General features: G+C 36.9%; 1 protein-coding gene across 1 annotated transcript; it reads right to left on the minus strand.

The window, feature by feature from the left end:
• Window positions 1-3,413: 3,413 nt before the first annotated feature.
• DRAM1 (DNA damage regulated autophagy modulator 1) lies at window positions 3,414-50,948 on the minus strand. Its single transcript, XM_003772416.4, has 7 exons — window positions 50,365-50,948; window positions 29,914-29,981; window positions 23,432-23,574; window positions 19,435-19,612; window positions 10,926-10,984; window positions 8,440-8,532; window positions 3,414-6,012 (listed from the first exon to the last, which is right to left on the minus strand). The coding sequence occupies exons 1-7, from the start codon at window positions 50,493-50,495 to the stop codon at window positions 5,971-5,973; spliced, it is 714 nt and encodes a 237-aa protein (XP_003772464.1). The 5' UTR covers window positions 50,496-50,948; the 3' UTR covers window positions 3,414-5,970.
• Window positions 50,949-72,089: the final 21,141 nt, after the last annotated feature.

A 72,089-nucleotide genomic window follows, 5' to 3' on the forward strand; every position in this document is an offset into this window, starting at 1 on the left:
TCTGTAAGAAACGACCAACAGGATGATTTCAGAGAGGCTTGTAGAGACTTACATGAACTGATGCTGAGTGAGATGAGCAGAACCCAGGAGAAAATTGTACACAACAGCAATATTATATAACAATCAATTCTGATAGATGTGTTTCTTTCGAACAATGAGATGATTGAGGCCAGTTCCAATGATCTTGTGATGAAGAGAGCCATCTACACCCAGTGTGAGACTATGGGAACTGAGTGTGGATCACAACATAGCATTCTCACTCTTTCTGTTGTTGCTCACTTGCATTTTGTTTTCTTACTCATTTTCTTTCCTTTTTGATCTAATTTTTCTTGTGCAGCAAAATAATTGTATAAATGTGTTTACATATATTGGATTTAACATATATTTAACATGTATAACATATATTGAATTGCTTGACATCTATGGGAGGAGGTAAAAAGGAGGGGAAAGTCTGAAACACAAGGCTATGCAAGGGCCAATGTTGAAAAATTATCTGTGCATGCATTTTGAAAATAAAGCTTTAAAAAAAAAAATCTCCTCCCTGGATCTATGCTCTTTCACCATCAGGTGCCAATTTTCCCCAAGGGGATCCTGACTCTCCCATTCCCAGTATAAGAAGGGTTTATTTTTCAGGCAACAAATCCCCCCAGGTCCACCCAGGCAAGGTCCCCATCTTCCTTCATAGACATCTCTGCTCATCCTCCTGGACTCAGAGGATTCCTGGAGCCAGACACAAGAAATCAACTCATGTTTTGTTGGCTTAAATAAGCTTTACTGTACTACATGAAGATAGATTGGCAAGCTTTGAGTTGCCTTGAGCAGCCAAGCTGCTTTCCCATAGTGTTCTTGCCTTCCTCAGGGCATAACCCAAGGATGTTCCAGCTGGGCTAAAACACCTGTTCTGTCCAGATGGGATTTCTGTTAAAGCTGAGGGTCCTGTCCTCCTAAAGGGAACAGTGTACAAATAAGGCCTCCAGCAAAGGATTATGTGCAAAGGGATTTGTCCCAAGGTCACCTGGTTTGGATACCATTTATGTTTAAGAAATAAGCCTGCCTGGACTGAAGCCCACCAAACACTTCCTGGTCAACTCCATGCTAAGCCAACCATGCATTCCCTTCTTTCATTCCCTCCCTTTTTTCTAATTTAGCTCTCAGAAGAATAATCACATCAACATGGCCATTCCCGGAAAGGACAGTGTGTCCTAGGACCAAAATCACCTTTCTTCTTAACTTCCTTGAACACCAGCATGGGCCATTTTCTCTTATTAAAATAGGAGACAGAGAAAGGGACAAGAGAGACACACAGACACAGAGGGTCCCTCTGGAAGAGAAAGAATAAAGATAGGGAAAAGAAGAGAGAGGAGCAAGGGAGGAGGGAAACAGAGGGAGGGGAAGGGAAGGAGAGGGAGGAAGAGAGAGGAAGAAGGAAGGAGGGAGGGGTGAGAGACAGAGAGACAGAAGCAGAGAGAGACAAAAAGACAGAGACAGAGAATATATTATCCCCACCATTTAATACAGTATTAAATAAATGCCTTTCATTCTTTCAAAAGAGCCTTTCATCATCCTGGGTCCAAGCACCAAGGCTAGTTCCAAGGGCTGAAATGACAGGAGTGCCTCAGGAGACAAAAATGAATGACTCTAGAACTGACTACTTCTGTAACAATCCGAAAGGGACTTTCCTAAGGTCACACAGCTAGTCAGTGACGTGAAAATCTTGACTCCCAGGATGTCAATTCAGCAATGTTTTGGTGGATAGAATCCAAGCCTCGAGAAGACCTGGGTCTGAATTCTGTCCCAGACTTACTAGTTGCATCTCTGGACAAGTTACCATTTTGACCCTTGGCTTCCTCATATGTAAAAAGGGATTGGTCTCAATGACCTCTAAGATTTCTTTCTCTTCCAACTCTAAATCTATAATCAGGCCTGCCACCCTAACCTCTATTTCTTTGACTGTCTCAGCTCTCTATGATACCTGTTTTTTATTCCTTGCAAGATGTGAAGATTAAATAAGAATGCAGATGTCAGCACTTTAAAACATAAAAATACTATCCAAATGTTATTTATTTACCACAGATTTGTTTTCTTATCTGAATGAGGGAGTTGGACAAGATGACCCTGGAGTCCCCACCTTCAGGTCTAGAGTTATGAGCCTATGGCCTGTTATTTTATTAGAAGCATTCTTTCAGATGCTCATCCAAAAAGAGGTGCACTCTAGGTAAGGAATAAGGCAAAGCTGTTTTAAAAAGTCAAGTCATTCAGTTCTACTTCTTCCTTATACAGGTAGGTTCTATCAAGGGGTGACCTGGAAAGGTGTCATGAGAATGTGACTAAAATCAATTAAACATTTTTTAATTTGACAGGTTTTCAACATACATTTTGTCTCTTAGGAAATTAATTAAATTAATTTTAAATTTTCAGTTTCTCTAAAGATAATCTCACAAGGACAAGTGAATTTAAATGGATTTTTAAAAATTCATTGTTGCTTCATGTCCCTTGAACCATACTTGTCTGTGGAATTTTCTTGCCAATGATAGTGGAATGGTTTGCTGTTTCCTTCTCCAGGAAATTAAGGTAAACGGAACTTAAGTGATTTACCCAGGGTCACAAAGCTAGGAAATATCTTGAGCAGGAGTCCTCAAACTATGGCTGCGGGCCAGATGCGGCAGCTGAGGACGATTATGCCCCTCACCCAGGGCTATGAAGTTTCTCTATTTAAAGGCCCACAAAACAGTTTTTGTTTTTACTATAGTCCGGCCCTCCAACAGTCTGAGGGACAGTGAATTGGACTCCTATTTAAAAAGTTTGAGGACCCCTGGTCTTGAGGCTAGCTGGGAAGATTTCTGACTCCAGGCTCAGGGCTTTAGCCACTGCACCATTTAGCTGCCCCAACTTGGATTCAAATTACAGTCATCCTTAGTTTCCAATGAGAGGCAGCAAAGCATAGTAAATAAGATGTCCTCAAAGCCAGGAAAACTTGGTTCAAGTCTTGCATCTGACACATACTGGCTGTTTTCTATGTTCTAGACAACTATCCAAAGACATAGGTATCTATTTGCATTGGGAGAGAGATTGTTTACCTGAGAGTTTTCTGTAAGAAAGCTATCCAAAGTCCAGTCTCCATCACTACAAATAAATTTTGAGCTCCTCAAGAGCAGAGACCGTCTAAAAATGAAACAGTGTTTTAGCACAGTATTAGCTTATAGATAGAGGCTTACTGACAAAATGACCAATATCCAATTAGATCTACTATCCCTTAGGGACAGCTGTTTCCAAAAGATCTATTTACTTCACATAGCAATCTTTACACTGAAAAAAAAAACAAAACATGAAAACAAAAGACAGACAGCACACAGCAGAATATTTCCTTTATTTAAATGCTTCAGGCCATGAGGTATAAAAAAAAGAAACACAACTTCATAAGCAATAAAAATCATAAAGGTGCTTTGGGTTATATTCAGCAGAACTGCCTCATCTGGAAATGGTGACACGTGGCCCTGCCCATTTTCCAAACCGAGCGACACCATTTTGTCTAGTCCACACAGCACACAGAAGTTCAATCTCTGTCATAACTTTCCACATAGGAGAGAGTTACCCCCAAACGGTAAAAACCACACAAAACTGTATACAAGGTTAAACATATAATATATAATATATATTCTAGTTGGTTACCAAAAAACTAACTAATAGACAATGAAAAGAAATTAAGACTTTATCCCCATTACAAAGTATTTCACCTCATAAGTAGCCTTAGTGTAGGTCCCATATAAATACAATATATTGTTCACCTTTTTCATCATAATTGGAAAAACTTGGCCTAGGAGTTCATGCCATACTTCAATGACACTTGGAATCCTACCATATTATTGGTCATTGTAATTACAGCTCCTGAAATGCCTACAGTTCCCACCTTGAGGGGGATACAAAGGCAGTCATTTAAGATTTAGAAGAATGACTGACTTCAATCTAATGAATCTCCTTAGCTTAGTGATATCAAACTATCAATCATATAATCTAAGAGTAAGAAAGCCCGCAGAGGTCATTTTGCCCAACTCATCAATCAACGAAGTATTTATTGAGCATCTATTCCACACTCAACCATTCCCTGATTCCCACCAAGATTAAAAAAACACAAAAAGAAAAACCTGGTTGGGCTGCCCTTGCCATGTGTCCTGAGAGTTTAACTAGCAAGAAGTTGGATCTTCTTCCTCCCAAGTTTGGGTGTCCAAGGATAGTAAATGGAATTCATTTTTCTCCTGATGGTCTCTAGGACAATTTTTAAAATAATATTTTATTTTTTCAAATATAGTTTTCACATTTACCTTTGCAAAACCTTGTGTTTCAATTTTTTCTTGCTGTCTTTCCCCATTTCCCTCAATTCAGCAAGCAATCAGATATAGGTTAAACATCTAGACCAACCTTAGGGGCAAGAATCCCTTCTCCTTTGTTATTGGGTTCGTTTTTTTCCACTAACAAATTTTCTTTGGGTTGGAGGAGATCAAGAAAGTACAAAACTGGCAAAGGCATGAGCAAGAGACGGACAGACATAGACAGAGAGAGAAAGAGAGAAAGAGAGAGCGAGACAGACAGACAGAGACAGAGACAGAGAGAAAGAAAGAGACAGAGAGACAGAGAGAGAGAAAGAGAGAGTGCATGTGTGCATGTGCGTGTGCGAGATATCACTGAGCCAAATGGATTTGTGTAAACCTGTGTTTAGTCTTTTGTCTTTAACATTCTTCCTGAGCATCTCAGAAATAAAAGAGACCAATGTCTACACAAATGTGTTCTCCCTCCATCTTGTCCCTCATCTAATATCATGGACATAATGTATATGTTAGTGTAAAATAAAGAGTTTTGATTGAATTTCTATTCACACTGCAAATAATTTTTTCCAACTTTAAATGCTTTTCCCATACAAGTTTTTCTAGAGTTTTATAGATAACAGAAATCCCTTCCATACTCATTTGAAAAGGTGCTAGATAGAAAATTCAATGAAAAATTTCACTTTTTTTTTTCCTCATTCCCCCTCACACCTTAACTTAGCTCTGTTGCAGATTTATGAATTAGATTTTAAATTTCTAATTTTTCAGGTGGTCATTTTTATTCTGGGTGAGGAAGATTCTTGCCTCATGGCAAGTCCCATTGTTAGCAGGGTTGAAAGCTGAAATCTCCTACTAAATGCATAGGATTTCAGAGCTATCAAGACCACTTCAAGTTAAGACCTTCATATGGAATTGAGAACTCTCCCTGAAACATTTGCTGTCAATTATCTGAAAATATAAAGAATTCCTTAGCCCAGGGTGTCAAACTCACAGCATCAAGACTCATGATGGAACACCAAATTGAAATGAAATTAGGAAATGTTTAGCAAAATAAGTGAAAATAAAGTACAAACTGTGGTTTTCTAAGTCAATATGCAGCTTGCAGGCATCCATTTCTATTTGAGTCAGAGAACATTGGCTTTTTCAGTGTTAACATCTTTATCAAGATCTTTGTAGAAATGACATATTTGGAAATATTACAATGATTAACTGAATTTATAAATGTTCTTACTACAAAATTGGGCAAATCATTCTTTAAAAACAAAATAAACAGTTTTAATTAAAAAAAAAGATGGGACATCTGCAGTATTGTTATAAAATTTTAAAAGTAAACAACCACCTAGGATTGGTACAAAAATAAAGCATTCTCACTTTTTTGAAATAAGGAATTTTTTCTGTGCACCAACTTTATGTTAGTATATACACTTTTAAATGTCTTAGAAAAATACAGAATATTTCTAAACTTCCTAAAGACTTTTTGGAAATATGCCTTTGGGACAAATACAATATGAGGGTTTTCAGGACGGAATTCAAGTCATAAACTTGCTGCAGAGCCCTAAGAACAGGTCATCCTGGAAACCTGATTTCTCTGCATAATTTCTTGGTATCCAAGTCCACAAGATGGACTGACTGAAAGAGAATTCTTCTTTCTTCAGAAGTCACTTATTTCTGTAGATATCTTTAGAGTGACATTCTACAATAAAAGAGAATGAAGAATGTCAAAGATCTGAAAAAAAGGCATACATACATACTAGCCCCATTCTCTGGTCCACCCTCATCATCTATTGAACCCTACTCTCTTCCAAGCCTAGCTCAATGTAGTCTTGTATAGTATCTATCTGGGTGGTAAATAAATACTGATGATATTCCTGCTCTCAAGAAGCTTAGAATTCAATTTTACAAGCATCTATCCATCCATCCATCCCATCCATCCATCCATCCATCTGTCTTGTCTGTCTATCCAGGTATCCAAGTATCTATCCACCCCAACATCCATCTATCTTTCTTTCCATCTGGCCCTCTATCCAGTGATCAATGTTTATATTCCTCTATTCATTAATCTACATATCTTTATCCTTTTATTGATTCATCTACCCACATATTATATTCAATTACATATATTTCCCTCTAACTATCTGTCTAGCCATTCCTCCATATTATTTCTTCCTCTATTCAGTCATCTATATCTTTCCATCCATTTATCTGTTCATCTACCCATCAAACCATCTATCTACTATTCCTGGAGTCCAGATGTAATTGGTATAGGGAATTTCCAGTGAGGAAACTTCCTCTACTAATCATCAGCAACTTTTAACTTTAAGAAGTTGCTGGGGACACTGAAAAGTGCCTGGGCACAGAACCAGTATATATCAGAAGTAGTAGGAACAAAAATTAGTTCCTGTCCTCAAGGAGCTTTCCACCTCCTGGAGGGAACACAACCTTTCCAAAGAGAAATTAAACACAGCATAATGTGACTAGAGGGAGAACAAGTAAAGGAATCAGAAAAGGTTTCAGAAGTAGTGCCATGATTGAAATTCTGAAGGAAGCCAAGAATCTTCAAAAGGTGAAGAGTGAATGTATCACAGGCACCCAGAAAAGCCCCTGCAAAGGCATAGAGATCAGTTACAGAATACTGAGGCGGCACAAGGGCAAGGTGGGTTAGTCTAGCTGTGGAAACAGGATTTGCAAAAAATAATAATGTGAAATAAGTTGGCGAAAAATAGAGTAGCAGGAAGGGACCTCAGAGATCAATTAGACCTATCATTTTTACAGATAAGGAAAATGAGGACCTGAAATTTTAAGTAATTTGATCAGGGTCACTTAGGTCATTAACATCAGATACAGGATTTAAACTCGAGTCCTTTGATTCAAGAGCTGGGCTCTTTTCATGGTGTCATACTGAAGCATCCAGCAAAGTACAAGACTCTAAGAGAATGGGACAAAGGACAGATAAATTCTGATAGAAAAAATATGGAGAAAAGGACCTAACAGAATAGGATCCCGATGGCAAGCACCCTAAGCAAACTAGGCATTAGAATGTTGCAAAACAAAATACCACAAGGAGTCTGAAGGGAAGAACATTGCTGCTAAGGTAGATCAGAAATTTCTTAAAGAAACTTTTGAGTTGAGCATTAAAGGCCAGATAGGAATTCAAAAAATTAAGAAAAAGAGGAAGGACATGATACGTATATGTAGGTCACAGGCTAATCAAAGACACAGAAACACAAAAGCACCATTTGTGCCCTTTGAGAGGGCAGTCAATAAACGTCTATTAAGTGCCTACTATGTGTTAAGCTCTGGAATACAAAAAGAAACAAAAGACAGTTCCTGCCCTCAAAGAGCTTACAGTTTAATGAGGGAAACAACAAGTAAACATATATGGAAAGAAGCTATATAGGAGAAACAGGAAATAACTGACAAAGGAAGGCATTTGGAAGAGTTACAGAAGGCTTCCTGTAGGTGGTTTACCTGTAACATGAGGGGGATATGAAATAAAATTGGAAAGGTAGAATAGTACCAGCTAGTAGAAGAAATCTGAACTTTAATTGGTAAGTAATAAGAAGCCATTGAAAATTTTTGAGCTGAGAAGTAGTATGTGCAGGCTGTTTTTATTAAAGACTACTCAGGATGACTGAGAAAAGAGAAAGAGGCAGGGAAGACCTATTGGGAAATTAGTAATAATTAGCACCTAATCTAGGGAGGTGGGCTCGTGAGGAGTAGGCAGCTGGAAGTGATGCTGGAAAGGGGAGATCAGTTAGCTGATGGGATACAAGGATAGAGTGTGGTATAATAGAGCACCACACCTGGAGTCTGGAAGACCTGATTTCAAATCCAAACTCAGAGACTTATTAGCTGTATGATTCTGGACAAGTTTCACCCTATTTGCCTCAGTTTCCTCATCTGTAAAATGATCTGGAGAAGGAAATGGCAAACTACTCCAGTATCTTTGCTTAGAAAACCCCAAATGGGGTCACAGAGAATTGGATACGACCAAACAACAATGACAAAAAGATGACTACACAAAGAAAGTCATTATAAAAGACAGGAAATATCATGTATTTTAAATTCCTTAAGTTTTTACTGATCAGCTTGCTGCTTCTGACATGTGATAAACACTCACCTGAAATTCTTGGATGAAGGTCAGGAAGTAGAAAATAAAGGCAAAAGCTACTGTCCACTCACAGATTGCACTCACTACATGATATATGTAATCCTGGTAGGAATGAGAAAAGACAAAATTGCTTATTAGAGAGCGAGTTCTAAACCATTGCTGGAGAACCAGAGCTCATCAGGAAAAAGCTACTCATAAAGCACACTCAGGACACTTGGAGAGATGGCCAAAGGCAGCAAGGATCCAAGAACCATGGACTCAGAGTCAGAAAGGGGCAACAGAAGAGATCTAACTGTCATTTTATTTGATCATATTTATTAGAATCTAGACTCTATATCAAAAGTTCTTAATCCAGAGTCTGTGAACTTTAGGGAAAAACACTTTTTGATATATCAGCATAACTGGTTTCCTTTAACAATTCTATTTTATGCATTTAAAAATATCATTCTGGGGCAGTTAGGTGGTGCAATGGATAGAGTTTCTGAGAAGGAAACAACTACTAAGATTACAACAGGGGGAGGAAGTGTATGGTTTTAGATGCTACTCTTTCCATCCACCAAGCTGGATTTTATGCAACAGATTGCTACCCCAAACTTTCTACCAGGAAATCTAATTTTTCTTTTTTAATGAGGCAACTGAGGTCAAGTGACTTGCCCAGGGTCACACAGCCAGCAAGTGTTAAGTGTCTGAGACCAGATTTGAACTCAGGTCCTCCTGACTTCAGGGCTGGTGCTCTACCCACTGCGCCACTTAGCTGCTCCAGGAAATCAAATTTTTAATCAATCCCCTGGTAAACAGAAAAAATGTTAAGAGTTGAAAGAAAGGTCATTCAGTGCAATCTCCCCATTTTATAGATGAGAACACCAAATCTCAAAGACATTAAGTGACTTAGCCAATGTCACAGTATGAAAAATCTAGAGACTTTGAAGGTCAATTAATCCAATCCATTTCACAGATAAATAAATTTAGACTCACAAAGACACATCATCAGCAGAATGATTTAAACTGAGCTTGCTGCTGCTTTTCAGGTTCTATGGAGTGTTTGTGGACACTAAATTGTCATTTTATTTAGTCATATTTATTAGGATCTATACTCAACATCAGAGATTCTTAATCCAGGGTCTATGACCTTTAAATAAAAAAACAATCTGATATATCAGTATAATTGGTTGATAACATCACCACCCCAGAGCCTCAGTCTCTTTATCTGTAAAATGAGGTTGAACTAAATGATCTCCGAGATCTCTTCCATGTTTGAGGATCCCATATGGCTGAAATCTCTCAAACAAGCAATGATTTTTAAAAACTGAATTTAAACAATGAGCCACCAGCTGGACCAACAGAGATAAATGACACGAAAAATACTCCGAAGTCTCCAGCTGCCCATTGATTTTACGGATGACAGAATAAAGATCTATCCCATTTGTGGTAAAAGACTGCCCCCTGGTGTCCACTATGATAGAAAAAAAAAAACAACTTGGAGCTAGGGTCTGTCTACCCCAGATAGAAGTAGTTTTCATCAATGAAGGTGACCCTCCCCTCAAAGCTGCTCCACATATATTGTATCTAGGATATACTGTGACCTATTTAACATGTATAGGACTGCTTGCCATCTGGAGAGGGGGTGAAGGGAGGGAGGGGAAAAATCGGAACAGAAGTGAGTGCAAGGGATAATGTTGTAAAAAAATTACCCTGGCATGGGTTCTGTCAATAAAAAGTTATAAAAAAAAAAAAAACAAAAAAAAACTAAGCTGCTCTCCTTTTGGGTGAGTCTTAATTTTTCAACAGAAAGAGTACTTTTCAAAGACTTTTTTGGCCATCTTTCCTTCTCCCAACATCTGTCCAAATCTGAAATGGTTTCCAGGTCCCTCACCACACGGATCCACACTGGGATGTGCTGCAATATAATCATGTTCTTCCAAAAATGAGGCACCCAGAAGCAGTGGAACTCTCACTTCCTCATTCTGCACATGATAGCTTTCTTAATACAATTTGAAATTGCATTAGCTGCTAACTTCTCACTTTCTTTTTCTTTTTTTTGGCTGATTCATCATCTATTTTCCACACCCTAATCATGAGTATTCCCCAAAGCTCAGTCCTAAACCCTGTCCTCTTGAAAATCATCATTTTATATATATTTGTTACTCTATTTTTATGCGTAGAGGACTTAATTAGTCTTATTACCTGGATTCAACCTGGGCTCAAATCCTACTTGTGATGCTTATTACCCTTAGGACCTTAGTCAAGTTGTTTAGCCTATCTGGACCTCAGTTTCCTTACCAGTAGCATGAGCAATTTGGGACTAGATGGTGTCTTCTGAGGTGTCTTTTCATTCCAAATCAAAGATCCTCTGGGATCCACTGTGTTCTCTCCTGTTTCTCTAATAAATGACCCAAAATCTTTGTGGATTTTATACCAATGTCTCCCTCACCTCCCGGCCAAATGGCAGACCAGTCTCCACCCAACTCAGGGTCCCACACCTAGGAAAGTCTTACCCTTTCTTCTGGATTCCATTCCAATTTTGTTATGGAAATTAGTGAGGCACAAGCAATCACTGAAAAAATAAATGGTAAAGGAAACAATAGTCTGACAGAAAATAGCTTCTTGGACACCAAAGTTGAGTGGTTTTCTAGTAAGAATGTGAATTTTCAGATTGAATATATAATAATAAAAATAAGCAGCTAGAGTGAAGTAAGCAGAACCAGGAGAACCAGAAAGATTATGTGATGATCAATTGTGATGGATTTGGCTGTTCTCGCCCATGCAGTGATCCAACACAATTCCAACAGTCTTGGGATGGAAAATGCCATCCACATCCAGAGAGAGAACTATGGAGGCTGAATCAAAGCATAATATTTTCACCTTTTTAATTGTTTTCTTTCTCGTGGTTTTTTCCCTTTTAGTCTGGTTTTTCTTGCATAACATGACAGATATGGAAATATATTTTAAAAGATTGCCTCTATTTAACATATCAGATTGGTAGTTATCTCGGGAAAGGGAGAGGCAGAAAAATTTGGAACACTAAGTCTTACAAAAATGAATCTTGACATGGAACTAACCCTGTACTAGGGTATAAAAACCTCAAAATCAAATGCAGAAAGGCAGAAATAGTAAGTGCTTCTTTTTCAGATCATGATGCAATAAAAATTACATGTAATAAAGGGCCAGGGGTGGAAATTAAATAATCTAATTCTAAAGAATGAGCGTGTGAAACAACAAATCATAGACCCAATTGATAATTTCATCCAAGAGAATGACAATAATGAGACAGCATACCAAAATTTATGGGATGCAGCCAAAGTAGTTCTTAGGGGAAATTTTAGATCTCTAAATGCTTACTTGCATGAAATAGAGAAAGAGAAGATCAATGAATTGGGCATGCAACTAACAAAGTTAGAAAAAGAACAAATGAAAACCCCTCCAATTTAATAACAAATTTAAAATTCTGAAAATAAAAGGGGAGAATGATAAAATTAAAAGAAAACTATTGAACTAGTAAACAAAACTAAGGGTTGGTTTTTTTGAAAAAATCAACAAAATATATAAACCTTTAGTTAATTCAATAAGAAAAAGGAAAGAGGAAAATCAAATTGCTAGTATCAAAAACAAAAAGGACCAACTTTCCACTAATGAAGAAATTAGAATGATAATTAGGAGCTATTTTGCCCAACTCTACGCCAATAAATCTGATAATCTAAGTGAAATGGATGAATACTTACAAAAATATAGATTGCCCAAATTAACAGAGGAGGAAATAAATTATTTAAATAGTCGTGTTTTAGAAAAAGAAATTGAACAAGCTATTAATCAACTCCCTACGAAAAAATCTCCAGGGCCAGATACATTAGTAGAAGTGAATTCTTGAATTCTACTAAACATTTAAAGAATAATTAATTCCAATGCTATGCAAACTATTTGGGAAAATAGGGGGAAAAGGAGTCCTATCAAATTCCTTTTATGACATAGATATGATGCTCATACCTAAACCAGGTTGGGTCAAAACAGATAAAGAAAATTATAGCCCAGTTTCCTTAATGAAGATTGATGTAAAAATCTTAAATATTAGCAAAGAGATTACAGCAAGTTATCACCAGGATAATGTACCATGACGAAGTAGGATTTATACCAGGAATGCAGGGCTGTTTCAATATTAGGAAAATATTGGCATAACTGACTATTTTAATAACCAAACTAATAAAAATCATATGATTATCTCAACAGATACAGAAAAAGCATTAATACCCATTCCTATTGAAAACACTGGAGAGCACAGGAATAAATGGAGTTTTCTTTAAAATGATCAGTAACATCTATTTAAAATATCAGCAAATATCATATGTAATGGGGATAAACTAAACTATTCACTCCAATAAAATCAGAGGTGAAACAAAATTGCTCCCATCACCATTACTATTCAATATTGTATTAGAACTGCAAGCTTTAGCAATAAGAGAAAAAAAAAGAAATCAAAGGAATTAAAGTTGCTAATGAGGAAACAAAATTACTATTCTTTGCAGATGATATGATGGTATGATGGTATACTTAAAAGAATTCTAGAGAATCAACTAAAAAACTACTAGAAAGAAAGAAATTTAGCAAAATTGCAGGAAACAAAATAAATCCACATAAACATCAGCATTTCTCTATGTTACCAACAAAGTCCAACAGCAAAAAAAACCAAAGAGAAATTCCATTTAAAATAACTTTAGATAATATAAAATATTTGAGAGCTACCTGCCAATTCAAAGTCAGGACAGTATGAACACAGTTAAAAAACATTTTCCACACAAATAAAGTCAGATCTAAACAATTGGAAGAATATTAAGTGCTCATGGATAGGCTGAGTTATAATAAAAATGACAATTCTACCTAAATTAATCTACTTATTCAGTGCATTACCAATCAAACTGCCAAGAAATTGCTTTATAAAGCTAGAAAAAAATAATAACAAACAATAACAAAGTACATCTGGAAGAAAAAAACATTAAGAATGAATGAAAAAAAAATGCAAATGAAAGTAGCCTAGATGTACCAAACCTAAAACTATATTAACAAAGCAGAATTAAGTGGCTAAGAAATAAGAGTAGATGAATAGCAGAATAGTAGATTCACAAGACACATGCAAACTAAAACTCTGAGATATTACTACATATTCTCTGATTGGCTAAAATGATAGGAAATGATAATGATAAATACTGGAGGGATGTGGGAAAACTGGGGCACTAATACATTCATTGTTGGTGGAGTTGTGAACTGATCCGATCATTCTGGAGAGCAATAAGGAACTATGTCCAGAAGGCTATCAAACTGTGCACACCCCTTGATCCAGCAATGTCTCTACTGAGTCTGTATCCCAAAGAGATCATAAGAAAGGGAAAAGGACCCACATGTGTGTAAGTGTTTGTGGTAGCCCTTTTTGTGGCAAGAAACTGAAAACTGAGTGAATGCCCATCAGTTAAAGAATAGCTGAATAAGTAATAGTATAAGAATGTTATAGAATATTATTTTTCTATAACAATCAGCAGGATGATTTCAGAGAGGTCTGGAGAGACTTACATGAACTGATGCCGAGTATAGCGAGTAGAACCAGAACATTGTACACAGCAACAAGAAGATTATCTAATAATCAGTTCTGATGGATGTGGCTTTTTTCAACAGTGAGGTGATTCAGGTCAGTTCCAATGAGCTTAAGATGGAGAGAGCCATCTGCATCCAGATAGAGGACTGTGGGACTGAGTGCAGATCACAACATAGTATTTTTACCTTTTTTGTTGTTTGGTTGCTTTTTGTTTTTTTTCTTATTTTTTTCCTTTTTGATCTGATTTTTCTTGGGTGGCAGATAATTGTGGAAATATGCACATGTTTAACATAAATTGGGATTATTTGCTATTTAGGGAAGGGGGAGGGGGAAAGGCAAGGAGGAAAAATTTGGAACACAAGATTTTGCAAGGACGAATGTTGAAAGCCATCTTTGCAAAAATTTTGAAAATAAAAAGGTATTTTTTAAAAATGAATGTTGAAAACTATAATTACAAGTATTTGGAAAAAAATAAAATACTATTGTGGGGGAGAAAAAAAAAAGAAAACTAGGGAAAAAATAAGCAGCTAAAATTAGTCTCCAGAGAGTTCTGGAAGAGGTAAAATTCATAGGACAGCATTTGGATTATACCGATTTTGTGTAGCTTTAATAAATGATGATAGCTGGCAACTGAAAACAAAAAATATACAGACTGTCCCAGTAACTATCTTTTCTGATTATTTGCAGAAAACTTTTAATATATTGAATACTTTTATTTATCTAGCTACTGAAAAATAGAAAATCAGCTGGATTTGACATGAGAAGCCCTGAGTTTCAATCCTGAATCTACTACATCCTAGATAATAATAATAATGATATTAATTATCCTCTCACACCTTCAAATCTCCACTGGCAAACAGATACCAAAGATGCTTCTAGGGAGCCATCAGTAACTTCATTTTTTTCTTTTCTTTTTTTAACCTTACTGTTTCTGGTATTGTGTAAACCGTACTATTTCCAAAGTCCTATGCAGTATGAGACCTTTCCCACTCCTCAATGGAACCTTCCTTTGTAAAGGGTAAAATCAAGCAACAGAAATCAAAATGGGAGCCATTTCTGAAAATACATGCACATAACACATCAGGAGACACCACAAGGTGCTGGCACCTACCTCCCCAAATCAATAGTGTAGAAAAAGTACTGGGACTTAAGAACCACAGATAACTCTAATAGAGGTTGATATAGTTTTGAATTTTTTTTTGTTGTTTATTGAAAAGCTTCTCATTGCTATTTTTAAATCTTTGCTTTCCTTAATTTTTATTAATTTTCTCACTTAAACATCTTTTAAATGAATTGTTTTTCTTTGTTTTAAAAGAAAGCTCAGTGGGGAAGGGAGAAAGGAAAAGGTTTAAGGATGGCCCATACTAAGACTGACTTAAGGCATTTTTTTTAAAAAAGCATAAATCATAATCCTAATTGTACAATTTTTACAAAGTTTCTCTGCTTCTTTGTGGTTCAGATTCCTAATCAGTGGAATAAGGATCAGAATACCTTTATTTTAGACACGTTAGAAGGAGGAAAGGAGAGAACTGCTGAGCATTTAATTCCTGGTTAGGTTTAGACATGGCCACCATTTTCAACTGGAGGCATTTTCAGTGCAGAAGAGAAGGAATACAATATCAAATAAGATCTGGATTCAAATATGTTATTTAATAACCTGGATCACCTTAGTTGGGTCATTTAATCTCAAGAGACAGTGGTTTAGTAATTAAATTGCTGGACGCAGGTCAAGACATTTATTTATCGTAATAGTTTTTCAGTCCTGTCTGACCCATTTGAGGTTTTCTTGGCAAAGATAGTGGAGTGGTTTGCCATTTCCTTTTCCGGCTCATTTTCTAGATAGGGAAACTGAAACAAACAGGGTAAAGTGACTTGATCAGGGTCAATCAGCTAGTAAGTGTCTGCGTCCAAATTTGAACTTGGAAATATGTCTTCCTAACTCCAGGCCCAGAGCCTTACCCACGGTGCCTTAAAATAGCAGATCTCATTTACATTGTGCTTGCAAATTGATATCCATACACTATCTCATTAAGGTTAGATGTAGGGCTCCCGATAATCTTGTTGTTCAGTCCAGAAAAATGACAATGAGTAAGTTTAAATATCTTCTTCCTTAGGGTCAGTCAGAGAGCTTCAAACCCCAGCCATCCTGAATCTAAATGCAACAATTCTTTTTACTAGATCATGCTAGATTTCATTTGAAAGTTTATGTCTTTTAGCCCCAATAAATATCTCTTGCTCACATATTAATGTCCTAAATGTACATAGGTGCTATTGATATACCCACTTTACAGATAAGGAAACTAAGGCAAACATATTAAATTATTTGCTCAGAAATATACCTAGTTAAGTGTATAAAGCTGGATTCAAATGGGTTCTTTTGGATCCCAGATACATTGCTCTGTCCACTGCACCATCTATCTGGCTACAAAATATCAGCTGAATGATAATTGGGGAAATATATGCAGAAGAACTGCACATGTTTAACATATTAGATTACTTGTCATCTAGGGGAGGGATGGGGAGAAGGGAGAAAATTTGTAACACGAGGCTTTGCAAGGATGAATGTTGAAAATTATCTATGCATATGTTTTGAAAATAAAAGGCTTTAATAAAAAATGTTAGCCAAAGGAAATGGGGATGACTAATGTAGAGAAGATTTGGGGCAAAGAGTAGTAAAATAAAATGGGAGTCTTTGAACTGGTCATGTAGAAGAGCAATTAGTCTTGATCTACTTGGTTTAACAGAATTAGAATTAGAATTTCAAACTGTGAACTGGAAGGAACCTTAGTGGTCCCTTCCCCCCAACCCTCCTCCCTATTATAGTTCAGTCATTTGAGTCCTGTCCAACTCTTTTTGACTCCATGTGAGGTCATTTGGCAGATACTGGATTGGTTTGCCATTTCCTTCTCCAGCTCATTTTATAGATGGGAAAAGAGGGTTTAATGACTTGCCCAGTATCACACAGCTAATCTCTGAGGCAGGGTTTGAACTTGGGTGTTATTGACTTCAGACCTAAAACTCTAAGCACTGGGCCACCGAGCTGCTTCACTTTACAGATAAAGAGTTTCCTTATCTGTAAATTATCCAGCAATTATAGTTATCCTACAGGGAGGCAATGGGTTCTTCTTTACTTAAAGTCTTCAAGCAAAGGTTAGGTGCTAGCTTTCTCAGGATCTCAAAGCAAGGATTCCCCATGAGATACAAAGTGGATTAGAAGCCTTCCAAGGTCCTTTCCTACTTTGAATGACTGTGATCCATGATCTCTAAATTTTGCATTCAAAACCAGCCAAAAATATTAAAAAGGAAAATTCTGGGGAAAAATTATTAGCTTATTACTCCATGAACTCAATAGACAAGAGAAACGAGGCAGTAAGGATGTGCTGTGCCCTTAAACAAGCTTGTCTTCTCTCAACCAGGATTAAGCAGAGTCAGGAAGTCCATTGTAAAAGTTCCACCCAAGAAAAAAAAAAGGAACCAAAACTCTTCATTTTCGGTCTTTCCCATGCCTTTTGCATAGACTCAGTCATGCGATGTCCAAGCACGTGACCCATTTTCTCCCTTGAATCTTATTCATTTAAACCACCTCCTCCAATAATCAATCAGCATCTACCAATCCAACTATCATTTTCCTTTAAGCTCTCCTTCAAGTTCCTCCTTTTGCTTGAGATTCAGCAGTTTTCTATGCTACAGCTTTAAGAGATGTTTTGAAAGATGGCAATTTTTTTTAGTTCCTCCCCTTCAGTTCTTAGAAAGTTTTGCACAGACAGATGCAGAAGATTTCATAAAAATCCCCTTCACCATTTCCATTTCCCCACTGTGGGATTGGTGGGCACAAAGGGCAAATGTCTTGGCTATTTTTACAAACTACCTGCAAATAGTCATCATTAGCCATGCCATCTGGAATATGTCTGAGCTTATCTTAGAAATCAAACATAATCAGGCTATGTTAATACTTGCATGAGAGACCATCTGGTATCAAATGGTATAGTTTTCTGAAAGGCAGTATATTGGGAAGAGGGCTGGACTTGGAATAAGGAACACGTGGACCCAGAACCTGAGCAACCTTGGACCCAGAAATGCTCCATTTCCTCATATGCAAAATAAAGAGGCTGGATTAGAAGGCATCTGGGCTTCCTTACAGCTCTGGGTCAAAGAGCCTCACTTACCCTCCTTACTTTGCAGCAAAGGAAACTGAAGTCCACACTTGGCCAAGGTTTCCAAGATGGAACAAGGATGTGAAGCAAGGACATATCCAGTCTCTAAATCTGATACTTCTTGCATCAAACCATGCTGCCCTCCAAGACGTCAAGTCACTTTAATTCACTTAAGCTATTATAAACATTATAACATAATAAATGTACATAATAATAAATATGTAATTATAAACATTATAACTAATAATAGATGTACATTATAACTAATAATAAACAAACATTGTAACTAATGTCCCAATGCTTGACAAAAATAACTGATAAAAGAGCTTTAGGGCGGAGAGTTTAATTGAGCTAACGCCGTAAGAACAATATCAATATTTGGTGACTCTCACCAAGGAGAACCACCAAATATTGATATTGTGCTACAAAGAAAAATGATCTGATTCATAAAAATGATCCTTCATGAATGAGAGTAGAAAGTGAAGGGTTCCTGGTTTCCCTGCCTTCCTCCTTTCACCATCCCCAAATCCCCACCCTAAGCCAATTGCCTTCCTCCCAATGATTATTTAAATCTAATTGAATTCTACAGAGATATCTTCAAATAAGGATTTATACTTTTCTCCCAATAATTTACCTTTTCCTGAAGCCTGGACTACTTTAAAGTGAAGCCCCAGTTTTTAGGATTACTGATCTGAAGCTAGAAGGATCCAAAGAGATTTTTTTTTCCTTTTTTGGCTGAGGCAAATGGGGTTAAATGATTTGCCCAGGGTCACACAGCTAGGAAGTGTTAAGTGTCTGAGTGAGACCAGATTTGAATTCCAGTCCTCCTGACTTCAGGGCTGGTATTCTATCCACTTGGCCACCTGCCTGCCCCAAAGAGATTTTCTAGTCCTATCCTTTCATTTTACAAATAAGAAAACTGAGGTCTGGGTAGTAAAACGAGGTCACACAGCAAAGATAAGGAGAGATCATAGATTAGGAGCTAAAAGGACCTTTAGTGGTCACCTGGATCCTGTTACTTTGCAGAGGAGAACAATGAGGTCAGGGAAGGGAAAGGATTTGCCCATGAGCATATCAAAGCTGGGACTGGGACTTGGAGCTTCTGATTCCAGAACCAAAGCTCTCTCTACATTCCAACACATCCACCCAGATTTTCCTCTCCTTATAAAATTGGAACAGTTTGCAGTGATGGGTGACCCTGTTGTAACTACTTATTTTTTCTCTGTGTCATGACAGAATTTTCTTGGAGACTGCCACAAGCCAAAAGGATACTGGGAATTACAGCAGCACACGACAGGGCAGAGATGGCCATCCTTATGTGGCAGGTCGAAAGTCTGTTCCACTGTGGGCATGACTTGTAAGAGATGACAGACTGAAGTAGGATGTACATAACCCCACAGACAAAAGCCAACAGGGCACCTCCATCATGGACCACGGGAACAGTCAACTCCTGGTGAGAGAAAAGCACAGAGGTCACAGCCAAGGAGGCAATGAACAATTAACTACTGTGGGCAGATAGTGCTTTACATTTCAAGAGAAAAGAGACTGATTAAAGGCATGGAAAAAGCAATGATTCTCTATCAAGAGCCAGATTTCCCAGGAGCTTTAACATCATGGGCTCGGAGAGAGAAAGGGTCTTACAAATGCCATGTAGTCTAATATCCATCCATTTTACAAATGAGGGAAATTGAGTCCCAAAGGTGAATTGAATTGCCTATCATAGATAGAACTCCCCCCCCTTAATTCACTTAAACTATTATAAACATTATAACTTATAATAAATGTATATAACTAATAATAGTTATATATAATCATAGATATATAATATAGATATATATATAATCATAGATAGAACTCCCCCCCTTAATTCACTTAAACTATTATAAACATTATAACTTATAATAAATGTATATAACTAATAATAAATATGTAATAATAAACATTATAACTAATAACAAATGTACATTATAACAAATAATAAATAAACATTGTAACTAACGTCCCAATGCTTGACAAAAATAACTGATAAAAGAGCTTTAGGTCTGAGAGTTTAATTGAGCTAGATTGCCTATGATAGATAGGAATTTCTCCTCCTTCCTTCCTTCCTTCTTTCCTTCCTTCCCCCTGCGGTAATTGGGTTTAATTGACTTGCCCAGCATCACACAGCCAGGAAGTGTTAAGTGTCTGAGGCCAGGTTTGAACTCAGGTCCTCCTGACTTCAGGGCTGGTGCTCTATCCACTGTGCCACCTAACTGCCCTCCATAGATAGGAGTCTTTAAGAATTTGTAGACCAATATTCTTCCCATTTAACAATCAAGGAAACTGAGGCCCAGAGAAAATACATATGGGTGAATACACATACACCCATACACATATATATATAATATGTATATAATACATATGTAGATAGGTATATACATATGTGTTCATGTACACATATGTATAGTTTGTGTATATGCATGTACATATAAACATAGATACATCGGACATGGTCAATACACAAACCTTGTTTTGTTTGACTAAGAATATTTTTAAAGGATTTTGTATTTTTTTTCCAATGGCATGGAAAGAAATGAAGGATATTCGATTTTTATTATCTGAAAAAAGATTAAATAAGAAAAATTATTTGTTATAACAGATGTTTCTCTGAAAGGCAGAGGAGATATAGGGAGAAATTTATTAAGTCAATAAAATGTTTTATTGTTAAAAAAGACTGGCCAGACAAATACCTGAAAGAAATCAAAGGCAGAAGGGTTATTTTTTCCACTATAAAAAATAATGGATGTGGATTTTTAAAAAGCATGGGCAAAAGTATATGAACTAAGGTTTAAAAAAAAAAGCAGCAGTATCTCTAACTGGATCCCCCAAGCCTAGAATGGTGCTAGGAATCAGTTAATCTACCTCTGGTCAGCCATTGCTATGAGATCTGCCATGGAGAGACTGACATCTCAGGGCTGATTACAACCACAATGCCCAGTTCTGTGTTTTCCTGAGGATGGAAATCTGTTTGGTGTTGATGGCCCAGGTTTGCTGATCTATTTACTAAATCCCACAGAAGTTGAGTCCAGAACACTCCAGAGCCTGGCTAGACTTCTGAACCTCTCTGGAGAGCTTTAGCTCCAGCTCCGGGATTGCTTTTCTGAAGTGAGGAAGCCTGAGAGGGATCTAAGTGACTTGACAAGAGTTTGGAAATGTGGCCGCCTGTGGGTTTCCTTTCTGTAAATGCATGGCCCCTTTCTTCCTCCTTCCAGATCATGGGGAAAGAAGCTGAACTTCAGGTTTTGTAAGGGTAAATGGTGAAAACTATCTTTATAAGTATTTTGAAAATAAAAAGCTATTATCAAAAAAAAATTTTTTAAAGCACTTACAAATATGACTTCAATTTATCCTCACAACAATCCTAAGAGGTGGGTACTATTGTTAGCCCTATTTTATAAATAGGAAAACTGAAACAGACAGATTAAGTTAATTGCCCAAATGCTATTTTGCCTCAGTTTCCTCATCTCTCAAATGAGCTGGAGAAGGAAATGACAAACCACTCCAGTATCTTTGCCAAGAAAACCACAAATGGAGTCAAGAAATCATGCATGACAGAAATGATTCAACAGCAAATTGTCTCTATTTACATTTACTTTTCTCCATTTTTCATTCTGGTTAGTTAAGTGAGGAGATAATTTTGGGGTGATCAGTGAAATTTCAGCATGTCAGAAAAATCAGCATGTCAACTTTTCTATAGATCTTCATGAAAATAATTTAGCAAAATTATTTTCTTTAATTAATTAGCAAGTGAAGAAAGCCACGGAATGATCCAGACTTCAATTAAAAGTTAGACTGGAAGTTAACAAGAACCACATGTTATCTTCAGACAGCAAGTCTTAGAGGCATTTATTAAGTGCTTACTGTATGCCAGGAACTATGCTAAGGCACACAGCATTACCTTGCCTCATATTTATAAGTTCCCTTGACGACATTTGACACAGATTATACTTTATGGGCTAGATGTCTGGATTGTGATTATAAATGGCGGGCTCACCTAATTAATAGATTTGGGTCCTAGATAGTTCCAGCATGGTCACTAATTGACCATGACCTTGGAAAATCCTATTGCCCAAGTTTTATCACTTGAAAAATGAGTTGGTTACAATAACTGCTATAATGTAAATGAACAGAAGAAAGACAGATATTAGTTGCAATGACTGGTCTTAACTCTAATACTCATTGAACTAGGAAAGTCTGGATTCAAATCCCACACCTAACATATACTAGCTGAGTGACTTTAGGCAAGTCACTGAAAATGTCACCAGAAATAAATGATGTAAAAACAAAAGGGATCAACAAAGATTTTTAGGGGATAGAGCAATAAGATTTAAGTGATTTTCTCCAGGTTCATACAGCTATTAAGTGTCTGAGACTGAATTTGTATTCAGGTCCTCCCAGCTCCAGCACCCATTCTCTGTTCACTGTACCACTCTGCTGCTCCCAAATAAAGATCATTTATTTAATTTATTTAATTAATTTACTTTAAATTAATTAAAGGAGTATTTCAAATGAATTGCTCTTTAAAATCGCCATCTAATTATACTTTGGGGAAAACCTAACATCAGAAATGCAATATACCTATTTATTTTTAAAGAACATTATCAAACTGGAAATATGTATAGAAGAATTACATATGCTTAATATATATTGGATTGCTTGCTGTCTAGGGGAGGGTGGAGGGAGAAGGAAAGGAAAATTTGGAAGACAAGATTTTACAAAGGTCAATGTTGAAAAGTTGTCCATGCATATGTTTTAAAAAGAAAAAGGTTTAAGTAATTAAAAAAAAAAAAAGATAACAAAAATAAAAGAACAAAATATAACTTATCAAAAAACAAAACTTGGTCATTTCCAGAAACCCACACAGCAAATATGTTCATGGCTTTGTGAAGACTGAGGACTTGGGTTCAGATTCTACCTCTGATCCTTACTACTAGGGCAAGTCAGTTAACCGGAACTTCTGTTTCCTCACCTGTAAAATGAGAGGGTCACTCTAAATGATTTCACAGGTCCCTTCCAGCCCCAATTACTTTGGCTTTCTGTTCATTTCTCTGAAAAGGGGAACTATAATTGACATAATCAAACTGTACCCACTGTTATCTTTCCAGGCTTTGTTTTACTTTGGGGCCTGCCTTCTTTTATTCACCAAATGTCTCTCACCAAGAAACATATTCAACTAAATACAGATGTTATAATATTTTACTAAGAGATTGTTGTTCTAAGTTATCCCTACCTGAAAATTGGCTACAATGCCCATTCCAATACAGCCCACCAATCCAAGGACTAATGCCACCAGGTTAATAATTGGACTACTGAAATAAGAAGTCTGATTTTGCTTCTCCACAATTTTATATCTTGTGTACATAGTGGCTGCACCTGAAAAGGAAAAACATTTTTATTGTGAGATTTTTTAAAATTAAAAGATACTTGAGCAATCCCATGACTTAAAACATTTTTAAACCTTGAAAATCAATTTTTAAAATACAGAGAAATATCTAAGGCTAGATGGAAAATGCAAATCTTCAGATTTCAGTACATAATGGGTTTAAAATGATCAAAAAACAATTGTATTTAGAAAGTGGTTTTTCCCTTCCTTAATATCCAAGCAGATATTCCTGCTTGACTACTTATCCTGATAGGAGCCTAATTCAAAACCTTTCAATAAGCGTGATTCATACTACTGTTTATTCAGACTAAAACAATGCATCTAGCGCCTAAGGTCTAAGGCCAGCTAAATACATTCCTGCCTGGGGAATGAAGGACAGGGAAAAGCGGGAAAGTGCAAAGGGTCTCTTTTTCAGTGCTCATTCATTATTCATAGTTCTTCTTCACTTGGGTAAGTCGAGACAAATACACAATTGGCAAAAATGGAGCAGAAAAGGAGTGGGCAGCTTTTAGAGATTTGATGTATAGCACTGCATTTGCTCATCTGAGTCAGAACACTCACAAACATCAAGACTGGTCTGATGAAAATGATGGGGAAATTCAGAAGCTGCTAAATGAAAAAAGAAAAAAGAAAAAAAGAAAACTCCGGAGGATTTACCAGAAGAATAGTTCATCCACTTCTAAGAAGGTAGCATTCAAGGCCATCAAAAGTAAATTGAAATTTAAGAGAAATGCAGGATTCTTGGTTCAGTAAGAATGATGAAATTCACTTTTATGCTGATAGTAACAATCCAAAGTGATTATTTCTGAACACTTGCAAAGTATTCTTAACAGACCATCATCAGTCAATGCTGAAACTACTGACCTCCAAAAGCATAGGACAACCGTGCCCTCCTAGAGAGATGACAATAGAACTGCCTTATAAAGCAACCACTATGTGTGAGGCACTGTGTTAAATGCTGGAGATATAAAAAGGAGCAAAAGATAGTCCCTGCCCTCAAAAAGTTCAAATCAAATAGGAGAGACAGTGAGCAAGGAAGTTAAATAAAAGCACATGTGAGAAAGAAAGAAAGAAAGAAAGAAAGAAGGAAAGAAAGAAAGAAAGAAAGAAAGAAAGAAAGAAAGAAAGAAAGAAAGAAAGAAAGAAAGAAAGAAAGAAAGAAAGAAAGAAAGAAAGAAAGAAAGAAGAGAGATAGCTCTAGAATTAAGAGGAATTAGGAAAGAATTCCAGTAGAGAGTGAGATTTTTATCTGGGACTTGGAAGCCAGAGGACAGAGATAAGGAAGGAAAGTATTCCAAACATGGTAGAATACTCCTGAGAAATGCCCAGAGCCAGGAAATGTGTGTGGGAGTCTCAGACAAGCCTGTGTCACTGGAGTAAAGTGTACATGTTGGGGAGTAGAGTGTAAAAAGGAAAAGAGGGGACTAATTTATGAACAGCTTTGAACAACAAAGCAAGCATCTTGTACTTGATCCTGGAAGTAATCTGGGAGTCACTGGAGTTTTTTTGAATAGGGAAATATGATTAGGGCTTTAGGAAAATTATGTTGATAAAGTCCAGGGTAGCCAGCTAGGTGGTCATTAGCAAAGAAAGTCTGAAATACTGATAGGATTATAGTACTCTTCAAAGCAAGCAGAGAAAGGCACAGATGAGATCATCTCAGCCTTAAGTGAGCCTTTTGTTCAACAAAACTATGTTATAGTTTCACTCCAGGTGGAAGGTCTTTAGAAATCCCAACTTGCTGTATTCAATCTAAAAGCCTAGATATGCCATCAGGCCCAAAGGTTATAGTTCCCCTGTAAAATATCTGTTCATGGTGTCATCTTTGCTAAATCCCTTTTAGGATTAGCCCACAGTCTATGGTGTAATCCCCTTCCTTTGCTAAATCCTTTTGGGGTTACTTTGCTAAACTCTTCTATGGATTTAGCCAATCTAATGGTGAGCTTCCTTTGATGGTGTCTTCCCTCTAGTTAACTAAATTCCACTAAGGAACTTGTCTTTCCTATTGTTAATTGTTTAAAAACCTCTTTCCTTGCTAATTCCAATGAGCTTTTTACAAAATAAACTAGCAAATCTTTGTATCCTGTGATGAAGGCCTGGCTTGATTTCTTCAGGTTGACTGAATTGTAATTTTATATAATATTATTTTACAATCTATTGCTCTTCTGACTTTCCTTCATATTACCACTCCTGGTAGTTACTTTACCTTTAGTTTAATGGCTGAATGGAGCATGGATTACAGTAGAGAGAGACTTGAGGCAAGCAGACTCCTCTCCCAAGCAGACTATTACAATAGTCCAAGTTTTATTGTTCATCCTTCATTTTTCAAAAAGGACCAATGACATGGGAGGATGAGGTTTTGACTTGCTCAAGAATTTAAGGGAGGCAGAGCTGTGAAAAATCAACAGCCTCACTCATTCCCCAGTTTAGTGGTAAGACAAAAGTCAATGACAGGAAAAGGACAGGGATGCAGAGGATGGATGGCCCTGGCTTTCCTCAATTAAGTTCTTTCCCAGGTCTCAGTTTGTCTGAGATAACCCATTCAGAGGCTAAGGACTAAGTAACAATAGATGGCTTAATTTACCATCACAAAAATATCAGGCCAGGAATGGGAAGAGAATTCAACTGCTATTTATATTCATTATAAGCCAACAAAACCTAAATAACGAGTCATAGAGCCTTGGGTCAGGGGATGCTATTGACCATTCAATAACCAGACCAGAGTGAGTAGGATTTAGAAGAATAATCAAATAACTCCATTTGAAATACATGGGTTGGTTATTTTGGCCCTCGATGGCCATTCAATAGCCAACCTCCTCATTTTATGGACCATAAGATCTCAGAACTAGACAAGACCTTGGGGGCCATATGGTCCAACTTTCTCATTTATCAATTAAACAAAGAAAAAAAAAAAGGAGGTCCCACTATGGTGCAGTGACCTCCTCAAGGTCATCCAAGGTAGCCACCAAATGGCAGGAGAAGGATTTGAACTTAGATCCTCTGACTTCAAAATTGGCCCTCTTAAGCTCCACTGTGCCATCATGATGTCTCCACAAATTTATCTTTATTCTTTACACATCCTTTAAAAACATATCTGATTCAAGGCAATTCCAATAGACTTGTGATGGAAACTAAGGGACCCTGGACCTAGAGATAAGGGAATCTCAGAAGCCAATAGACTGATTTAGAGATACAGGAACTGAGTCCCTGAGACAGTGAGTGACTTAATAAGTAACATAGACAGCAAGTTTCAGAAATGGGATTTGAACCTGGATTCTTGATTTTTATCAGGTTTATTTTCCACTGTAATACACTGTCTCTAGGAACTCAATCTTTATAAAGTCTTCTTTACAAAAGGCTGCTGGACATAAAAATGCCTCAGTGCTCCAACCGTAGAGGGGCTGAGCAAGGGAAAGGAAACAATTCCCTTCTTTAAGGAAGACAAATAGGAAAGAAGAAATGAGCCACAAAACAGGCAAGTGAAATGAATTGTCAACACACGGTTAATCTGGTTAACGGATAAACATGTGAACAGGAAGACTGCTCTCAGCTACTTGGGATTCAGGCTTTGAGAATGAAAAAATTCCAAGTTTTCCCATCCAGTAACCATTGTGTTCCTGTTTATCCAGCAGAGGGCAGGATTGTGACCAACAACCAAGAAGTTTTGAAATTCATGGGATCAAAGGAACTCAGAAGCTGAGAGAGATTTGTCCAAGTGAACAACTCATGAACTACCTTTACATTATCAACAGCAATAATAATAATAATTACTACTATTATTATTATAAATTGCATTATATAGTGTTTTAAGACTCACAAAGCACTTTACTAATTTCATCTCGCTTTATTTGCCCAATAATCCTGGGTGGTAGAAATTATTATTATCCCTATTCTATTAGAGATGAAGAAACTGAGGGTAGGGAAATTTCTGAGAGTTAAACAGTAAGGACCTGAGTAAGGATTCCAAACCCAGATCTTCCTACCTCCAAAGTTCAATGCCTTATTTAACATGTCTATTCATATTTTATAAAAGGGATTTGGACAAGGTCTAGTGATTATGGAGAGGGAGAAGAGAAGAGAAGAAGAGAAGAGAAGAGAAGAGAAGAGAAGAGAAGAGAAGAGAAGAGAAGAGAAGAGAAGAGAAGAGAAGAGGAGAGGAGGGAGTAAGGGAAAGAGAAGGGAGGGAGAGAAGGAGGCAGAGAGAAAAGGAAGGAAGGGAGAGAGGGAGAGAGAATGGAAGGGAGGAAAGAAGGAAGGAAGGAAGGAAAGAAGGAGGGAAGGAAGGAGAGAAGAAGGGAGGGAGGAAGGGAGGGAGAGAAGGAAGAGAAAGAGGGAGAGGGAAGGAGATAGAGAGGAGGGAGGGAGCTATCTTTGAAACAATCAACTAACTATACCAGAAGCAACAGGACATAGAAATGGAAATACAGATGAGCAGCAGTGTTGAAAATAACATGTTGAATTGATTATATACCTTTGAAAAAAAGGAAAGCTGCACATGATAGACATTCAGGAATACACATACAGTCATCTGTTTTCTGTTTTGATGTGAACACAAAAATGTGCTCCTTTTTCTTTTTCTGTTTACAAACAAATCAGAGGATCTCCTGGCTCTCCTTTTAGAGATGAAGCCACTGAATCCCAGAGAGATTCTAAACTTCAATATGATCATCTGGTAGTGAACGTGAGCCAAATTTTCCTCTCCCCATAGGAAGGCAGGCAGAATCCAGACCAGGACCCTTCCACTGTGCTACCCAAGCTCCCCTCATATGTTGGTGGCAACATCCTTATGTATCACAGTCTAGACCTTCCAGATATGTGGTAAATATTTCCAGACATCACCAGGTGAGAGAGCCTGCCAGCACAAGTCTCGCTTCCTCTGGAGCTTTCTGTGTTACTTTGGCCAAAAAAAAAAAAAAACCATCCTCTGGAGGCCAACCTTCTGGGTGCTGACATCCTCCAAAAGTAGCAGAGTTGTTCTTCCAATAGCACATACACAATCAACTGTATCTGACACCTTTCCAACTGAACAGAACCTGCCAAGACTTGTGTTTATTTGAGGACCCAGCCTTTGAGAAGCCAGGACCTCTTCTACACTGTTCCCTTTGCTGGAAAAAGGACTAACAGTACAATAGAAAGACCCCCTAGCTCTGGATGCCACAGGCCCTGGACTGAAATCCTGTTAATATTTGTTATGATGTTGGTCAAGTCACTTAACTTCCTGGGAGTCTCAGTTTCCTCATCTGTACTTTTTCAAAAAGAAAAGGGGGAAGGGTCTCTGAGGTCCTTGGACATGACACTTTCCCGCTCTGGGCTTCAAATTTCCTCCTCTGCAAAATTAGAAATTGAGATCAGTCGGTTTCCCTTCTAGCTCTAGACAGCCTCTAAAGTCACTTCCAGATATAGACAATTCTAAGTTCCAATTCTGATGGAACATATGATGGACTTAATAGTCCAGTTGCCTAGAATCCTAGGGAGTTGAATAAGTGAGTCAACCAACCAGCATTTATTAAGCACTGACCATATGCTAGGTATAGTGCTAAGTGTACAAGAAAGGCAAGTCTGATGACAGTTTAATGGGGGAGAACAAGACTCATGTAGAAGAAAAATTCAGGAGAGTTGTAGTTACACAGAGAAGTCGCTATGAAGGAGAAAGACAGGGAAAGATTTCTGATAGCCGGGGAGATTTTAACTGGAATGAGAAAGAAACAAAGGAAGCCAGAAGACAAAGGGAGAATGCTCCAAGAATTGGTGAAAACCCAGTGCCTTCTGAAACAGAGGTCATAATCCACCAGCTCCCACTACTTCTCTCTATATTAAATAGAAATCAGGAAAAAAAAAAAATTAAGCCTAATATCAATTGTCCAAAGACATATATAGGGGTGTTACTCTTTAAGGAGCAAATTAATTATAAACCTCTGCAAACCTTAAATCATTAGATAACTGTGAGCTATTCTTTGTAAAGGAACCCAGTGGCAAATACTTCTGGAAAGTCAGGAATGCTTCTTATTAATTATTTACCAGTCTTTTTACAAAAACATTTCCTTATTTTTAAAATATAGCAAAACTCTATTTGCAAATGCATTTTTTTTCACTGAAGTATTTTCTAAAAACTTGTCCATATGTCCATAATCAGTAAATGATAGGTCACTTAATTTTTTTTTTTTAATTCCAACTAGTCATACCAGCAAGGTGGGCGTGTTTATTTGCTTGTGTGTGTTTGTCAAGATTTATGTTTTACTTTTTTCTTCCCTGTGAGAGCAGGGTGAGGAAGTTAAAGAGAGAAGTAATTTGTTTAATTGATAAAAATAAAATCAATCGGTTCTACATACCAAGAAAGGCAGAAAAGTTGATCATGAATCCAAAGATACCACTCTCAGGAGGTGTTGTTCCTGTGTCACTACAAAACGAAAAGAATTATCACAGATTTTTTTTTTTTTTTTTTTTTTTTTTTTTTACTCAATCTTCCCAAGGAGAAGGGCCTGGGTTCTTTTACAGAAAGTTGTTTAGTTTATTCAGAGACTTGATTGATTGGCCTGCTCTGTTTCTTCAAGGGTCACAAACATTCAGGGAGTCTAACATTTGGCTGTGTTTCATTTAAACACATTTCATTTTTGTTCCATACACAGATTCGCTTTCTGTTTTCCCCAAATGGGTTTGAAAAGAATCAATCTATACAAAGTCCAAGCTTCAGGACATAATATTATCATTGTTATATTTTCCATAATAGTGACTGACATTGTCAACCATAACACTAAGCATAATAACACTTTTATCCTGTTATTCTCGAGACTAACAGTCTAATTAAAAGCATTTTTTAGTCCCTGGGGCTAGGTGGTATAATAGATAAAAGTGTCAGACTCAGAGACTGGATTCTTCCAGCCTTCCTCGTTCTGAACTCAAATCCACCTCAGATAATTATTACCTATGTCACTTCATACTATTTGCCTCAGTTTCCTCATCTGTAAAATGAGTTAGAGAAAAAAATGACAAATTACTCCAATGTTGCTGCCAATAAAACCCCAAATGGTATCATGAAAAGTTGTATTCAATTGAAACGACTGAAGAGCTCACTGTCCTCAAGGTTGGCTCTCTCATCCCTGCACCAAAGGTAAAGGAGAATCAACCAAAAAATTGCATTGGAGACATAAGAGTGAAGGTCTGAAAAATTATTAGGCTATTTTATGCACTGACATGAATTAAATCAGGCAGTTAGATGGCATATGGACAGAGCAACAGCCCTGAAGTCAGGAGAACCTGAGTTCATGCAGCCTCACTTAACACTTACTAGTTGTGTTGAACCTGGGCAAGTCAGTTAACCCCAATTATTTCCTCAAAAAAAAAGAAAAAAGAAAGAAAAGAAAAAAAAAAAAAAGAACTGAATTAAATCTAGGCAGTTACATGGCACATTTAACTACTGTGATGTTCAGTATTGAGTTTTCAATAAACCATTTACTGAATAGAAGTTCAGTCTGTTCTCTTCTTGAAAATATATTGCTGCTATGATATAGATAATAGCGGGGGGCCACCCCCTCTGAGTGAAACCCTTGGACCAACTGGGAGTGTTTCCACATTTAGAAACAGTTTGGAAATACTTAAGTAATGAAAACCTGGCAATTTCTAAAAAGTCACACTTGAAAACCTTTCAAGATTTCACCTGATGCTTTCTCTTCGGCAAGGATCCAGAATGGGAGAATAAAGTCCTTTGAATCCTTTGAACCCTTCATATTTTAAGTGCAAACCAAATAATTTAAAGTTCTTTCTCACAGCACACACCTCAACTCTGAGCTAGCCTTCCAAACGCCATCTGCATCCAAAGAGAGAACTACGTGGACTAAAGTAGTCTTTTTACCTTTTTGGTGGTGGTTGGTTGCTAAATTTTTTTTCTTCCCGTGGTTTTTCCCCTTCTGATCTGGTTTTTCTTGCACAACATAACAAATATGGAAATATGCTTAAAAGAATTATATATATATCTAATGTATATCAGATTGCTTGCTGTTTCAAAGAGAGGGGAAGCAAGGGAGGGAGGGAGAAAATTTTGGAACAGTCTTACAAAACTATTTTTATGTATATTTGGAAAAATAAAACACTATTAAAAAGTAATAAATGACCAAAGGAAGAATTTTATGGTTTATAGTCCTAGCTTTCTTTGTTTTCTAAAAAGGATCCCTTTCTAGAATATGAAAAAACACAATGTGGCTAACTTAATGTCACAAGTGCCCCTATTTCATAGGTATTCATCAATGTGATGGCTGAGTACTCTACGGCCGAATGTCTAGCCATCTTTCAAGGACTTATTAAAAAACCACTTCTTCTATGAAGCCTCCCTTAATATTGCCAGGGCCCAGGGTCACACTGCTAATATTTGATAGGACTTGAACCCAAGACGTCCTGGTATCAAAAAGTTGCAATCATCACATTCAGCCATTACATTATATCATTCTTCTTGGCCCTGTGGACCATAGTACATCAATACTATCTCTGAAGTTTTCTTTATTTCTTTCTTTTAAAAAATATTTCATCTTTTCCCCAGTTACATGTAAATGGTATTTTTTTAAACCTTTTCTCTTTTTTTTAAAGTTTGAGTTCCAAAATTTATCCCTCCCCTCTCTAAACAACTTATACACACAATCATGTAAAACATTTCCATGTTAGTCATTTTGTGGATGACAATGAGAGAAGCAGAGACAGAGAAAGAGACAGAGACCAAGGAGGGGGAAAGGAAGGAAGGAAGGAGGAAGAAAGGTAGTAAAGATGGAACAAAAGAAGGAATAAAGGAAAGGATGAAGGAAGAGAGGGTAGAGGGGGAAAGAAAGTGAAAAATAGCATGCTTTACTCTGTATTCAAACATTATCGGTTCTCTCTCTAGAAGCAGATAGCATCATGAGTCTTTTAAGACTGTCTTAGGTCATTATGTTGCTGAGAAAAGTTAATTAAGTCATTTATAGCTGATGATGGTCAACTATCACTGTGTACAATGTTCTTCTGATTCTGCTTACTTCACTTTTGTGAAAATGGAATGGTTGGTACTTTTACTAATCACCTTGATTTGTCCAGACTGACCTGGGAATCAGATAAAACTGAGCATTCCCTTGCTGAGCGTATCAGAAGCTCCTTGCAGTATTGGCAACTGAATCCAGAGCTTCCCCAGATATGCTAAGATATGATTCATATCAGTTCCCAGTTCCAAAAAACAACCCAGCTCAAATTTCACCTGATAAGATCATTAGGAGATTACAACCCCGCAGTGATTTTTTTTCTGTATAACCCCTCTTCCTATGCCCACCTTGACCTCAGTTCTAAGTATGCTCCCACATAAACATGTCTACTTACTTAAAAAGAATAAAGCCAAGTATACAACTTAACAAACAAAATAATGTCTTTCTATTGTCTTAGACCAAACACTGGGGGGAAAAAATGTTGACAATTTATATCAGTTCATATAAGTCTTTCCAGGTTTTTGTGAACTCATCCTGCTTGTCACTTCTTATAGGTACAATAGGATCCCATCATAATCATAAGCCACATCTTGTTCAGCCATTCCCCAGTTGAGAGGTAGCCTCCTTTTTTTAAATTTCTGGAATATAGAATTACTAGTGGTATTACTGGATCAAAGAGTATGTAAAGTTTTAGAGCCCTTTGGGCATAATTTCCATGGAGTTTTCTTCATAAAAACACTGAAGAGCTTGACTATTTCCTTCTCCAAAGACAATGACCATTAAATAAGAAGTAGTCCACTTGATTTGCTGTTTGCTGTACCTTGAGGTCATGGAACCTTTTGATCTGACTTGAAGCTGATATCTATCCCATTAACAAGTCAGCTCTTTGAGAGCAGGAACTGTCTTCCTTTTTTATTTGTATCCCCAGAAATAAGCAAATTTCTTTGTATCTAGTAAGCAATTAATAAATGCTTTATTTAGTCCCTCATTCATTCTGAAGAGGCAATCTTTCTATCTGTGAATTCTTTTAAAAGTTTTGCCTACAGTTTTAATAATTTTGTGACAAAGAGAGCCAGAGAGAGTACTGTGGTAAATGAGTGTGAATCACAACATAGTATTTTCACTTTTTTGTGGTTGCTTGTATTTTATTGTCTTTCTAATTTTTTTCCCTTTTTGATCTGATTTTTCTTGTGCAGCAAGATAATTGTATAAATATGTATAAATATATTGGACTTAACATATATTTTAACATGTTTAACATATATTGGAAGACCTGGCATCTAGGAAAGGGGTGGGGGGAAGGAGGGGGAAAATTTGGAACACAAGATTTTGCAAGGGTCAATATTGAAAAATTATCCATGCATATGTTTTGAAAATAAAAAGTTTTATAAATAAATAAATAAAAGTTTGCCTATAAGGAACTGGAAATTGAATGGATGTCCATCGCTTGGAGAATGGCTGAATTAAGTTATGACTTATGAATGTAATGGAATATTATTGTTCTAATAAAAAACGATGAGCAGACTGATTTCAGAAAAGCCTACAAAAACTTATATGAAGTGATGCTGGGTGAAGTGAGCAGAACCAAGAGAACACTGTACATAGTAACAACAAGATTATGTGATGGACTTAGCACTTCTCAACAATGCAATGATGCAAGGCAATTCAAACAGACTGCGATGGAAAATGCCAGTCACATCCCAAGAGAGAACTACAGAAACCGAATATGGATCAAAGCATGGTATTTTTATCTTTTTGTTTGTTTTTTCTTGTGTTTTTTTTTCCCTTTTGGTCTGATTTTTCTTACCACAATATGAAAATATGTTTAAAAGGATTGCACATATTTAACTTATATCACCTTGCTTTTTGGATTGGGGAGGAGAGAGATCAGGAAGGAATGGAGAAAAGTTTAGAACACAAAAATGAATACAAAAATGTATCTGGAAAAATAAAATCCTATTAATTTTTTTTTAAAAAGACTCACATGAACTGATATTGAGTAAAGTGAGGAGAACCAAGAGAACACGGTACGTAATAACAAGATTATGTGATGATCAACTGTAATGGACTTCTCAACAATGTGGTGATTCATGGCAATTCCAAAAGGGATGGAAAATGCCATCCATATCCAGAGAGAAAACTGTGGAGACCAAGTGTGGATCAAAGTATAACATTTTCACTTTTTGGTTTATTTTGCTTTTTTTCTTTCTCTTGGTTTTTTTTCCCTTTGAGACTGATTTTTCTTGCACAACATGACAAATATGGAAATATGTTTAAAACAATTGCATATATTTAACCAATATCAGACTGCTTGCTGTCTTGGGTGGGGGGAGAGACAAGGGAGGGAGGGAGAAAAATTTGCAACACAGTCTTACAAAAATGAATGTTGAAAACTATCTTTCCATCCATTTGGAAAAATAAGAAATTGAGAAAAAAATAAAATACAATTTTTGTCTATAGCGATTGCAATTAGTTTTGTTTGAGTAATTCATGACCTTTGTATATGGTTTTGTTTCTATTCCATAAATAGTAAATATTCATACCTCGTCCTTCACTCAAGCACCTACCACTGAGCTCTAGCCTCATATAGGACTGCTAAATATTTCCTGTTGTCATGATTAAAGAAAAGTGTTGTTCTCAGAACTGAGCAGGAAGCAGCGGCTAATACTTCTGAGCCCCCATCTCCTCTAGATTGGACCATTAGGATCAGCCTAAAGGTGGCCAAAGGCATTCATGCATGACTTTTTTGGCTCGAAAGCAGTAAAAAGTCAGTGATGAGTGACATCGGCTAGGGCAGCCAGTGCCACCTGTCCGTCCATTAGAAGAAACAGCCTGAGGGAAAGGAGGACATAGTATGAAGTTAATGGAGGGAAAAGGGGAAGAGAAAGAACAGGAGGAATATTAAGTATCTATAGAAGAAGAGGGGAAGGAAGCAGAGGAGGCCAGGAAGTAAGGCTTTCATTTGTGGTTAAGAGGCTGCTGGTAAGAAAGTAGACAAAGATTGGATTTTTCTACAGATGTGGGTTCTTACGTCCACTGAACATAAACCAAGAATTTCATAGCCTCAAAATGCAATTCCTGGGGAAATCTAGGTTTTTAATTTCTTTTTTGTTTTCCAGTTTCCATATGGATGGAGGCTAGATGATAAGAGCTAGCTTTGATGCCACAAAGATTGAGTCCCAGTGCCATTTCTCACACAAATTATCTTGTGTAATCCTAGTCAAATCACTTAACTCTTTGGTGATTCTTTAAGATGGAAATGTGCAGAGCACATTGCTCATCTGTATTGGGAGATGGGTATTTCCTCACTGGGGATTCTCTATACCAATGAAATCACAAGACCCAGTCCCTACCCCTATTATTAGCAATTATGATAACAATAAATAGTTAACATTTATTTTTTATTATTACTTACTAAATGCCAGACACTACATTGAAAAATTTACTTTTATTCTCATTTGATCCTCACAACTCTGGGAGGGAGATATTATTACTATCCCCATTGTAATATGTAAAAATATGAGGAAACTGAGGCAAATAGAGATTAAGTTACTTGTCCAGGGTCACATAGCTATTACTAAGTGTCTGAGGTTGGATTCCTGACTTGAGACCCTGCACTCTATCCAATTCGCTACTAGGTGACTCAGAAAGAAGGCACATAAAATGTAAGTAGAGATGGAGACATTTCAAAATGAAGTCTGTGGCTCTTCTGTTTGTTCAATATCTTATTGGACCCATTGGCCTTTATACCTACTAGTACAAGGTACTGTTCGTGTCAAACTTGGTGACTTGGTAGAAAGAGAATTAGGTTGAAAATCAAGAAGACCCAAGTTAAAATCTGGCCTCAGACACTTACAAGAGTGTGACTCTGGACAAGTAACTTATCCCCATTACTTCCAAAAAATAAAAGAAAAGCATAAAATATACTCCCTCCTTATTTAAGCCCAGTTTCTTTAATTTAATTTAATAGCCTTTTATTTACAGAATATATACATGGGTAACTTTACAGCATTAACAATTGCCAAACCTCTTGTTCCAATTTTTCACCTCTTACCCCCCCCCCACCCCCTCCCCTAGATGGCAGGATGACCAGTAGATGTTAAATATATTAAAATATAAATTAGATACACAATAAGTATACCTGACCAAAACGTTATTTTGCTGTACAAAAAGAATCAGACTCTGAAATATTGTACAATTAGCTTGTGAAGGAAATCAAAAATGCAGGTGGGCATAAATATAGGGATTGGGAATTCAATGTAATGGTTTTTAGTCATCTCCCAGAGTTCTTTTTCTGGTAAGCCCAGTTTCTTAAATTGTGGTTTATGGCCCCACATGGAATCTAATGAATGAATACAGGGAACGTGAAATTATCATTTATCATTAGTAACTGTTTGATTTGTATATCTATTTTATATACCTACATATCCAGAGTTACAGAAAAATTTCTTAAGCAGAAAGGGGTCACCAGTGGAAAAAATTTAAGCGGCCCTGATCTAAGCCCCTAAGGGTATGATTTCCTTCAAAATGCAACTGAATCACATGAAATTTCCGTGGTTTCCCCATCTGCTAGTGTTCTCCCATCCAAAATTGTCTTGCATTCATTTTATATGTATTCTGATGGACTTGTTCTCTTTGGTTAATATGTAAATTCTTTTGTAGGAAGAACCATTTTATTTTTCTATTTATATTCCCAGGCTTTGCTGTGGCAGGTTCCATAGAAAAAGCAAGATAAAGACTTGGGACTTGATTTGATTCTATATATGTCAAGGAACAACTTGCAAACAGGGTTAAGAGAGTAGGATGTAGGTGGAGTGGGAGGAAGGATGGAAACTGATTCCTTTGCCACCTTCTACCACTAAGGAGGGTCCTCTTGATAGGTTTGATACTGTGATACTCACTCATCCTCCCTCGTTCCCTCCACCTGTTCCTCCCTACCTGCTGTTACCTGCTACAAGAGACTCAGAAAAGCAAAGTCTCATTATCAAAATCTTTGATCCAACACTAAAAAAGATAAGGTTTTACCAGTGGAAATGTCATTAAAATGTAAATGTTTACAAGATTGCTTAATGTCTAGGGGAGGGGAAGAGGAGAAAAGGAGGGGGAAAAAATTCAGCACACAAGATTTTGCAAAGATAAATGTTGAAAACAATTTTTGCACATATTTGAAAAAATGAAAAGTTTTTTTTTTAAATGTTATCTTTTAAAAAAGAAGAAATGATGTTAGAGATGCTTTACTGCTAAAGCCCAAGGACTGTAGTTTCTCTTTGTAATGAAGCAAAAACTTTCTACCCAATCTGTAATCTACTCCATTAGAATGCAGGCTTCTTGAGAGCAGGGACTGTTTGGCTTTTCAATTTGCATCTCTAGTACTTGGCACCTGCTGAGTCATTTCTCTTCATCTGACTCTCTGTGATCCCATTTGGGGTTTTCTTGGCAAAGATACTGGAGTGGTTTGTCATTTTCTTCCCTAGTTCATTTTGCAGAAGAGGAAACTGAGATAAACAGGGTAAAAGGACTTGTCCAGGATCATTCAGCTAATTAAGAATCTAAAGCTGGATTTCAACTCAGGTCTTTCTGATTCTAGGTCTGGCACTCTAACCACTGCACCACCTAGCTGCCCACATGGCACTAAATAATCCCTTAATAAATGACTTCTATTTTTCATTCATTCATTATCTGGGTATGGAAGCTATTGGAACTTATCTTGAGTTCAAGAATAACTGAGTAACGTGTATAATATATATGAGATCACTTGCTCTCTCAGAGAAGGAAAGAAAAGGGAGGGAAGGGTAGAATTTGGAACTCAAAAAGTTCTAAATTGATTTTTACAAATAATTGGGAGGAAATAAAATATTATTTATTTTTAAAAAAAAAATAGCTAGGTAGACAGTGAGGTAAGATTAGCCTGGAAAGACAGGTTGGAACCAGATTGACAAACTATAGACAACTCAGAAATTAGTGGTATTTGATCTTACGAGCAACAGGAAGCCCCCATAGCCTCTTAAGAATGAAGTAAAATGGTCAGATCTCTTCTGTTTGGAGGATGAGAGATAGTATGACCAGAATGTCTTGAGCAAGTCTCTTGACTTCTCAGGGGTCCAAACAACTCCCTAAGACTAATTTGCAGAGGAGATGCCAGTCTACATCAGCAGAGGGAGTTTCCTTCCCAAAGAGATCCCTATATTAATGAATTCACAGGTCTGTTCTCTATCACCTCTTCCTTGGAAGATGGATTGGAGCCAGAAGAGAGAGAATACAGGGAGACCAATTTGGAGATCACTGCAATAATCCAGAACAGAGCCATATATGGTGTCTTTGTGCCGGCAGATTACTTACTTATATTCATGTGAGCTGTCTGATTATTGTTTCTGTTTTATATGGGTATTTTAAAGTGCAGCCAAAAAGACTGAAAGAAGGCAGGTAAAAGTGATGGTGATGATGATGATGATAGATGGATGAATGAAAAGAAAGGTGAAGCTATACAATATTGTTCTTATCCAAAGTCAGGAAGGGAGATCATAGATCTGAAACACTTCAATTTTTTTTTTATGTGATGACTAGTTTTGCTGGGATTTTTCTCTTCTTCCTCTTAAAAAAAAATCTTTTGTTCCAATCAAAGATAGAAGAGAAGAGATACTGAGGGAAATCTAGGGAATGTAAAAACAAAGGATATCAATAAAATCTGCCTTTTTTTTTTTTGAAAGAGTGAATTAGTGATATCAAGAATTCAGTTTATTTGCACATTTCCTGTATTTACATTTCTATTAGTTTGGCTGAGGCTGAAAAGTTCCAAGTAGTTCCTGTAACATCCTTCCCTTTCTTTTTACTGAACAAATTTATGAGGCTAAGCCAAAACACACTTCATGTTATCTCATACACACAAGAATGAAGCAACTTTTAAACAGTACAGTTAAAACATGTCTGGCCAAAGAAAGAAAAAAGGACACTATGTCTCTGGATTATGAGACTTTCAGGATGTTGATCCAAATTTCATTGACTCATAGAATCTTCAAACTGAAATGAACCACTAGGTTCAAACTCTCCCATTTTACAGATGAGGAAATCAAGACCTAAAAGTCAGGTCCATGTAAGAGATGTTCCTATCTTCTCATGATGACCTATTTATTATCTCTATCTATCTGGCATTTAAGAATTTGTCTCACCTTTTCTGAATCTGTTCATCCTTTAATGTTCACTAATATGAGATGCTCAGAAGAAACAGAGCTAACTTCCAATAAGAAAATTTCATTTTCTGGGGTCCTTTCGAGATATAAGATCTATATAATTCTATGAGTTTAATGCTAATTTATACTTAACATGAGATTCCATGGGACAGAAGAAAACTAAACATGGAGAAGCAAGAGTTTCTGTAATCATAGGTGTTAAGAACATTTCCTAGCTAACCTTGGTAAATTGTTCTGCCTTCCTTTTGGTTGGTGAGTGTTATGGTTCAGACACATAACAGTTGGAGGACCTCTTCTTCAATTTTCACCCCTTCCCCAAGATTTCTATTGGTTGAGCTAATACAGTGACAATAGCATATTCTTGTACTGGGACATGGGATTGTTGGAAGGACTATCACATGCTTTTGACCAACTCCATTAGGTAATTGAAACTTGAGGCTCAACATATTGTTATGGTTTTTAATAATAAGTGTCGAGTTAGGCACATCAGAGATAATCTAATTAGTCTGATTTAATCAGAACTTTGGCTCTCATCCCAGACATGGCAATCAACTATATAAAGATCTTTGGAATCATGTCTCAAGAAAATACTCAATAAATGTAAGTTTTCAATTAAAGAAATTAAAGGCAAAAGGAATCAAATTTTCAGAAATACCAAGATCTTATGTTTCTCCAAACAGGAAGCTATTGTCAAGGGAATTTCTATGCAAGTACTGATTAGATGAGATGAGCTCCAAGATCCCTTCCAACTTGAAGATTCTAGGATTTCAAAATTCTTAAGGGATTGAGGGCTGATTTTTTTTTTTTTTAAACAATAAAGAGAGAAAATGAAAAGATGTAAGTGGATGCTCCATTTGAAAGAAGTCAAATTGAAAAATAGATTGACTAAAATTATGGAAATACTCATTAAATTAAATGGAAATACTCATCTTGGGAATGGAGTTTTAAGACCACACTTCATACTCCCATTTGGCTGTCCACTAAAATATCAACCATCCCAGTTTCCCATCTCTTCTTCCAGATCTGGAAACAGTAATCCAGTCCTTGTTCCTGATGAGGAGTAATGAATGAAAAATAGTTGCCAAGCGAATGTTTGTGGCAGCCCTTTTTGTAGTGGCTAGAAACTGGAAACTGAATGGATGCCCATCAGTTGAAGAATGGCTGAATAAATTGTGGTATATGAATATCATGGAATATTATTGTTCTGTAAGAAATGACCAACAGGATGATTTCAGAAAGGCCTGGAGAGACTTACACGAACTGATGCTGAGTGAAATGAGCAGGACCAGGAGATCATTATATATTTCAACAACAATACTATATGATGACCAGTTCTGATGGACGTGGCCATCCTCAGCAACGAGATCAACCAAATCATTTCCAATGGAGCAGTAATGAACTGAACCAGCTACGCCCAGAGAAAGAATTCTGGGTATGACTAAAAAACTATTACGTTGAATTCCCAATCCCTATATTTATGCCCACCTACATTTTTGATTTCCTTCACAAGCTAATTGTACAATATTTCAGAGTCTGATTCTTTTTGTACAGCAAAATGGTCATGTATATTTATTGTGTATCTAATTTATATTTTAATATATTTGGTCATGTATATTTATTGTGTATCTAATTTATATTTTAATATATTTAACATCTACTGGTCATCCTGCCATCTGGGGGAGGGGGCGAGGGGGTAAGAGGTGAAAAATTGGAACAAGAGGTTTGGCAATTGTTAATGCTGTAAAGTTACCCATGCATATAACCTATAAATAAAAGGCTATTAAATAAAAAAAAAGAAAGAAAAAAGAAAAGTAGTTGCCAAGAAATTCAAATTTTCCTATTGCTCTTTTCATAATCCTTGTGTCTGCCTAGACCCAGATTCCCTTCCTACTGTATACGACTGTATACATCTGCATAAATCCATTGGAATTTAAGCCTCTTCAGTAAAGGCAGTAAGGTTTCCTTATTGTCTGTATCCTTGGAGGAGAGCACAAAGCTTGGCACAGAGTAGGTGCTTCATAAATGCTTTTGATGTTGTTGAATCACTTCAATAGTGTCCAACTCTACTATCATCACATTTGGGGTTTTCTTGACAAAGATACCAGATTTGTTTGCCATTTTCTTCTCCAGCTCCTTTGATGGATGAGGAAACTGAGGCAAACAGAGGGAAGTGACTTGCCCAGGGTCTAGCATGCATCTGTGACCAAATTTGAAGTGAGGTCCTTCTGACTCTAGGGTCAGTACTCTATCCACTGTGCCACCTAACTGACCCAAAATAAATTTCTTAATAAGATTACTTTAATAAAATTCTTTTATATTTTATAATAATTACCATCTCTATTATCAAAAAAAAAAAAAGAGAGAGAGAGAGAGAGAGAAACAGACAAGGAGAGAGAACACAAGCTAGTGAGAAGGTTGCTTGTCTCTATCAATTAAAAAACAATACTTAAGATAACTGAGATATTAGTAAGTTTATTCCTGGGTGCTGCTTCTAACTTTTTTTTTTTTTTCATTTCCTCATCTCTAAAAAATGAGAGAACTTAATGACCTCTTTAAATCCCTTCTGTACTTCTAAATCTTATGATTTTCTGATTTAATCTCTCCACGCGCTAAGATTCTAATCTTCAAAAAATAATTAATTAATTAGAAAAATTAAGCAAAAAGATTCTAAGTTTCAGAGAAAACACAATATGAGTTGGTAACTATAACTATAACTTGCTTGGGAGTTGCCTATATCCATGAAATCATGGGTCTACTCCTATTATTTCAAGCTCTGGTTCGGTTTGATATTCTCTTGTTAATGTATTTTCAATATAGATGCTGCAGCATTTGATCCAATGCCAATATTTAGGGTTCAAGGCAAAAAATAAATAAATCAGAAGTTGTACCATGTAGTTAAGTATTAAGAGGTAATAAACATATAAAAAGTATTGGATTAAGTTAAGCCATGAGCTCCCTGATCTCCATATTGAGAAAAAACTTGGTTCAAAGCCTGCCTCCTCACTCTTACTGGGTAGGTGATTCTGGGGAAGTCACATCATATCTCTGAGGCTCAGTTTCCTCATCTATAAAATGGGAGTATTAAATATTTATACCTGTAACACCTTGTAGAAGCTTAAGTGAAATGGAATCAAGTAAGGAACTTATTAAGTGCTTAATGACTGACTATTGGCTCACTCACAACCAATCAATCATTTATTAAGTGGCTACTTGAAAGAGTTTCAGAGAACTATCCTAGAAAAGTCTGGACAGGTTCCGTCACCAGTTGGTCAATGAGTAATGAATTATTCTTGTACAGAACAGAGGAGGCAGGAGTTGAGTTTGGCTTCAGGAGATAAGAACACCCAAAAGGTTGAAATCGGATCTCTGGTGCTGGAAGGAAACTGAGAAGTTGTGTATTCCAATCCTGTTCTCCAGATTAAAACATCTTCCCCTGGCCATCACTCTCCTACATGTTATCTCCTTCTCATAGAACATATGTTCCTTCTGGCCAATATGGAAACTGGTCACCTGAATGGGGAATAATACTAAGATAGATAACTACTTGTATGAAGTCTGACTAACCAGTTCCCTGACACTGACTTTAGCCAAGGGAAAAAAAATGCATATCAGACCAAAGAAACTACAGAAAGTGATTTATTCCACACCAGGATAGAAAGTCAATCATTAGCCCGCTGGCAATAGAAATGGGGACCATTTGAAAAATCATCAAGAGTATAAGCAAAGAAGCTGTAGCCTCCAAGCATGACTGGAGAAGGGCTAAAAATACAACGTTGCCTTTAGGGCTCTGTCCTGAAGCAATAGGAAAGAGTTATCAGAAAGCTCCAGGATGCATATAAACCACAGGGGGAGGGCAGGATCTTGAGTAGCATTAATGATAAGTGTGGACATAGCAGCACTCAGATTGGGTGAGCCCCTAACATTCTGTCTAGAGATGCCAGATATGACCCTGTAAATTCAGCATTCTAAGCCTCAGAGGTGAAAAGGGGGTGCCCTGGGAGCCTGAAGTCAAGAACCCAGACACAGAGTAAGACCAAGCATAGTGGACCAAAAAAGTGAATCAGGAAATCAGCTCTGGCATCAAGCCCTAAATTAAGAGCTAAGCCTCAAGAAATGAATCAAAGCAAAAAGAGAAAGTATTTAACAACTACAAACAGATTCAAAGGGGTGGGGGGGAGGGAATTGTTTTCCACAAGGACAACAAGAAAACTTAGGAGAAATAAAGCAAAAGATAGAAACAAATGAATAAACTTAAAGAAACTTAAAGGGAATAACTTAAAAGAGAAAGTGGGAAAATCTTACCCTAGAAATTATCTCCCTGAAAACCAAAATAGATGAAAAAGAAATCAAGAAAGTCACAAAATAGTAAGAAATTTTACCTTAAGAATCAAAGGATTGAAATTTTAATATAAGGTATCTTACAACAACCTTGGAAAATAAGTCAAGGAAAAAAACATTTAAAAATCATTGAATCCCTGAAAATTAGAACTTAAAAGAGACCTGGACACATGGGAAATCATAAATCAAAACTGCCCAAAATTATTAGGTCCAAAGAGCAGAGTGAAGATAGAAAGACTCTATTCCCTAAAGGGAAAAAAAAAAAACCAGAAAATTTTTAAGCAAAATTCAGAGCTCCTTATATCAAAAGAAAAAAGGCTGCAAGCCTCCAGAAAGAAACAGTTCAGGTATCAAAGAAGCGCAATGAGGATCCAACACATGGCAGCTTCTACAATAAATAATAAGAGATCTTGAAATGGAGGAAGAGGTGTGAGACAGATTGCATCAAAAGAACCTTACTCTTACATGAAATGGACAAAGGAAGGTTTTATACAAACACACACACATACACACAGGCATGCACGAGTTTTTATGTATATATTTATGTATAAATACATCAAACAGGGAAACATTGACGTATTAAGAAGACTAGGAAGGTTACAGTAGCAAGAAAAACATATTTAACTTCCTGATCCTGAAGGCAGGGATTAAGAAAAAAAGAAAAATGTGGAGAAGGGCAAGAGTTGTGCCCATCAATTAAGGAATGCATCATGGCATATAAATGTAATAAAAATTTATTGTAATTGTAGGAAATAATGAAAGAGATGACTGCAGAAAGTCCTGGATAGCATGAATTGATCCAGAGTAAAAAGAGCAAAACTAAGAGAACAGAAGAACACGAGGGCAACAGCATTGTAAAGAAAAATAACTGTGAAAAACTTCAGAACTCTGATCAATGCAATGATCAACAACATCTCCAAAAAATTTTATAAAGAAGCATATTATCTACATTCTGTCAGAGATGATGTCCCGGTTCAAATTCTGTTGGTTTCATTTATTACAAGGGCTTTGTTTTCCCCCTCCATAAAAGGGAGGGATTGCATTGGATTAACTCTAAGGATCCTACCTCCTTCTGGGATCAAAAATATGTGATATTTAAGAACGGAGAGGAAAAGCCCCATAAGATTCTTGTATCAAACAAGTAGTAATAAGGAGGAGACAGAAGATTAGAGCTCAGGGGGATCAAGGCAGGAAGGTTTAGAAATTCAGAATGGAGAAAGGCAAAGGATCAAATGCAAATTTCACTTGGACTACATCCCAAGCTAAATTTAGACCTCTTCAGGAAGACCTAAGGCTAGATAAAGCTCTTTAGAGCCAACTCACTTCTAAGTGCATCCCAAAGGCTCTGGGTACATTCATCAGTGGTTACCTCAAAGTCCAAATCTCTTCCCTGGTTCCCAGTCTCCTCTGTTATCTCCCCATTAATTAAAAGGGCCTTTTCAGATAAGTAATTTGTTACTAACCTATTAAATTTAACATGTACTTTAAAAATCTTCATAACAGAAGTTCACAGTTTTATGTTCAATTCTCTAGTTCCATTATTTGTATGTTGAAATGCTCATATCTGTGAATGTTTTTATATTCATCATTAAAAAAAGAAACAAGGATATGTTTTTTGAGAACAGAAATGGCCTAGCTTGTGTATTTGTAGCATCCCAATTCACGCCGACTAAGCACTTAATAAAATGCATCTTCATTCAATCTTTCTTTCATGTATTCATGAAATGAGTATCAAAAACTCTGTTCTATGGAAATGGAGTGATCTGCTCTTCAGAGATACAGTAGATAAAAAAATGACCAGAACCTAAGTTCTCTAAGGAGAACTGGGAGTCAAGAAAAGATAGGAAACTCTGAGCAATCACTTAATTTCCCTGCAGCCTCAGTTTACTCATCTGTAAAGTGAGTTGGACTGGGTAATTGTAAAATTCCTTTCAACTCTACACCTATAATCCAAGGTCCTCTCAGATCTATAACCCTAAATCACTTTATTTCAGTTTCCTCAACTGTAAATTGGTATTAAGCCAGGTGGCCTATGAGGTCTCATCCAACCTTTAATCTAAATTCATGATCCTCTGATAAAACTAATTGTGAAGATCACTTAACCTCTCAGCCTCAGGCATCCCTCCAAGTTCAAGATGGTAAGTGCCCACATCAATGAAATCATCAGTCTTTGAAGGCAGTTAATATTCGCCAGGATCAAATCTTACAGAACAGGTGTCCCATTCCCAGTATGTCTGCCTAGACAAAGTAAGCAAAATGGTCCAAATCAGATCTTGGTCTCTCTGGCAAATGGACCTCCAAGGAAATCTCCCTAATCCATATGTAAAGCATCTCAGAATCAATGCCATATAGCTGTCTGGTATACACAGTACTGTCTGTGAGCCCCTTCTTGCTTTTCTCAGCTCCATCCACCTTAAATATTTATTGCCCTAATAGGGAGAAAAGATCCAGAGGAGGAGAAGGCAGTAGATTCATTCATAAAACTAGAGAAATAGGTCAAAATCTTGAGGACAATGGATTACAGGTCTAGAACTGAAAGGAATCTTACAAGCTACCTAAGTCCAACTCATTTTACAGATGAGGAAACTGAGGGCCAGGAAAATGTGACTTAGGCTTATAGATCAGGAAGGACCTGAGAGACTATCTAGTCTAACCTACTTTACAGATAAAGAAAGTCATAGATCCGGAACCAAAAAGGGACCTCAGAAGCCATCTAGTCTAACCTACTACTGTACAAATGTGGGAAATGAAGCCCAGAAAAGTGAAGGCACTTAACATCATAGATCTAGAATCAAGACAGAACCTCAGAAACCATGTCGTCTAACCTACTTTACATATAAAAGGCACAGAGAAGTGAAGTGACTTAGGGTCATTCATCTATAACCAAAATGGAACCTTAGAAGCCATCTAGTCTAACCCACATTACAGACAAAGAAACTGAGGCACAGAGAAGTGAAGTCACTTAGAGTCATTTATCTATAACCAAAATGGAACCTCAGAAGCCATCTAGACTAACCTACTTTGAAGATGAGGAAACTGAAGCCGCCCAGGGAGATGAGGTCAGTTAAGGTTACAGGGACATCAGAAGTCATGTATTGCAATCCCTTCTAAAGATGAGAAACCTAAGTGTTTGGAAGGTGCTCTGACATGCTCGTGGTCACACAGGTGGTAAGTATCACAGGAAGGATATGAATTCAGAACAAAGGATCACAGGTCTAAAGCTGGAAAATAATTCTGAAGCCCATCTGAAAAAAAACCCTCTCTTTTTTACACATAAGGAAACACAAGTCCAGAGAGATCAGTTTATTTTCCTACAAAACAGAAGAGATCATTTGTCCCTGGGTCAATCAATAGCAATAGGATTTATAATGCCTTTATCTGCATATAACACAGGGGCATGGTAAATCCTAAAATAAAGCATCATATAAATATGAACTATTATTCACCTTGCTGAGCCTCAGTTTTTCTGTCAAGTGATGAAGCTGTACCTGATATTCTCTAAGGTTTCTGCCAGCTCCAGTTTTCTGATCCTGACTGGGATCCAAATCCTTTTTTTTTTTTTTTGGGGGGGGGGGGGGGGCACCACCTGTATGAGTTCCCTCACCTGTAAAAATGAAGTTCCTTCTGGCTATAAAACTATAATAGGAAAACTTCTCCAAGTTTAGTTTATTTCTATAGTTTTAAGACTGAACTGTGCTGCCTTCCCTTCTTGCTTCAATGACTATTATACACCATCTACTACAATAAGAAGCAAGGGGAAAACAGAAAGAATAAAATCTGATCCCTGTTCTCAAGGAGCATGCACTCTAGGTAGGGAGAAAGTAACAAAAGGTATCCCAACAAAATGGCACAATTTTGTTTTGTTTTTAATCTGACCAGAGAAAACATAAATTGCTACAAATTCAGAGATAGCAACTCAATCCACACCTACTGTGTGATGGCACTATGCAAAGAGCTGGGGACTCGGGGAGTCAAAAAATCTACCCAAAAAATCAACTGAATGCAAGGGAGAGAGAGCTGACAGCTGGAGGCTTTGTACTTGAGCTATGTTTTGAAGACAGCCAAGGATTCCAAAAAGTGGAGATAAGGAGAGAGGACATTTCAGGCCTGAGGAACCATCTATATAATAGCACATGGAATGTCTTATACTGGAAAGGTCACAGGGGGACAATTTGGCCTCTGCTTCCTGGCTTCCCAAGTTTTCCTTCAAAGCTGACCTCAAATCCTATCTTGTGCAGAAGGCACCAGCCCATTTCCAATCTTCCTAATGCCTTCCCCTAGGAGATTACCTGGGTCTTCTGTATTTCCTGACTAAAAAATCTCTCCATTCACAAATCAGCAATTTGTAGGCAAAGACAGCTTTGGCCTTTCTTGGCAACACTTACATAAAAAAACACAACAAAAACTCTAGAGAGGAAACTGAAAAGACAGCCAAACAGATTTTGCATTTTATTCTAAAGTCAAATGGGAGCCATTGAAGATTTTCGAGGTGAAGAGGATAAAAGATTCAGAAATCAATCAAGGTTCATTTACAATTGAAGAAACTGTAGCCAAAGGAAATTCAGTGTTTTCCCTCAAAGCTATTGTGAGGAATAAGAGTCCCAAGCAAAATTTGAACTTAAAAAGACCTGGGTCTTCAAAAACAGCTCTCTACTCTACTGAAGAGATCTGCCTGGGGGAGGAGAGAATAGGAAGAAAATCCCTGAAAGGGGTACAAGAGTAGAGTAGGCCATTGCTGTAATCTAGGCAAGAAGTTTTGAGGCTCTAATCGAAAACTTGTTGACAAGAGAATGAAGGTTAGCGCGCCCCCCTCCCCCCAATAGATATAGGAAAGTTTAGGAAGGAGAGGTTTTGGGGGAGTGGGACATAATGGGCTCTCTTCTAGATACCCTGACTTTGGGAAGGACATGAGTTTAGGCCTGAAGGATATGGATTGGTGGAGAATCTACCTTTTTTTTTCTTTCAGAGCTCTAGGAAAAAATTTCAAACATAATCACTTCATCAAGACAGTTCTGATCAGACAAAATATTATGATCCTCTCTGCTAATATTTAATCCCACTCTACTCCCCTTCTCTTTTTGAAAATGAACAAAACTGTTCAGTATTCTCAGTGTTTTACTACGATTTCTCCAGTTTAAATGTAATCCCAGGATTCTCGAGGAAATCTAGGAGCCTTTTGCATCACCTAGAGCAATTACCATACTTTACAGATGAGGAAAATGAAAGGAAATGAACAGACTTTTCAAGATTACCAAGGCTTTCTGAACCACTTTCATAGACTTTGAGCATTTAGGAACTTTGGAGGTCACCTAGCCCAGTTCCCACATTTTATAGATGAAAAAACTTAGGTTTGTCTAAGGTGACAAAACTTTTCTGAACTGCTCTCCTCAATGTCACAGATTTAGAACAATTAGGAACCTTGGAAGTTCAGCCCTCTCTGTGGCTTTGGTCCTTTTTTTTTTAACCTGTCCTACCCTGTATAAATGGATATGTTTCCCAAAATAGACGGAGACCTTCCTTACCTGATGTATGGAAGGAAGGGATTGATGCCACCAAAGACCACAGAAAACTTGGACAAAACTTTTCTGAACCATTCTCCTCAATGTCACAGACTTAGAACAGTTAGGAACCTTGGAAGTTCAGCCCTCTCTATGGCTTTGGTCTTTTTTTTTTTAACCTGTCCTACCCTGTATAAATGGATATGTTTCCCAAAATAGACGGAGACCTTCCTTACCTGATGTATGGAAAGAAGAGGTTGATGTCACCAAAGACCACAGAAAACTTGGACAAAACTTTTCTGAACCATTCTCTTCAATGTTACAGACTTGGAACAGTTAGGAACCTTGGAAGTCACCTAGCCAAGTGCAGCAGCACTCTCCATGGCTTTGGTCCTTTTTTTTTTTTTTTTTTAACCTGTCCTACCCTGTATAAATGGATATGTTTCCCAAAATAGCCCGGGACCTTTCTTAGATATATATGAAGTGTGCAAAGAAAACTTGGACAAAACTTTTGTGAACCACTCTCCTTAGTGTCATAGACTTTGAGCAGTTAGGAACCTGGGAGGTCACCTAGTCCAGTCCCCAAACTTTACAGATGAAGAAACTGAAGGGTCCCTAGACATCACCTGGACGCCACATTTTACAGAAGAGGAAACTGAGTCTCAGTACCATTAAAGTAAACTTACCGCACAGAGAGTAAGATTGAGGCAAGATTTGAAGCCGGCCCCCTAAGATCAGCACTCTCTCTGGCTTTGACCCATTTTTTTTTAACCTGTCCTACCTTGTATATGCTCCCCGAAATCGAGCGGGACCTCCCTTACCTGATGTATGGAAGGAAGGGGTTGACGTGTCCAAAGACCACAGCGACCACATAGGAGATGATGAAGGCGGCAGAGGACCAGGTCACCAGGAGGAAGGGGACAAAGGCCATGCCTTTGAGGAAGCACAGCATCCTGCCGTCGAGAGCGGGCTAGAGGGCAGCAGGGCCTGGTACCAGAGGTGGTGCTGCGGTGCCCGTGGCTCCCGCGGAGACTGGACATGTGCTGGGGCACGGCGGTGGCGGCAACGGCGGCAGCACCAGCCCCACGGGGGCAGGCGGAGGGACGCGGAGGCGGAGGGGGAGGCGCCGGGTTCTAGCCCCGGGGGCAGTCCCAGCCCAGGAGGGAGGGGAAGAGCAGAAAGATGGGAGCGAGGTGGCAGTGGCGGGCGCGGAGGGGCACACGAGCTGGCACGCGGGCTGATCGAGGCGGAATGGCGTGGGAGGGGGCTGCGGAGTGGCTGAGAAAGGGGTGAAGTCACAAAGTGGTTGCCCCCGGTGGGGGCGGGCCGACTTAGCGCCACCTCCTTCCAAGTTCCTGGCCCCAGGATGAGTAGAGTTGGGAAACGGTTCCTTTCACTTTTGTTTCTCTCACTTGTCCGGGCTAGCTAGAACAGGGGTGGGGTCAGTACTTTCCCACCCACCCGGCCTCCATGGGGGTGGAGTCAGACTTGCTGCCCCCTCCCCTAACTCGGTAGTCCCAGGGTGCCCCCCTCAGCCCCGGAAATTTCCGATATTTGCGGTAGATGCTGACAACTTAAACTTTGACCTCCTGAGGTACTCTCGGGCTGACGTGACTCCAGGCTCTGTTTGCTCCCTCTCAAATCTCTTGGGAATTCAGAGAGCCTTGCCCTAGACTCTCGGAATACCCTCACTCCACGTACACAGGCGGAGGAGCGCGTCTTGGGCCCCCAGTCTTGGGCCCCCAGTCTTGGACTCCAGGGGTGCTCCCACCCCACGCACATAAGTGGAGGAGCAGCCTTGGGCTCTAGGGGTACCCCCACCCCATCACACACGCGGAGGAGGGAACCTTGGGACGCCAGAGTCTGCTGCCACGCCCCCCTTGAGGTCCCTTCAAGCTCTTAGTCTTAAATGTCCACGAGTGCCCCCTCCCCATGCAGTAACTTGAGGTCCCGAACTCTGTACTCCCCCTCCTTGCATCTTCCCTGAAATCTCTTATAGATCCTTTGGCCTTGCCAATATCAGGGCCTCTATGGCAACTCCATGATTACCTGCTGCCCCATTACCTTGGTTCTCTCTTGAAGTGTCTTGTGGATCCCGAGGCACTGGCCTTTTACTCCCACAGACATGCTCAAGATTAGCTGCTGTTTCTCCATCTTGGGTCTCTCCCGAAGTGTCCTGTGGATCCTGAGGGCCTGGCCTTTAACCTCCAATGATACACTTCCCAGCCTTTATTCTAGACACCAAGGAACTTCAGGAAGTATGAGGCTAGTGGGGAGTGGGTCAGATCAGTCTCCACCTACTCTGGGAATCCTTCAACCCTGAATCTGAATAGCAAATCTTCCATGGTGCTTGATTCTGAGCCACTCATTCCCCCTGTCCACACAATGCTTTCTCTGTAAATTGCAGAATAGTTGCTGATGTCCACTGCTGGCAGTTTTTTTGTTTTATTTGGTTTTTGGTTTTTTTGCTGAGACAATTGGGGTTAAGTGACTTGTCCAGGGTCACACAGCCAGGACATGTTAAGTGTCTGAGACCAGATTTGAACTAGGGTCCTCTCAGGGCTGGTGCTCTATCCACTGCACCTCCTAGCTGCCCCAACTGTTGAGTTTTTTTTTTAATTATTTTAATTTTAATTTTGGTAAATAGTATTTTTTCAATTACATGTAAAGGCAGTTGTCAACATTTATGTTTGTAAGATTTTTGAGTTTCAAATTTTTTCTCCCACCTATCCCCCCTCTCCAAGACAGTATGTAATCTGATAGAAGTTAGATATGTACAGTCATGTAAACATATTTCTGTCACATTGTGACAAAAGAAGCAGGACAAAAGGCAAAAAACAAGTGAAAATAGTCTTCATTTATCTGCATTTATACTCCATAATTATTTTACTGAATGGAGTTAGCATTTTCCAGCTGATGATGTCCATTATTAGAAGAAATTCTCCACACTTCTGAAGTCATTAGTCAGAATTACACGCAAAATAAAATTAATACATTAATAAATTTGGATTTACAAGTGATCTTAGAAGTAAACTCCAAACTCCTTGTTGTCAAAGATAAGAAATTTGATATTTTTTACGTGTATTTCTATTCAGTGATTTTTTTTTTCCTAGCAGAGAAAAGATTTGATTGTTTTTTCTGATTCTGGGCTATGGAGTACCTGTTACTGTCCTCTAAAATTTGGTCTTGGAGTAAGTGTGTATGGAGGGAAAAAACCAAAGTTAAGCATTTCCAATCACTGAGCTCGAGTTCAAATCCTATTTCTCTCACTGTGTAATCTTGGCTAAATCTTTGATACTGTCCCTGCCACATTTTGGACTGGATAACCTTTAATATCCTTCATTTGTAAAATGGGCTACAAATCCTCTAAAGTCTTTTCCTTTCCAGCCCTAAATCAATGATCCTATGTGTCCTGAGTTGAAATCACATTTAATTTATCACATTAATTTGTGCTGCCTTAATGATTCATGTTCACTATTAACAAAAAAACATTGACTGTCTCTAGAGAATTTCTGGATACTCTGACCCTCATTCACGCTTCTGGGAAAATTTTTAAATCATCATTTGAGATTTACAAAATACAGCCAATGGTCATGGGATGTCTCATGTCCATTAAATATAGAAATCCAATTTCCCCAAAGAATTCAAGAAGAGAAATTGGGAATTGAAAAGATTTTTTAAAAAGTAATTAATTTATTCAAAAAGCATTTGCTAAATACTTAGTGTATTCTAGAAGCTGGGAGACAAAGAAATAATTTTAAAAATCTATTTTATGAAAAACTGTTAAGTAAAGGGATTCCATGAAATTAAAAAAAAAAAGTTAGTGATTTACATTTCCTGCAATCTGATTGAGTAAAATTAGTCAGAAACTAATGCTCCACAAGAGTTTTTGGACTCCAATTAGTCCAAAGATTTGAAGATCAATTCCAGGGCAGATGGGTGGTAATGTGCCAGATCTGAAGTCAGGAAGACTCATCTTCCTGAATTCAAATCTGGCCTCAGATACTTACTATCTCTGGGAATTTGGGCAAGTCACTTAACATTGTTTGCCTCAGTTTAGTCATATGTAAAATAAACTGGGGAAGGAAATGGCAAACCACTCTCATGTCTTTACCAAGAATACTCCAATTGGGTTCAGATAAAGGCCTCATTTCCAAAATATATAGAGAATCAACTCCAATCAAAGAAATCAAGCCATTCTCCAATTGATAAATGGTCAAAGGAGACAATTTTCAGATGAAATTGAAACTATTTCTACCCATATGAAAAGATGCTCCAAATCATTATTGATCAGAGAAATGCAAATTGAGACAACTCTGAGATACCACTACATACCTCTCAGATTGGCTAAGATGACAGGAAAAGATAGTGACGAATGTTGGAGGGGATGCAGGAAAACTGGGACCCTGATGCATTGTTGGTAGAGTTGTGAACGGATCCAAACATTCTGGAGAGAAATTTGAAACTATGCTCAAAAAGTTATCAAACTGTGCATCTCTTTGACCCAGAAGTGTTTTTACTGCGTTTGTATCCCAAAGAGATCTTAAAGAAGGGAAAGGGGCTTGTATGTACCAAAATGTTTGTTGCAGCCCTCTTTGTAGTGGCCAGAAACTGGAAACTGAAGGGATGCCCATCAATTGGAGAATGGTTGGGTAAATTGTTATGAATGTTATGGAATATTATTATTCTGTAAGAAATGACCAGTAGGATGAATAGAGAGAGACTTGGAGAGACATGAACTGATGCTGAGTGAAATGAGCAGAAGCAGATCTTTATATATACTTTAACAACAATACTATATGATAATCAGTTCTGATGGACATGGCTCTCTTCAACAGTGAGAGGATCCAAATCAGTTCCAACTGATCAGAGATGAACAGAACCAGCTACACCCAGCAAAAGAACATTGGAAAATGATTATGGACCACATGATAGCATTTACACTCTTTCTGTTATTGTTTGCTTCCATTTTTGTTTTTCTTCCCAGGTTATTTTTACCTTCTTTCTAAATCCGATTTTTCTTGTGTAGCAAGACAACTGTATAAATAGGTATACATATATTGTATTTAACATATACTTTAACATATTTAACATGTATGGGACTACCTGCCATCGGGGGGAAGGGGTGGAGGGAAGGAGAAGAAACATTGGAACAGAGATTTTTGCAAGGGTCAGTGTTGAAAAATTGCCCATGCATATGTTTTGTCGATAAAAAGCATTTATAACAATAATAATAAAAGAATACTCCAAATGGAGTCACAAAGATTTGACCAATAAGTTCAAATACCAGCTGAGACATTTATTAGCTGTGTAATAAACTGCAGGTAAGCCTCAATTTCCCTCTAAGTCTGTTTCCTATTCTTTAAATGAAGTTAATAATAACAACTATCTGATATAGTTGTTATAAGGATTAAAATGTGAATTTAAGCTATCTGTCCAGACAGACAAGACCAAGTTGATACAGAATTTTTCTTTGCCCAGATTTTTTTTATATAAAATTTAAATTTGATGGGTTTTATTCAAAATAAAAAATGATTTCCATCCTTCCATATCTTTTACCATTGCAAAAACAAATAACTAAAACCATTTGTAACTAATATGCATACTCAAGAAAAACAAATTCTCTCTTTTACCATGGCCACAAAATATCTCATTCTATATAATGATTTTATCAACTCCCTGTCAGAAAGTGGCTCAACCAACATAGCATTAATGTGCCTGTTTTCCCACAGTCCCTCCAGAATTTCTCATTTCCCATTTTTGTCAACTTTGTGAGGTAGAATCTCAGAGTTATTTTAGTTTGCAATTATTTAATTATTTGTGATTTGGATTTTACCTTTTATCATAAAAGCAATAGAGTCACTAGAATGTATTGAGTAGAATAGCACCATCAGAACTTTACTTAAGGAAAATGACTTTGTTAGCTGTGTGGTAGACAGCTAGGTAAGAAGAAAGACGAACCAAGTCAATGAATGAGAGGTCATTGAAGTCATAACCGAAAGAGGTAGTTAGCTGTGTGAGAAGAGAAGAGTCTCCAGATGTGGGAGAGGTTTAAAAAGTAAAAACCAAAGACAATATTTGGCAACTGATTACATTATATGGTGTTGGACTAAGAGGAACTGAAGATAAAACAGATGTTACAAACCTAAGAGAATGAAAGAATGATGGAACCTTTGACAGAAATAGGGAAATTTGGTAAAGGGGGGCTTTGTGGGAAAGAAAATGAGTTTTGTTCTGAATATTTTGAATTTGAAGAGCCTTCAGAATGTCCAGTTTGAAATGTCTAAAAGGTTGTTGGTAACGCAGAACGGAGGCTCAGGAGAGAGATTCTTGCTTCTTACATTAAAAATAACATGAAATTTCATTATGCCTTTATCCATCATTTTGTGAAATTAAATTCCCACTTCTTCTAAGTGACCTGATTATAGGAAAGATGGTAAAATCACAAGACTACCCCACCTCACCTCAGTATCTCCAATCCCTGTCACCAATAAAAAACCAGGTGTCTCCAACATAACTAATGTGGAAATATATTTACAAGATTACACATATATCAAATCACTGCATCAAATTACTTGCTATGTTGGGAGGGGAATAGAAGAAAGGGAGGGAGAAAAAATTGGAAGGCAAAATCTTACAAAATGAATGTTGAAAACTATCTTTGCATGTGATTGGGGAAAAAAATACTATTTACCAGATATATTAATCCCTACAATTCTATTTTCCCATTCTCTTCAATTATATAAGAATTGTAGAAACCTTTGAGAGCGTGGGACCTGATTAGTTTCTGCAGTTGCATACATTGCTAATTAAAATGTTGTCTGTATATACATACTTGGTGCCTTTATTCTGCCATAATAGTTGCAGAAAGTGCAAAGGGATTGAGACTTTGAGTCTCCATGTGGTAACTGGACCTTAACCAAAGGAACACTCAAGGATGCTCCAGCAAGATTTCTATCAATAGATTTCTTCTGATAAGAACCACTTGTCTCCAGACCTTTACTTCTTCCTGAACCACATCTAGACAGTTATCTCCTTAGAGATGAGAAAGGTTCCATAGATACCAGCCCTAGTAAATCAACTTCTATTCCCATATGGAAATTCTTTTTGTCCTGGGATCCAGGAAAGCCTCTCATTCAGAAAGGATGACTAAGAATAGAAATCTCAAATTATGCAAAGATTGGTATAAAAAATATATAAGATTCTGATTGGATCCCAAATTTGGCCTGAAGAAGAGATTGCAATTACTGAAAATTAAAAGAGGATTTGGTTATAACACAAAGAAATTGATTTGACTCATTTTGGGGTGTTTTTGAAGGAACCCAAAACACTTTATAAATATTAGTAAATGCAAGTACACTATATTGGTTTTGAATGCCACCAGTTTAAAATGCCAAAAATGATCAAATGAATGATTTTCTACATAAGATAATTTGGAAATGCATGAGATAATTTGGAATAACACAATATTGAATGGATGTCTCCTGAATAATAGTAACTTTTGTTTCATGAGTTTGGTTTGGTTTTTTGGCAAGACACTTGGGGCCAAGCGATTTGCCCAGGATAACAGAGCTAGTTCTAAGTGTCTGAGGTTAGATTTGAACTCAGGTCTTCCTGATTCCAGGGCCAATGCTCTATCCACTATGTCATCTAAGTCCTTTGGTATTCTCTTGGATCATTATATTGCTGAGAATAATTAAATCATACATAACTAATTATCTTACAAAATATCGCTATTACCATGTACAATGTACTCCTGGTTCTGTTTATTTCTCTTTGCATTAGTTCATCTGAGTTTTTCCAAGTTTTTCTGAGACCATCCTGCTTTTCTTTTCTTTCTTTCTGATAGATATGAGGTGATACCTCATAATTGTTTTAATTTGCATTTCACTAATCAATAAAGATTTAAAGAATTTTTAATGTAACTATAGATAGTTTCTATCAATACCCTCCCCATCTCCTTCTACTTTTCTATAAGATAAGGTAGATTTCTCTACACAAGTGAATGTGTATGTATTCCCTCTTTGAGCCAATCCCATGATTGTGAGGTTCAAATGCTTTGCTCAATACCCCCCCCCCATTTCTACCTCCACTATAAAAGCTTTTTTATACCTCTTTCATATGAGATAACTTACCCTATTCTGTCTTTCTTTTTCCCCTTTTCCCAATGTATTCCACTTTCTCATCTATTAATTTTACTTTTTTTAGATATCATCTTATCATATTCTGCTCACCCCTATGCCCTTTTGTCTATGTATATTCTTTCTAACTCTCTAATAATGAGAAAGTTCTTAGCAGTTACAAGTATCATCTTCCCATGTAGAATTGTAACAACTTCTCATAAGGAATGTAAACAGTTCAACCTTATTAAATCCCTTAATGATTTCTCTTTCTAGTTTACCTTTTTTATATTTCTCTTGAGTCTTCTATTTAAAAGTTAAATTTTCTATTCACCTCTGGTCTTTTCATCAGAAATGCTTGAAAATTCTCTATGTAATTGAAAATCCATATTTTTCCTTTAATGGATTATGTTCAGTTTTATTGGAGAGGTTATTATTGATTATAATCCTAGATTCTTTGTCTTCAGGAGTATCATATTCTAATATTTTAATGAAGAAGCTTCTAAATCTATTGTTATCTTGACTATGACTCCACAATATTTGAATTGTTTCTTTCTGACTGCAATATTTTCTCCTTGACCTCCTTGACTTGGGAGCTCTGAAATTTGACTATTTCTTGGAGTTTTCATTTTGGGATCTCTTTCAGGAGGTGATTGATATACTCTTTCAATTTCTGTTTGACCTTCTGGTTGGGAATAACAGGGTTATTTACCTTGATAATTTCCTGGAAGATGAAAGGTAGGATCTTTTTTTGATCATGATTTTCAAGTAGTCCAATAATTCTTAAATTGTCTCTCCTGGATTTATTTTCCAGATTAATTATTCTTCCAACATCTTCTTCTATTTTTTTTTTTCATTCTTTTGATTGTGTTTTTATTGTTTCTGGATCTCTCATGGAATCTTTAGCTTCCATTTCCCCAATTCTAATTTTTAAGGAATTATTTTCTTTAGGGAGCTTTTGTACCTCTTTTTCTATATGGGCAATTGTCCTTGTTAAGATGTTCTTTTCTTCAGTGAATTTTTGTACATCTTTTTCCAATTGGCCAGTTCTGCTTTTGAAGTAGTTCTTCTCTTCAATGGAGGTTAATGCCTCTTTTACCAGTTGGTCTATTTTTTAAAGGAATTATTTTATTCATTTGTGTGTGTGTGTGTGCCTCCTTTAGCTTACCAAGATATTGACTCTGTTTTTCCCCCATAATTTTATTGCACTGCTGTCATTTATTTTTCTAATTTTCCCCCTACCTCCTTTATTTTGAAAATATTTTTGGAGCTCTTCTAGGAATTCTTTTTGGACCTGAGTCAGTCGACTCACATTTTTCTTTGAGGCTTTATATGTAGCTATTTTGATTTTGTTATTTTCTTCTGATCTTCCTTGTTTTGATCTGCTCTAATTTGTTCTTTCTGTTTTGATCTTCCTTGTCACCATAGTAACTTTCTATAATCAATTCTTTTTTTGTTATTTGCTCATTTTTTCAAACTATTTATTGACTTTTAACTGTGATCCTCAGATGGTAGGGTTACTGTGCCAAATTTCAGTTTTTTTTGTGTGTGCAGCTATTTTAAAAACTAGTTCCAGAGGTCTATAAGTTTTCAGTTCTTCCAAGATGGCATGATCTAAGGAGAGGTGTTTTTGTTACTCTCCTGACCTGTGCTATGGTCTATGAGTGACCATAAGCTCTTTCCATCCTGAAACTGTGACGAACTTCCCTGATCTACCATGGCTGCAAGTTCTGATGTACTAGTACCCTTCCTTGCCCCAGAATTGGGACCTAGATTTGTGTAGAGACAATGATATTGCATTAAGTACCAGCAAAGGGACCGCTGTAATCTCCTTCTGACCAGTTATCTGACTTTCTTATCACTTGTGGGCCAAGAACTCCAGAAGCCCCTTCCCCCAAGGCCTGCTGTTGGCTTGCCTGGACTTTGTACTGTATTCTACTTTCACCCTAGTGCAACACATTTTTTCCTACTGACCTTCTAAGTTGTTTTGGTCTGAGAAATTATTTCATCCCATCCTTTTATCATTTATGCCACTGCAGAATTTGTTTCGAGGCATTATTTAAAATTGGTTGAAAGGAAATCTGGGAGTGTACAGGTGAGCTCTACTATATTGGCCCCTATATTTTCTCATTGTTTTCATTATTGTACTAATGAAAAAAATGATAATAATAATAATTTAATCGTGAATTATAATTAGTGACATTTTGCCATTTGTTGTAAAATCTCATGGGACTGTAATTTGCTATTGTTTTTAGTTGTGTGTGTGTGTGTGTGTGGTTGTCTGAACTGTCATAAAGCCAGTCATCCACCATTCCAGGTTAATGTCATGTGTTGTTCAAAGGGAATGTAGGCTGGGAACTGCTTCAGTGGATATCTATTCCTGGAAAAAGTTGAGGGCTAGCTTTGCACAAGCAAATCTCTTGACTCAGTTTCCCATTTTTCTTAAAAAAAAGATGGGAAATTTTCCCATCTAGTTGATTTCAAACCTGACTATTAAACCTTGTGAATAATGTTGAACTTTGCTCAACTGTTTGATTGTTAACTGTGACTCTTGCTTTGAATCAAATAGAGCTAAAAAAGTTTTCCCTTGTTATGATTTATGTCAGATCAGTCTGTGCCCTTGAAAGGACAGTCCTGATACTGTAATAATAATGTCCCTCCCATTCCTGTCATACCAAATTTCTTTCCTCAGAGCACATGAACAGTGGAAGGTTAGTTGTGCAATACTAAATCTACTAATTAAAAAATTACTACATTAATACATTTTAGTTACTATAATAGGATGCAAGTGGGAAAGAACTTACTATTTTCAGTCTGAATTTCTATTCAATTCCATATCCTAAGCAACTAAGTAAATGAGTTCTTGGGCTTGCCATCCACTTGCTAATAATTATATAATCATTATAAGATTAGGTCCTTGAAATATCTCATTCTATCAAGGTGATATGAAGATGCTATCCTCAAAAGGAAAAGGGCAATAAGACAAAGATAAAATATAAAAGTTATCCACCATTTTGTGAAGTTAAGTTCTAACTCTTGTAAGTCACCTAATCATAAGAAAGTAATGATTGACCTTTTCCCCACCCCTTATCTCAGTTTCTCCTTATCCATTCCACCAGATGTCTCAATCCCTGTAATCCTGTTTTTCTACACTCAGTTATATAATGACTGTAGATACCAAGGTTCTGAGTCCCTTATGCTACCAAGAGCCTAGGATTTGTTTCTGCAGTTTCATGGATTGCTAAAAACAAATAAACAAACAAAACAAAAGCTGTTGTCTGGATGTGACTACTCAGTGTCTTCCTTGATTTCACCATAACAGGCTGGATATATAATCCATGAGTCATCTGCATTGAGATGAGATAATTAAACCAATAGTGAGAAAGAGTATAAAAGGAAAAGAGGGTCCAGGAGAGAGCCTTAGAGCCATAATTAGGGATCATAAGATGGATGATGGAAATAGGAATAGTCAGTCATCTAGGAGGAGAACCAGGAGAGAGAAGAGGCAAAAAAATAAATAACCAAATTTTAAAAAGCAACAGCAGACAGAAGAGATAGCATAGTCATTTGATATAATTGAAATATCAAGAAAGATGAAGTAGAGTTCTAGCAAATAGCATATAAGTCGTTTGTCTATAAAATTATAAGATTTAACCAGCACAGTGACTGGCACATAGTAAATACATAATAAATGCATGTTGTGTTCAGATTATTGATTGAGGCTTATGGCCATTTGTTTTTCTGGACTATATATGTTTATAATGTTTTTCTTTTCTCACTTTCTCAATGCAAGGGTTGGGCAGGAGGGGAAAAAAGTCAGACCAAAAAGTAAAATAGAAATTTATTAAAATAGAATATTAATGGAATGATTTGTTTTCTGGAGAATCTTTGAATTCAAAGCTGGAAGAAATCTTAAAAGTCATCTAGCCCAGTCCTATAATTTTAAAGATCTGAGATATAGAGAGATTAGCTCAGGATCACACAAGAATTAAGTAACAGGGCTAATAGGTTCTGGATACCCGATCTAATAATGTATCTCTCTTTCCCTTTACTAAATTATAAAATATATAATAATTATATATTTACAATGTTCCATTAATCTTATGCCTAAAAACAATATAGATATAGCTTATTTTACACAGATACGTTTCTGAAAATTGTGTGTTAATTCAATTTCTGGAAACAAAATTGTTTTTTATTTATGAGCAAATAACTCAGATTTTTATATGTCTTTGGAATATAGTATGAGGAACAAAGCATTTATCAAGAGCTTATTATGAGCTAATGTTATCAGAAGACCTTGTGGAACTTAGCAGGGTTGGGGAGTAAGCCCAAAAAGAGCTTCACCAGTTGTAAACTGGAATATGTTACCTTCTTTTAGAATGAGAGAATACTTTATTCAGTGATTCTCACTAGAAGTGGATATACTCTTGAGCAAGAAACACCTTGAATACTGAAGTGAGAGCAAGCTTTATACTGTTAGTTCTGTTCTTTAGCCCTTCCTTCAAGGTTCACATTGATCAGATTTGCGATCTGATTTAGCTACAATCGGTTGGATTTAGTCAGAGTTACAATTGGTAGGATTTACAACCCTCTTTATTTGCCCTATGTCAAAAGACTTTTGCCCTGTCATTGACTGATTTAAGCCTGGGCCCCTTTGTCAGGAACTTTGTTGTTTAGCCAATTCTTTGACTCTTGTAGTGATTAGCTGGAGCTATCTTAACAAGATAATTCATCCCTCTCTTTATCCTGTTATCATTATCTGTGGAAATCTTGTTTCTCATACTTCTCAGGATAAATTCTGGGAATAAGAAAACAAGGAAACAAAATGATACTTAACTTATACTCTAAGTGGGAGGAGGGTTAGGAAAGGCAGGGGTGGCTCCTTAAGATGTAAGTTTAAGAAGCATTTTTGGAGGTCTGATTCTGAGCAATCAATCAGAGCCCATGATGACTCAAGGTTCTGGTGAAAGAAGGATAAGTTTAGGAAACAATGGCCAAAAGTAAGGATTTTATAAAAGCTTTTTTCATCATTCTTATAATATTTCAGGCTTAACAAAGCACTCTTCCCAATCATGGAAAGTAGATTTAATAAATATTATTATCCCAATAATAATATTATCTATAATTTGCATAGCATTCTAAGGTTTGCAAAGTGCATTACGTATCTTATTTGATACTTGGAATCAGTACTATGATTTTCCCCATTTTAGAGATAGAGAAAACTGAGGGTTGGGGAAGTGATAGAGAGGATATAGAGTTTGCCATAGAGCTAGGAAGATCTGAGTTCTATTTCTAACATATAATGTCTATGTGATCTTAAATAAGTCACATAGACTCTCTAGATAACTTTCTAAAATTATAAATTGCAGAAAAGGTGCTGGGAAGGGTAGCACTTATAGCAATGAACCCACAGGTCCAATTCTTGTTCTAGAGATGAAGGAAATTGAGGATCAGAGAAGTTAATTAAGTTGCCTGGGATCACACAGCATTTAATCACCAACAGAGGATTCTAAACCTCGAGGCTCCTGACTCTGGCCAATGTGTATGGTTCATGTCACCTTGATGGCCTCATCCACTGCTTCTTAGGAACTCAATGGTCCTCCACTGGGCTTATTTCAATTGGAAACCAGTCAAATTGAGCTACTTGCTGTTCTTTTGAACTTAGTGTTCCTTCTCACTCATGCCTGGAGTACACAACTTCCTCATTCCACTTCACCTCCTTGGAACTCTTAGCTTCCTCAAAAGCTCATAATTCTCTCCCTGATCTCCTGATTAACCAAGAGGTCAATGCTTCTTCCTCCTTCCTGTATTTGCATCCCCTATAGCTACCATTGTGCTCTGCACACAGTAGGCACTTAATGTTTGCTGAATTGAAACCATGTTCTCATGGACATGGGTGCTCGTTTTAATGAAAAGATTCTTAATCTAGGGTCTGTAAATTTCCCAAAAAATGGTTTTTTAAATTAAATTTTAACTTAATTGGTCTCTGTTATAGTTCTATGGACTTTATTCTATGTATTTTTATATCTGAGAAGGGGACTATAGGCTTCCCCAGATGGCTCAAATTCACCCTCTATGTTGAAAGACCCTGTTCATTTCTTCTCATCCTATGCCATTATTTTGTAAATACTTCATTCATAAAGGATCTACCCAGCATGCTGAAGACCTTCCTCTAGCTCTGAGAATATACAGATTATTATTAGTGTCCCACTCCATTTCCTATGGAATCCCCCATATGTCAAATGGACCATATGACATATGGACCATTTCCTGTGGTCTCCCCTTGCCAAGCTACCTACTTTTCAGATTTCCTGGATGATACCTTCTACACCATTCTCATATGTAAATTATTCAACAATAAATAATTTCAATGAGCATTTATTAAGTTCCTACTGGATTTCTACCCTATAATATGTGCCTTCTAGTTTATTTATTACCTTCTTGTTAATTATGTTATTAAGTAACTTCTAGTCTTATTAATTACCCTGAATATTTTGGATTCAAAGATAAAAAGGGAAAAAATAGTGTCTGCCCTCAAGGTGCTTCGATTCTAGAGGGAGGAATGGTGCAACATTTTTACACAATAATAAAGAGAGAACCCTAAAAAATGGAAGTGAGAGTCAGGAAAGGCTACTGAGGAGATGGTACCCTAAATTGAGAACTCCTTCCAGCTCTAAATGCATAATCCTATAATTTGTTTTGTTCAATCCTGACCCTTCATGATCCCATTTAGGGTTTTCTTGGCAAAGATACTAGAGTGGTTTGACATTTCCTAATCCAGCTCATTTTATAGATAGGGAAACTGAGACAAATAGAGTGAAGGGATTTGCACAAGATCACATAGCTAGTTCACATCTGAGGCCAGATTTGAACTCAGGAAGTTGAGTCTTCCTGATTCCAGCTCTAGGACTCTATCTAATGTGCCAATTAGCTGCCCTGCTATTAATAATAGATTATTAGAATTTTGGAGAGAGATTTTATTGGTATGATGAGATCAGAAGCTAAATTGCAAAGTATTGAAAAGAAAGGGAAGGAAGAATAGGAACTAGAGGAAGTTTGGCTAAGAATGAGAGGAGAGATAGACAGCTTGAGGGAATGTTCATTTCTGGGAAGACAGCCTATTTATGCCAACTATGTGTCTCTCCATTGTTTTGTGGGTCACTAGGAATTCTGAGTTTTCAGAAATTGTAGCATTCTATGGTTCACAACTATATTTCATCACAGAAAAAATATTTCTAATTTTTGATGCATCTATGAACTCACTAATTCCTTCCCATAATACAAATCCTATCACAACCCATCCATGTTATCTCATCCTGTGTAATTGTAGTACATGATTTCCCATAAAATTTCCACAAGAAACATAATGGAGGCAAGGAAGGACTCTAAGATGAATGATCTGTGACTCACAAAACAAAACAAAACCCAAAGCAGTGTGGATGGTCTAGTGACTTTGTAGGCAGAAGGTCTTTGATGTCTATTACTTGTGCTAGTTTGAACAGGTGATTTTATCTCCCTCAACTTCAATTTTCTGTTCTATAAATTAGGGGACTGGATGTGATATTATTTTAAAATGTTTCAACTGCTATTTTGGGGAGTTAAATTGTAGGCAAACATTTTAGGGAAAAGAAACAGGGTAATTAGTAAGATTGGATATTAATTAATAAATTAATTAATAAGAGAGTAAAAAATAAATTCAGAGTCTTGGATTAGATTGGGGAAGATCCTTTTATTGTTAAACTCAAAGCCCTAGGACTGAAGCTTCTCCTTGCCTCTTTCCTATAATTCAAGAACCTGTTAAAGTGGGAGGAACTTTATTCTTTAGGGATCTATAACTAAGTAAATAAACATTATCTAAAACTAAACTGGACTGATGTCCTTACTCAAACCACATTATGCCTGACTAGAAAATAAAAACAATTATATATAAGGAAAACTCTCCTTGGACTAGAGACAAGATAGAAATGATATTTGAATCCTACCCTCTAGGTTCCATGAGGGAGTTATAGGGAAAAATATAAGCAAAAGATGTGTGTATGTGTATGTATGTGTGTGTGTTTTTCCTTGAAGATTGCTATAATAAGATGCCAAGGAAAGAACATTTATCTGGATTCAAATCCCATTTCTGCTACTTAAAATCTGTATGACCATCACTTCGCTGCTCAGTTTTCTCATCTGTAAAATGAGTTTTTGAACTAGATTACCCTGTGTGTTCCTTCTAGTTCTGAATCTATGACCTAGGCAGGGGTGTCAGACCCCAGATCCACAGTGGCTAGCAAAGTGCCCAGTGGGTTCCACATCAGATTAGAATACAACTGCAAAGTGTTTAATAAAGTAAATAAAAGTACAATATATCACAGATGTTAATTTGTGATTTCCTAAATCAATATGCTGGGCAGCAATGTAGTAGATAGAACGCTGGCCCTGGAGTCATGATTCAAAACTTGACACTTACTGGCTGGATAACCCTGGGCAGGTCACTTAATCTTATTTGCCTCACTGGCAAACCACTTCATTATCTTTGCCAAAGAAATCCTAAACGGAGTCATGAAGAATCCGAAAGAACTTGATAACAAAAGTCAATACAGGGATAAATTTCTATTTGTTTGACATCACTGATCAAGGCCTGGAGTTCTTAATTTTGGGTCCCTGAACTTTTTTTTAAGATATTTTTAAAACATTGCAATATATATGGTTTCCTTTGTTATTCAATACATTTTATTTTTATTCATTTAAAATCAGGATTTTGAGGAGTACGTGAGCTTTCCCAGTTTGCCATTGGAGTCTATGATACAAAAAAGGTTAAGAACCCCTTACCTAAGAGGTCTAAAGGCTATAGAGAAATTAACTCTAAAAGCTATAGAGAGGGAGGGAAAAGAGTATTACTGAATGAGGAGAGAGTGATATCAAGAAAACAAAATGGAAATCTAAAAATAAATAGTTAAGGTATTTCCTTTAATTCAATAAATATTTTCTAAGTTCCTACTATGTGCCAGACACTGTGCTAAGCATTAAGAACATAAAAAGTCCCTGCTCTCAAGGAACTTATACTCTAAAGGGTAAGACAACATGGAAACAAATATGTACAAAACAAGGATACAATAAAAAACAAGTGGAATAAGAGTTGATTAATAGATGGAAAGCACTGGAATTAAGAGGAATTGGGGAATCAGTTCCAATGGAGCAGGAATGAATTGAACCAGCTACACCCAGCGAAAGAACTCTGGGAGATGACTAAGAACCACTACATAGAATTCCCAATCCCTATATTTTTGTCCACCTGCATTTTTGATTTCCTTTACAGGCTAATTGAACACTATTTTAAGTCCGATTCTTTTTGTACAGAAAAATTAACGGTTTAGACATGTATACTTATTTTGTATTTAATTTATACTTTAACACATTTAACATGTATTGATCAACCTGCCATCTAGGGGACGGGGCAGGGGGAAGGAGGGAAAAATTGGAACAAAAGGTTTGGCGATTGTCAATGCTGAAAAATTACCCATGCATATAACATGCATGCAAATAAAAAGCTATAATAATAATAATAATAATAAAAAGAGTAATTGGGGAAAGTTTTCTGTGAGAGGTGGGATTTTAGATAAGACTTAAAGGAAGCCAAGGGAGATCAGTAATAGGAAGAGGAGGGAGAGCATTTCAGACATGGGGGAGAGTCAGAGAGAATGCCCAGAGCTGAGAGGTGGAGTATCTTGTTAATGGAACATAAGGTTAATGAACTTTTTTCTCTTTCTAATTTCATTAGATCAATCAATTTCAACATTCTTTTGGTTTGTTATACATTATATTGATCTATATGGTAAATAACATTCTGCCATCGTAGGGAAGTAATTAGGAATCAAGGGTGATCTTTTTTTGTGGTGTCATTTATTTATTTATTTCCAATATTATTATTTTTTAAATTTTGAATTCCAAATTCTCTCCTTCCAGCCCTTCTCCCACCTATTGAAAAGACAAGCAATATGATATCAATCATAAACATTTAGTCATGTAAAATATTTCTATATGAGCCCATGTTATTTTTTAAATGGCCAAAGAATGTTAAAAGGAAAAGGAAAAGAAAATGGAAAAAAAAATATATGCTTCAACTGCACTGAGTTCATAAATTCTCTTTGTATAGTAAATGGCATTTTTCATGATGAGTCCTTTAAAATTATCTAATTATCTGATGTTTTCACAAAGTAATCTGTTCTATATTGAACATTTCTATATTCCATCTTTCTCTTTTCACTTTTCTGATTTTTTTTCTACAATGAAGAAAAAAAGAATAGTTAGGAAATCAGGGGATTTCCAATTGGGTCATATGACTACTCAAAAAAAGAATTTCCCCTAAGAATTATGTTGTGGTTATGTTTTATTTTTTCCTTTCCCTAAGGCTCAGAATTGACAATCAATTTTAAAAACAAGCTTGAGAATAAATGAATTCTAAACAAATTAGGTGATCTTGGAAATGAGGCTCTTTGATTTGCATTAATTACCATTATCTGTTACTTCATGCTTATATGGATTCTTCTAAAAGTCACCCACACACACTTCATGATTCAGATGCCATAACTTATGGGAAAAGTAATCCCATTTTGCTCAATAGAAATGGTCAGAGGATACAAATAGCTTTTAGAAAAATGTAAAAGAGCAATAAGCATTTGGAAAAATACTCCAAATGACTAATAGTGAGAGAAATTAAAACCACTCTAAGGCTTCATTTCACATCTAGAAAATTATTGTTTGTTGTTGTTCAGTCATTTATCAGTCCTGTCTGAATTAATAACCCCGTTTGGGGTTTTCTTGACAAAGATTCTGTAGTGGTTTGCCATTTTTTCCTCCAAATCATTTTACAGATGAGGAAACTGAAGGAAATCAGGTCAAGTGGCTTGCTTAGGGTCACACAGCTAGTAGGTGTCTGAGGTCCCAGATCTTCCTGTTTCTAGACTAAGCTAGGCACCTGAAGCACCTAAACTGCTCCTGTGGAAAAGTGGCAAAGATGAAAAAAATCAGAAATAGTCGATGTGGGAGGAACTTTGGGAAGATAGGCATATAATACTAAATAGACCTTTGGTAGAGTTGTGCCTTGTGCTAATCTCTTCTGTTGATTTTTTTCCAATTTATCTTGTTTTATTTTGTCTGTATATTATCTCACCTATTAGACCATGGACTCTCTGAGAGCAGAGTCTTATCTTTTGCCCTTCCTTGTATCCCTAGTTCTCACTACCTGCCTGAAATATCTGTTGCTATTCAGTCATTTTCAATTGTGTCCAACTCTTCCTAGGTGCTGATTGATCTAATTGTTCTGGAAAGCAATTTGGAATCATGTGAAAAGTCACTCAATTGTTTATATTCTTTCATCTAGTGTTCCCCCTATTGGGCATATCTCTTATTAAATTAACGACAAAAAACTCTATAACAAAAATATTCATAACAACATTCTCTGTGGCAGCAAAAACAAACCAAAGAGGAGGAAAAGACATCAGTTGGAGAATGGGAGAATAAAGTGTGGTACATTATGGATTGGAAAATTAGAAAATAACAATTTTGAGAAAATATAGAGATTCTCACAATTCTTCTGATTAATTTTGTGTCCCCCAAACTATGGACTGGGAATTGCTGACCTAATCCAAACCTTTCTTTTCTTTTCTTCATGTTTTAATATTTTTATTTTCCCCTATTACATGTAAAACAATTTTTTACATCTGTTTTTAAAACTTTGAGTTCCAGATTCTCTCCCTTTCTCCCCACTTCCACACCCCATCAGAAGGTACATGTGAAATTATGAAAAATGTTTCCATAGAAGTCATGTTGCAAAAGAAAACATAGATTTCCTTCTCTCCCCCCCAAAAAATCCCTCAAGAAAAAAGTTTTAAAAGTGTGCTTCATGACAAGTATGAAAATATGTTTAGAAGAATTGTACATGTTTAGCCTATATTAGATTGCTTGCTATCTATAGGAGGGAAAAGGAGGGGAGGAAGGCAGAAAAATTTGAAACATAAGATTTTTCAAAGGTGAATGTTGAAAATTATCTTTGCATGTATTTGGAAAAAATAAATAGCTATTATTAAAAACAAAAGAATGATTCAATCTGTATTCAGACACGATCAGCTACTTCTCTGGGTATGAATATAGCATTTTTCATCATAAGATCTTTCGAATACTCTTGAATCATTGTATTGCTGATAATAACAAAATCTTCACAGCTGATCATCCCCCAACTTTGCTCTTACCATGTACACAGCTTATTTCACTTTTTTGAGCTCATGTAGGACTTCCCATAAAACTTTTCTTTTCCAAAAAATGAAATTCAGATTAAAAGAAATATGACTTGCTTAAGGTGACATACTAACGGACTTGGAGTTAGTAACTCCTACTATGTAGGTGACCTTCGTGAGTTATTTAACCTTGTGTACCTCTGGGTGCTCATTTGAGGACTAAATCTTGTCCCTTCACTGTCCACAATATCTCCTACATGTATCCTCTTCCCGCAGTCAGGGAATGGAAGAATAAATTATGGTTCATGAATGTAATAGAATAATCTTTGATCCTTTTTTTTTAAAGTAGGCCTGTTGTTTTCATCCAAAATTTTCTTTTTACCTTCATAAGCTATCACTTTAGTTCATTCCCTCATCATCTCTCACCTAGATTCTTCATTTTCCTGCTTCAGCTATCTTCCCACTACAGTTCATACTCAATAAAGCCGACAGTGTGATTTTCCTTAAGTATAGTTTTGAATATATTACTCTTCTACTCAGTCAATGCCAGTGGTTACCTAGCATCTCTGGAGTCAAATAAAATTCCTCGATTTGGCTTTTAAAGTCTCTTAAAGAATTGCAAGTGATATAGTGTATGATGCCCAATGGAGAAGTTGTTACCAATGGGAGTGTTTGGATATTGTGGATGTATGCATGTGTTCCTGTATATGTATATGTGTTCAAAGAAGGGTAAATATAGAAAGACTTCCTAGGGGAGGTAGTACTTGATTTGGGCTTTGAAAAGAGGTAGAAAGGTTCTACAAAGGTGAATGCTAGAGTCAATAGGGAGCCACTGGAATTCATAGAGTATGGAAATGCCATAGTCAGAGCTATGCTTAAGGAGAATCATTTTAGCAGCTATATTGAGGATGACAGAGTGGGGAAAACCTGGATGCAGGGAAACTAATAATCTAGATGAGAAGTGATAAGGTGGATTATGAAGGATGTGGAAAATACTTTGTATTTATTTATATTTATTTTTTATATAATTATATAGCCCAAGTTAACTCTGGGGATTTCCAATTGCCACTCCCACTGCTGAGTTCCAAGTCATGAAGCAAGGCTGCATTCCCCCTCAACATCCTAAGGATATTCCTGAAGAGTTTAGGATAATTCTTTTTAAAAATTATTTATAAATTATTTATATATTTATTATTTTTAAATTTTATTTATATATAATGTTTATATAATTATTTATTAATATGTTTATTATATACAAAACATATGCATGGGTAATTTTCCAACAGTGACCCTTGCAAAACCTTGTGTTCCAACTTTTCCCTTCTTTCCCCCCACTCCCTCCCCTAGATGGCAGGTAGTCCCATACATGTTAAATATATTAAAGTATATGTTAAATTCAATATATGGATACATATTTTCTTGCTTCACAAGAAAAATCTGATCTAGTAAGAAAGAAAAAAAACCTGAGAAGGAAAACAAAAATGCAAGCAACAATAACAGAAACAGTGGAAATGTTAAGTTGTGGTCCACACTCATTTCCCATAGTTCTCTCTGTGTGTATAGCTGATTCTCTTCATTAGTGAATGATTGGAACTGGTTTGAATAATCTCATTATTGAAGAGAGCCACATAGGATGATTCTTTACTGCTACTGGTTTGAGCCCCCACTGGTGTGCTTCTACCCATGATTATCAGTCAAGAATCAATTTAGTCAGTGACCCTTTTCAAAAAGGGTATTTACTGTCATGATACACAATAAGAATAGTTAGCACAAAACATTCCTCCAAATATCTGCAGTACATTTTCCCATAAGAACATAAAAGTCCAGGGGAATGTGGACTTTAACTTAAGAGAACATATACAGTGAAGGAGTAACTCAGCTCCTTGTATGGCCTTTTCTCCCATTGCTAAGAAACCCAATAATTTCCCCTTTAGGCAAGGAGTGCTTTCTCTGCCAAAAGTCTTGTAATACCATGACTCTAGTTTGTCCTGGGCTCTCAAATTAACCAGTGACACTATCTAGTGCCATCCTAGGGGGAAGATGTTAGGGTACTGATTTGAAGGGGGGAAGTCCAAAATCCTTGGATCTTAGGAGACTCACAAAGCCCTCTTTCAGACAAAATTGGGAGGGCGACGTAAGACTCCCAGGGTTGTTGTGAGGATCAGATGAAATATTTGCAAAGCTCTAAGCATAGTACCTGGT

Source organism: Sarcophilus harrisii, chromosome 5 (assembly GCF_902635505.1).
Source record: "Sarcophilus harrisii chromosome 5, mSarHar1.11, whole genome shotgun sequence".
In the NCBI taxonomy this organism is placed as follows: Eukaryota; Metazoa; Chordata; class Mammalia; order Dasyuromorphia; family Dasyuridae; genus Sarcophilus; species Sarcophilus harrisii.

Coding starts and splice junctions, on each gene's coding strand:
- DRAM1 (XM_003772416.4), bottom strand. CDS start 50,495: ATGCTGTGCTTCCTCAAAGGCATGGCCTTTGTCCCCTTCCTCCTGGTG. Junction 19,613..23,431: donor GCATTGTAGCCAATTTTCAG/GTAGGGATAACT, acceptor TTCTCTCACCAG/GAGTTGACTGTTCCCGTGGT. Junction 8,533..10,925: donor AATGGAATCCAGAAGAAAGG/GTAAGACTTTCC, acceptor CATTCCTACCAG/GATTACATATATCATGTAGT.